The sequence below is a fragment of the Eutrigla gurnardus genome, assembly GCF_963514095.1.
Source record: "Eutrigla gurnardus genome assembly, chromosome: 16".
Taxonomy (NCBI): Eukaryota; Metazoa; Chordata; class Actinopteri; order Perciformes; family Triglidae; genus Eutrigla; species Eutrigla gurnardus.
This window is the reverse complement of record NC_139927.1, coordinates 10,824,284-10,895,354: the sequence shown is the minus strand read 5'-3', so window position 1 is coordinate 10,895,354 and position 71,071 is coordinate 10,824,284. Positions and strand designations below refer to the sequence as shown.

General features: G+C 43.1%; 4 protein-coding genes across 5 annotated transcripts; 2 read left to right on the top strand and 2 right to left on the bottom strand.

Moving 5' to 3' along the window:
• Nucleotides 1-15,904: 15,904 nt before the first annotated feature.
• On the top strand, nt 15,905-23,172 carry LOC311026431 (reticulon-4-interacting protein 1 homolog, mitochondrial-like). The gene is made up of 9 exons (XM_084029998.1): nt 15,905-16,513; nt 16,601-16,755; nt 17,467-17,535; nt 17,905-18,029; nt 18,539-18,587; nt 18,691-18,827; nt 19,374-19,557; nt 21,129-21,224; nt 22,293-23,172. The coding sequence occupies exons 1-9, from the start codon at nt 16,216-16,218 to the stop codon at nt 22,494-22,496; spliced, it is 1,317 nt and encodes a 438-aa protein (XP_083886124.1). The 5' UTR covers nt 15,905-16,215; the 3' UTR covers nt 22,497-23,172.
• Nucleotides 23,173-23,312: 140 nt separating this feature from the next.
• On the bottom strand, nt 23,313-47,140 carry LOC311026418 (uncharacterized protein). Of its 2 annotated transcripts, XM_084029973.1 has the most exons (23): nt 44,358-44,503; nt 44,086-44,157; nt 42,386-43,803; nt 38,658-41,946; nt 38,394-38,549; nt 37,634-37,672; nt 36,822-36,940; nt 35,837-35,993; nt 35,494-35,633; nt 34,147-34,273; nt 33,495-33,530; nt 32,627-32,787; nt 32,370-32,493; nt 31,992-32,137; nt 29,641-29,767; nt 28,909-28,938; nt 28,668-28,780; nt 28,371-28,503; nt 27,167-27,306; nt 25,622-25,745; nt 25,132-25,290; nt 24,421-24,583; nt 23,313-23,912 (listed from the first exon to the last, which is right to left on the bottom strand). In XM_084029973.1, exons 2-23 carry the CDS (start codon nt 44,131-44,133, stop codon nt 23,824-23,826), a joined length of 7,038 nt encoding a protein of 2,345 aa, XP_083886099.1. In that variant the 5' UTR covers nt 44,134-44,157; nt 44,358-44,503; the 3' UTR covers nt 23,313-23,823. The 2 variants fall into 2 exon arrangements, with proteins under 2 accessions (XP_083886099.1, XP_083886100.1); XM_084029974.1 differs by lacking the exons at nt 44,086-44,157; nt 44,358-44,503 and adding an exon at nt 46,993-47,140.
• Nucleotides 47,141-52,158: 5,018 nt separating this feature from the next.
• On the bottom strand, nt 52,159-54,594 carry LOC311026813 (melanocortin-2 receptor accessory protein 2A-like). Its single transcript, XM_084030511.1, has 3 exons — nt 54,116-54,594; nt 53,586-53,685; nt 52,159-52,703 (listed from the first exon to the last, which is right to left on the bottom strand). The coding sequence occupies exons 1-3, from the start codon at nt 54,231-54,233 to the stop codon at nt 52,223-52,225; spliced, it is 699 nt and encodes a 232-aa protein (XP_083886637.1). The 5' UTR covers nt 54,234-54,594; the 3' UTR covers nt 52,159-52,222.
• A 7,397-nt stretch (nt 54,595-61,991) lies between these two features.
• ripply2 (ripply transcriptional repressor 2) lies at nt 61,992-63,144 on the top strand (the record flags this gene model as incomplete). The annotated part of the gene is made up of 3 exons (XM_084030337.1): nt 61,992-62,707; nt 62,821-62,891; nt 62,982-63,144. The coding sequence occupies exons 1-3, from the start codon at nt 62,585-62,587 to the stop codon at nt 63,142-63,144; spliced, it is 357 nt and encodes a 118-aa protein (XP_083886463.1). The 5' UTR covers nt 61,992-62,584.
• Nucleotides 63,145-71,071: the final 7,927 nt, after the last annotated feature.

Genomic DNA, 71,071 nt, shown 5'->3' with positions numbered 1-71,071 from the left:
CCCCCAGCATCAAATCGCATGCAAATACAATCACGATGAGTCATCTGCGTTCCTGGCTCGACCAGATAAATGGATCTCTAGAATATGAAACAATTTCAACTGCAGCTTGGAATTACATCTGGTTAGCAACTTACATACATCATAAATCAAATTGGGTGTGATCGTATGAACTGGAGTTGAATTTCATGTGGATATATATACTTTTTTCATGAATAATCCTGCACATATATAAAATATCAAAACATAAAAGGTAACTTGCTATAACAAGTTACTATCCATCTTTAATTGTTTCAACATAATTGCATCACTAAGTGCCAGAACTGCTGTAAGTGAAACAACACCAACAAGACTAGCGAAGGTTAATGTCAACATTACACGAACACACACACACGATTTGTCTTTTGTGCCTTAAATTGATGAATAACTGTTGCAATTCAGTAACGTCCACTAGATGTCACTGTTGCCACACTTATAGCCATGTGACACGAGAGTTCGCTCAACAGGTTGTATTAACTTTTCAGTTCGCCCCCCACCCCCCCCCCACCCCCACCTCCCCAACTTTCAATCGATTTATGTCACATTTTTGTCAATTCGCATATAAATGAAGTTTCCATCAGGTTTAATGAGGTATTGACATCTCAATAATCATAGCCTGAAGCAAGAAGCCTATGAATCATTGTCACCATGGCAACATAACGGCTGGAGCAGTGTGCAGGTGTGCATAAATGCTGGCCAGCTCGACCTCCTTTGTCGATATGTCGGTGAAAGTAGATTCCTCCCAACGAGGACCCGAGGCATTTAAACATATGGCAGCCAAGTGAAATAACTGGGACTCGATGGAGCACGCGCGCTCAGCTGACTTTACCAAACCATTTTTATTTATTTATTACTGCTGAACGCAGTTGAACCTAAATTAATTTATAAAGTAATAAAGTAATTGTTTCCGCAATACAAGCTCCTACGGTCAAACCACTTTCCATGATTCTATTATAAAGCTCTTCTTACCACCATATCCGGGACTGTCAGGGACCCTATAGGCGTACTACGTCACAGAGCTGTAGCTGAGTATAAAAAGCTCCGTCTGATGCAGCGTCCACATTAGAGAGAAGCAGCGTCTGTGGGCAGCCTCCTCCACCTCCTCCTCCTCCTCCTCTTCCTCCTACTGGCCAAATTACTGCAAAAAAAAGAAAAGAAAAGAAAGAAGAAAATGTCCAAAATGACGATCGTTCAGCTTGGAGTGATTGTGTTCGCCATATGTTTATCAACAGAGGTATGTTGACATATATATTTATTTATTTATTCTAATTCTAATTTTAGCTTTTATTTATTGGGTGTTGGTTGGAATATGTTGAGTATGGATCTTTATTTATTACTGATGAAACTGTGTGAGGGTGACTTTTCTAGACGGGGTTCACTACACTACAGTGAATTAATGATTCAGGTGCAGTGTGTGTTGTCTGGCTGTGGGGAGTGAAGCTAAAGTTACTGTGTGTGTGTGTGTGTGTGTGTGTGTGTGTGTGTGTGCTAAACGTAACATGATACAGAAACTTCTTTATGTGTTCCTATGTTGTTAGAGTACATTGGCCCCATTGCTGGGTTGTAAGAGATAACGGGTAATCATGCATAACTAAAAAGATTGATTGACGTTTTTATTGGCTGACGGTGTTTTGGCATATGTTTGGCACTCAGTGTGCGTCATTACGTTTTAGTGCAGCTCATCCCTTCCCCGTGAAATGTGTTTGCAGATGCAAAGCATCTGGTGTTTGTCTTCAGAGTATTTCATCATGTGACGTCCAAGTTGAACTAGGAGAAGCTTTGTCGGCTCGACACATTTGTTAAACCCTCCTCTTCCCTCTATCCTCCTCTTCTTCGTCCCAACAGGTGGTCTGCCAGAACACCACAGACCCGGCACCGGGGGGGAACTCCACCTCCAACCCCACCACCATGGCCACAGACGCCCACAGCAGTTCGACCAACACCACCAACCCTGCCGGAGCAGGCGTGTCGCTGCACGCGGGCGCCGTCTCCTTCCTGATCCCTGTCACCGTGGCTGCCTCTCTCCTGCAACGCTACTGTTGAAGCCCTGGACCCCACACCCCATCACCCCACCCAGTCCAACCTCATTCATCCTCCCCCTTCACCATGGAGACCACAAGACTAACACGGACGGACTCCACAACCCTTCTTTGTCCTCCTTAAGTTAATGATTTATATATATATATATACAAGTAGAATTCAAGACATTTCTTTCAATAAAGGGGGTTTGATCTTCAGCCGGAGATCATCACCAAGACCCTCTCAGCCCCCTTGCATGGAATCAAAAGGAATGGCGGTTCGCCGCGGCTTCCTTACTTGGCTTGCGTTTCCATAGTCACACCATCACATTGTGGAGATGCTCAGGGCTGCGGTTGTCATGTCACATGTCTTGATTGAAATGCGGACCACTTGAGTGTACAGAGGTTCTTTTTTCGTGGCTTTAAATCCACCTGGCAATCAATATCACAATGGGTTTCTTTTTGTCTGTAAAGTAAACACATACAGTAGGAGATTTTTAAACAAAAGTGAGCCAGATGGCATTTTTAGTTGGGTTCTTTCATAATTTGGCTCTTCGGTGTTTTTATTAGAAATGTCAAAGAGGTGTATGTAGCAAATGAGTTGCCACAAGACTCGTGTCAGTTTTGCCTTGTGACGTGTAAAGAGTTGTGGTCTTTTACAATGAGGGTTTGATTGACACCCCCCCACCCCTCCCCCCACACCCCCCTTTATCCAAGGGTTCGACCCAGGGAATGACTGTATGCATAACCATATGGGAAGGGTTGATGTTGGATTTATATCCCCCCCTTATAGTTTATATTTTGTATAAATGGAAATTGTTGTACTGTTTATTAGTTTGGGTATAAGATAATGGAAGAAATGACGATGTACAATAAATTATGAAAAAATTATGACAACTCTAATTGTTTCTTTGATTCCGTTTGATTGACTTTTTGCTAAAACGTTTCCTGTGAAAGCACCACTTCAACCCATATTCTGCTAATGCTACTCAACGTTTCATAGTCTCGTTCTTCCATCCTGCACATTTGGATGGATCTTAGTCCATAAAAAGACTCTCGATAAGCTTCATTTAAAGGGCGTGGTGATGTCGTATTCATCATTACTGAGCTGCCAGGCAGTCTAGACGGGCAACTGCTGAGCGGCAGGCCAGAGATGGACTCGGCATTCCCTGATGCCCCCACTGATCTCCTCTGGATCGATGCCAAGGCAGCAATGACTGGATATGAAAGAGTACCAGCCTCTATGGCCTTCTCCCGATGCACAAAGTCTAAACAACACGTAGATTATGATTCTTCATTTAGACTCCACCAGGAGGAGAGAAGCCATCGTAAAAGCCGTTCACAGAAACCTGTTATTTCACTCACAAGGTTTTGAATAGCAGTATTAATATATTTTCAATTACTGGGAAGAATAAAGATGAGTGTAAAGTGCCCTGAAGGGAATGCAATGTCATATTTGATTAGGCCTTTGAACCTGTTTGGCTTTTACTCAACACTGGCTAATCCCGTCTATGTCCCAGTGCTTAATTAACCAACAGCTGCAGAGCATGGAAACATATATATATATAAAAACAAACACTAATATCAATTAGATGAAATTCATATGGAATTCTTTGAAATAAACATACCGGGATTAGAGTTCTTGGAGAAAAATGAAATTTGCATAATTGGGTTTACGGGCATACGGGCTCATGTTGGCAGTATGAAAGTACAGTTGAGTGCCTATAGCTTATTTAAAGTTTTACATGTAGAATAATAGAAAGGAATGAGAGCAGAACTGTCTATTCAGTAGAATCTGTAGCATTTTGGACCAAATCTCACCCCCAGAGTGTATTTATCTGCTTTCTTCGGTTATTTTAAACATTACTCTGTTGTGTTTTTTAAACCGCTTATTCAGCAAGCAGTTAAAAAGTATTGGAACTGATCATCAGAATGACTAAATCTAGCAAAACCATTACTGTATGGAGGCTTCGTGATGGCAGAGTGAGTAGCGTGCGGCTCGGAAATGCCTCAGCACCAGTAAAGCCAGCCTCATGACTCATTAGCCGGGGCTATTGTCTCTCAATCCTCCCTGCACTATTAACCTCTCCCCACACAAGCCCCCCCACCATCCCCCCTCCCCTTTTAACATCCCTTTTTCCGGATATATCCATTTACTGTCCTCCACCAGTCTGGTCTGCAGGGGCTGTATAGATGTGGGCTCTCCAAAATGACTAAGGGCTTTCTTTTCCTAACAGCCACTGTGACAATGGGAGCATTTCACACTTCTCTGTATGAATATAGGAAAGCACAAAGAGGAGAAACACAAATAGCGCACCCTAACTGAAAACGCCGTTTAATCTCCAATTCAAAAGTACTTAATTAACATTATGTTTTGCATTGGCGGTGCCTCAGGTTTGGATGCCACGAGGCATGAACTCAGATGGTACAGTTGCACTGCGGCCATGGGGTAGGCCCTCCATAGAGGAAATGTATTAAAGTTATTTATGAATGAGTCAGGCTGTGGACTTAGACCTGTCACGAACACACATCATTTTTTTTTTTTTTTTTAAAAGGTGCCATTTGCTTGAAATGCCCTCCTTTTTTTTTGGTAAAATAGTCAGTAGCAATCAACACAATATGCTTATTCCACATAAAGTATACAAACTCTCAATAAATTATATAATATCTTATTATTTCTTATTTTGTATGGCATTTTGTCAATATGCAGTCATGATTGCTGGGTAATATGGAGATGTTGTCCAACAAGTCTCTACTTGATCATGTAACCAGACAATATGATGGTGTGTGTGTGTGTGTGTGTGTGTGTGTGTGTGTGTGTGTGTGTGTGTGTGTGTATGTGCTACATAACTAGTAACCAGCATGCACTGGGGCCTGTCAAACCTACCTATGCCATGTATTGCAGGTATTTAGGGCACGACATCTAAAAGCAGTCTTTCCTACATCACTGCCAACCTGATGAATTTGGAGCAGCCAGTCGTGGGAGAAGTCCGGGAAGCTTTGATTCAAAAAAAGAGACTAGAATCTACATTTGCTTCATTATGAACCCTTTATATACAGGCTTATTTCTGTAATGCCGTAATACTCTCCAAACAAACAACACGACAAAAAGGCTTATTTGTTCAGCACTCGATGTACAGAACGCACTCGAATGTCTTCGATTGCATCTAAATGGTTCCACAAATGAGTAAAGAGAGATACTCTTGCTCTCAGTTTTCTATTTTTTATTAGCTTTATCTTACTTCACAGATGCAATACAGATACAACAGCTCCGTGACTCAGTCTCATCAGAAACTAAACACAAAAGCTGTTTGTGCAGGGTTGTCCTGTACCGTATGTGTTGCACCCATGAGATAATTTTTTTTAAAAGATATTATTATATTTAATTTTCAACACACCAGCAAATGAACTCAACATAGACGACCCACGTTAAAAACAGAACCAAAGTCGGACGACAGCCACGACAAGCTTAATACAACAGAGATAAAACAACCATCTTCCATCATTAAAATGCTTTTTTCTGACCATGTTGACAAAGATTTTAATATGTATTATAATAATATGAGCCATTGATTGCCTGGCGGTCTTTATGCCTTGTGTTGATTTATCAACCCAGCATTGTTTGCATGTTTCTCTCAATTAAAATAAAGAGACTTTGAACTAATAGGGGTGTGGCTAAAGACAAGATTGTTCATCACTGAATCATTTAAAAATGTCTCTCACTCCAAGAGACCAAAATGAGAAGTAAAGCATCTCTTCTCTTTTCTAATGCTTTGTTTTGACCACAGGTCGCTGCAACATTCACATCATTTCCCATCGGTTAATGACTTGCTGTGTTTTTCTTGTTGACGAAGTTCTGTCGGGCTTGCTCTGCGTCTGTTAATCTAATGTATCTAGTCCCTTCACATAATTCTGAATAAGCCAGAGTTGCTGCTTCCAGTAACATCAGAAGCATTACTTCCTGAGTGCCAGTATTCTGCTTTGTTTTTTTCCTGTGAAGACCCATTAGAGACGTCTGTGTCGATTAATTCACTATTATCTTACACCTGCTAAAGTCATCTAAACAATAAGTGGAATGTTGTTTTTTTCACATTTTGTGGTCAATAATAGAAGTTAAACTAACTTTTAGTAAGGACCTTCAGTTTAATCTTATCATATTTCCCATGTAAGTTTGACTTTATTTTGATTGTCAGGTTACCTCAACATCCATAATGTCTCCCTCACACTAAATGACATACAGTGACCTCTCTTCTGGCGTGAGGTGTGACACTCAGCAGACCTTTAATCATTGATCGGCTTTATGAATTATTCAGATGGCCGCCAGTGTTGCAGGGACAATGACACACACACACACACACGCACACACACACCTAAACAGTGATCGCCCCACTACACCAAGAAACGTATGAAAGGACTTGAAGAGATGTGTGAGTGTGTGTGTTAGTGTGTGTGTGTGTGTGTTAGTGTGTGTGTGTGTTAGTGTGTGTGTGTGGGTTCACCATTGTTCCGTGAACATGAGTACAGGTGCATATTTTTGTGTGTTTTGTGGCAGCAACGTAACTTGGATACAGCGTTCCTGTCGTGAAGGGCCCCCGGACTTGTGTCAAGTTTCAAGACTGTAGTAAGACGATTCACTACAGGGTTGCTTAGTTACAATAAAGGAGCTTTCTTAGAACCCAAATAATCTTTATACTTCACAAATATATAATTTATGGGCCCTAAAATTCACATACTTATTCAAAATGTAATGTTTTCTTTTCAGCTGTATGGGGGAGTTTACAGCTTCCACTCCATCCAGGAATTGTTTTTGGGCTCATGAATAATCCCGTTCACACCTGCAGTCAATGTGAAGCTCACCTGTCCAAACCCGATGCACGTTGCCTAGTACCCCAAAAGTCTACTGGCTGATTCATAGATGACTTAGTTAAAAAAAACACGTTTCACCTCTCAAACGGTCAGGTTGACTTACTGACACTCACAGCAGCTGCTCAAACGCTGTACAGTCTGTCCAAACAGGTGGCAGCTGCAGGAAGCTGCATCACAACAGTCTATTATCGGGGACATATTAATTGGAAATGATGAGCTGCGGTTAATGTCTGTACAGGAGACATCAGTGCATAAGGGAATTATATAAATGTACCTCCTTCCCATTGTCATCCTTTAAATGGCTTTTATGAATAGTTCATTTATAATTAACTTCATTATAGATGTTTTTTGATAAGTCAAAAACAACTCCTTTAGTTGCCAGGTTGTGAAAGCATCCTCTGGATCCATTGTGTAAAGGTTAATGATTTTTTGGTTTTGTGATTGTACAAGCTGAAAGAAGACGTTGAAGTGCTTCTCAAAACCTCAACAGGTGTGTTTTCAAAAACCCCTGAAACCATTCAAATCACCTCTGCTGAAGAACCAAATCCGTCAGCTACAGACAGGCTCGTCACTCGCACGAGAAGGATCTTCTGAGTGTTGATGTTTACTCGAGCACCGAGACTATTTACACAAGTTTGCATTCTTGCAAACCTCCTCTCTCAGCTTTGCAAGGATTTCCATTTCAAGAGTTCTCACTTCAGTATCTCAAAGTTCATCTTTCACTGTCAAGTCAACTGATGATTTATATTCAACGGTAATTAGCGTTGTCTTCATTGACAACTATGTGCTTTTAGGTAAACTTTAGGAGTAAATACTTGGGATTTAAGATAATGGAAAACAAAAATAACTGATGTGCAACCATCACTCCCGACGTTTTGTGAGCCTGTCATGTAAATGCTCTGTTGTTTTCAGGACTGCAACATTAATATCTATTTCACGATCATGAGATTATCCTGATAGTGTCTCAGTTCATCACTTAGCTGTTGTTGTTCTCTGTGAGGACATTTTCCTCATCTGTCTGCAAATAGATGACCAAAGACAGGACATGATTTCGATTTCTCGTTATCAACCAATTAGTTTCTTATGTAACTCCTGTTCATTTACAAGGTTGGCCTGACTAGGCTTCTTAATTGAATGATAATCTCGCTGTATGGTCTTTGTTTTGTCTGAACAGTATCATTTTCCTTCCTTTCGAGAAATTCTTAAAGCACATTCAGTAGATAGACGTATAGAAAAAGAGTGGTGATTAATCAATTACACAAAAAAAGAGCAACAAACCGAAGCGACTCAATATATCACAATAATGAAGACATTCTTCAGAAGAAAAAAAATCCAATGAAATCGCCGCATCATTCATCCATATGGACCAATATTAGTTGATGGACGAGGCAAGCGTTTAATAGCTCAATAGAGAGTAATAGGCCTCGTTGCTGCAAAAACACACAGCTTGTGCTGAGGCATAAATTAGATTTTAATTGCATTTCCTGCAGCACCGAGAGGACGTTGGTCGGCCTCATCCCCGAGCAGGGAAAACATACTGCTTGTCAAAGATCTTTGCTGTTCCTCACTCGTAAAGAGTAAGCGTATTTTCACCAAGCTCTTCAATTCTGTTTGAATCTGTGCTCACTAATAATACTTAACACATATTCACAATGTCATTGGCTTCTTTTAACAAGGTAAACGATTGAATTATTTTTTTGTGTTGATTGATGGAAGCCTGGAGGTCCTTTATTTGATTGATGCTCTGATGTTCAGTTTTTGAAGTTGTACACATCAAAAACTGAACATCAGAAAACATTTCCTTCAATGTGTTTTCTCCGAAATGTGAAATGAAATTAAGCGTAAATGAATCTTTAAAAAGGGGCTCCAGGAACATCTCAGTAATATTATATCCTTAATGACTAGAATAGAGGAAGGGAAAAGGGAAAAAGCCAGACAAAAGGCTGTAAATCAGCTGAAAGGTCCTTCCTGCCAGATGGTCAGCTGTGCGTTTGTTTCTGCCCTAGCTAGCCCTGTTAGGAAGCTTGTTGCTTTTTGGACACAATGGGACTCTCGTTTGCTGCATCATCAGACGGCTAAAGTGAATTAATTAGCATGGATGGAGGCAGACTCTCTATAAAGCTGTTTGGTTTCTCTCATTTTCACTAATAACATGTAGCTCGTCAATTAGGTCGCCTAAATGGAGCCTTTGATCCTGGCTGCCGTTCCAGTGATTCATGTCCAGAGGCTGTGGTCGCCGTGGAAACCAAACATTAGAAGGATGTTTGACACCGATCCTGGGAAAACCGTCCCGCTGGGTAAATGTGTCCTCGCTAAGTCAGAGCCAGGTGAAGTGTGTTTGTCGATGGCGGGCTTGGTGGTCTCGTGTGATCAGACAGGTTTAACTGAGCAATCTGATATCACAAATGATTATTCCCCCCCAGTTGTCACCCTAAAGCCTCATCGTGAGACTATGTGACCTGTTTAACGCGACATGAGCGAGCGCCCACAGAGCTAACCTGATTTCACAAGCAAATCAGGTTGTATCCCAGATTCGCAGCGCCGCCATCCCTGATGTCGGACGGCCACCAAACTCAGAGCGTCCTCCGAGAGCGGCTCTGATCTAACTAACTAGGACAAGCCACCCTCATCCTCACTGTCTAACCTTTCGGAAGGACACTTGATGCCACACGATGTCACCTGTTTGCTGGGAATAGCTCCCACCCACTCCGTGTCGAAAGAAGCCCCCGGCCAGAAAACCCACAACGTACAGGCACTAATCCTGCACACAATGTCCGTTGAATACAATGATGGGTGAGAGGGAGAGTCTGCGCGTCTCAGTGCCATCTGGTCGACGGGGGCAACAGAGAATCAATGCTTATTCATCAAAGCTGCACTCGCCTGTCAGAAACATCCGACAAGCTGCACACACTTAAACCTGGTTTTCCTGCCAGGCATCTCTGAGGGGATCTCGTTCAATGTGACTTTAAAATCACATGTTTTATTGTTCAATATGCGTCACAATTAGTGAGAAAACTGTCTGAATGGCTTCAGCAGAATCTCAGAAAAGAAATTTGGCCGCCACAACTTTCATACGAGTGATGATTTATTTGTGGCAAAGTACAAGATCATCTGATTCATCATGTAATTTCTGATATATTCTATGTGTTAAACTGCGATTACTCTTCTCTATAACTTCATTTGTTATTGTCACCTTCACTCTGTGAAATCTGAAGTGAACTGCAGTGACATCCGCCTGTAGAGGAAAGAAAAATAATCTGTTCCATAACTACGAAGTCCAAAGCAGAGACTGACTGGAAACGTTGGCAAAAGAGCTGCTGACTCTGCTCCTCACTGCTTTAACTTCCCGCAAACATGTTTTTTTATGTATACATCTATGAACCCGTTCATAAAAGGCTTTACAAGTTCAGCTTCTGATTCAACATTTAATGTAATAGCATTGCTTTAAAAACATTGGTTTCATGGGTTTAAAGGAATAGCTCAACATTTTGGGAAAATTGTGTTTTGGATACAACATGTCTGGAGCCAGCAGGTCACCTTCAGAGGGGGAAATCCTTAATGGCCCTTCTGGTTGCTCTAGTTAGCTTAGCATAAGTCTGTAAACAGGAGGAAGCAGCTAGCTAAGATTTTGCTATCGGAAGTTTTCTGGCCTCCGTTTGTAGTCCGAGAAATATCAACCAATCATGTTAAAATCCTCTTGTAAACTGTGTACTTGTTAGATCCTTCTGTCGTCTCTCAACTCCGGTTTCTACTCAGCTTATATGTCATATTTACATAAGAGTCTACGGCATGCTTCTCAGCCATAGGTAAGCTCTTATACCAAGACAGTAACAAACATTTGTTTCAGTTTGACGTGGATATCAAACAGGGTTTCAATGACCAAAGCTGTACTGTAAACAGCAAACAGGATAAGCGTATTTGAATAGCAAAAGGGACGTCAGACAAACGTCGTCGGGGTGGTTTTGTGGACTTAAAGAAGGGAAAGGAGAGAGGTTGGCCGTGTTCAAAATGAAACACCTGGTGAAGAAGAAATGTAATGATGGGAAACCTACAAGATGACAACCCATAATTTCACAGTGTGCCTTATTATATCATCGAACTGAACTGCTATATTTGAATTTGTGCCACTTAAATGGACGGAGGAACCTTTTCCATTGCTTTCTCATTAGCAGCCTGTCAGCTCGACTCCCAGCCCTCTTGTCTTGCTTCACTCCAGCAGGTACTGACATTTGTGTAAAGAATGTGGTTCATTAATCAGACGGCTGCTCAATTAGGTGGAAGATACTGTGGACTTTGGAGAAAGTTTAGTTGAATTCGTACGATTGAATGTTCAAATCTGGAAAAAGAGTAGTGTATGCTAGAGATTATTGGATGTGTGAACAAGCCAATCTATAGATTTAAGAGAGACAGTGGACGCGTTTATGCTTCTTCTCATCTGTTACTGTTACTTTATAGACATTTTTGTTGTAAAAAAAGAAAACAGTAATTTAGACTACAGCCTTAAAATGCCAAATAAATGTCTTCCTTTAAAAATAGCCATTTTACATCCCATCCACCCTGGAATTATTTTGAAAATGAATTAAGTATTGGTTTGGGAAATACGACCTATTAGATTTCTTGCAAAGGGCTAGATAAGAGGTTTGTTCACATTTCTTACAACAAAAAAACATGTAAAAACCACAAACCTTCGGAGTGAGTCGGGCTAACTATTCTCCCTGTTACCGGCCTTGAGGCTGAACAAAATAATATAATTTACATTTCCGTAAACAAAAATTTTAAGGCATTTTTTTTACATTTTCTTTAGAAGAATAAAAGCAACTTAAAGTCACAGAAGTGTATTTGCAGCCTTCAGAAAACCAAGGTCAACATTATGTGAAAAGGTGTTGAAATGATAAGAGAGCATGCCCCTACGTAAATATTTACTTTTCTGTAAATATTTAATCTGGGTCACGTTTCTTGTAGTTCCTGTCCCACTAACCAGAAAACGCTCACGTTGACAGTATGAGACTTGTCAAGGCAACTTTGACACAACAGTCACCTGAGCTAAACACTTCACATCACCTGCAAAACCGGCTCAGTGCAGCGTAACGCTGAACAATCGTCATGGCGACAACACACGCTGTCACTCAGAATAGAGGAAAAACACTAACATCAGACACCAGTAACTTCCAGTGACGCCACACAAATCAGTATTTAAAGAAAAGAGTGAAGTTATTTCACATGAACATTTTTTTATTGTATAAGCAGTTACAGCTCCAGGTCTCCCTCCACCAACCTGTCTCCCTGCCACTCTTCTCCCTCCACCAACCTGTCTAAAAAAAAGTCTTTCTTCTCGATCCCCATATCTGTGTTCACTAACTCATCTAAAACAAGACACCTGCTGAGGCTTTCAGCTGAAGTTGCAATCATCAGTGTTTCAAGTCACCAGGCTGAAATGATCATACATCACATTAAACATGTGCAAGAATCCTACTGTACTATTGTATAAAAAATAAATATAAAATAAATGGCATGAAACAACACAAAAAACAACACATTTTAAAATAAAGGAAATAAAGTGACCAGCGGCTAATAATGTACTTGTTTGTTTGTTTTTCAATCCTCCGGCAAATTTTTCAAGTTTTAAAGTGAAAGCAATAACTCTGACGTCAGCATATACGGTACAGCTCTTTCTAATCCCCAGGATGAACAGAGACTGAACGGTGCATTATATATCCACTGCTGTCCTTGCAGTGTGGAGGAAGCCTGTAAGATGCTATCTGGGAGATGAACAGCAGAGCACATTTGGTTTCCTGTGTCACTGCTGTGGTCTGGCCACTGTGCGTATGCATTGTGTGTGTGTGTGTGTGTGTGTGTGTGTGTGTGTGTGTGTGTGTGTGTGTGTGTGTGTGTGTGTGTGTGTGTGTGTGTGTGTGTAGACACTCTACAAACACAACAGGACAGGCATGTTGCATCATTTTTCTCATTAGGAAGTCTTTGACCTAATAAATCCTCAGAGGGTTCATGAAATGAATCAAAGGTGTAAACATCTACATGTTTTCATTATTTCCCAATATATTATTTATTTTATGTATTTCCCCCACATATCAATATATATTCCACACTGATTGTATTTAATATTGTACTCTTTGGGGTTCCAAGTTGGTGAACAATCAAGATTCTACTTATGTTGACACGCTTCTGTTAGTGCTGTTACTGTAAGATGTGAGTGATACATAAAAAAAACAGTAATATACGTCACCATTATTTGTCATTAAAAGAAAAAGTAGGGATATTGTGAATATGCCAATAGCATATATATCTATATAGTAATCTGTACAACACTGTACAACACTGGAAACCGTCTGCACAACACTGGAAACCGTCAGAGCTGCTGTGTATTTAGTTACGTCAGTTGTTAGCCCTCTTAGCTGTATTAGCCCTCTTAGCATTTTAGCTCTGTTAGCCAAACACTCCTCAGGGGATAATAATAGTTCTATCTCACAGCCAGGTAATTCCACCGAAAACCATTTAGATCAAGTTGGAACCAATAGTTATGACATAAAGAAGCATTCGGGTTTCCTTTTAGATTTCTCCTCACCACCATTACTATCCACTGTGGTTTTATCTGACCTATTGCAGAAACTAAAGTGGGGCAGTTACCAAGGAGATAAACCAATCGTTCATTCTGAAAATGTGATGTCGGAGCCCAGCTTGTGAGGGGTGCGCAGCCCTCTCTTTCTCTCTGTCACGGCTCAGAAGATGCTGCCCGCAATAAACAAGGCCTGTGTGATCATTATCCAAGCAGTGAATGGCCATTCATGCCCCACCTCACCGCTGGCTCACTGGTGAGCTGCGGTGTGCCAAGCATCTATCTGGAGATTTGTCTGCTAATTGGTTTGTTTGATGCTGGGAGGAAGGACCTTAAAGCAGAAGGGATGAAGGACCAAACAAATGATGAACACACGAGAAAGATGCGAATGCAAAAGAACTATCACCTTGTTGTGGTACATTTTATAGATTCTTTGCGTAGGAGATCGGTGACTTGTGAGGTCAGACATTCTTTATTCAAGTACAAATACAGATACGTGTGTTCAAAAAGACTCAGATAAAAGTAGAAGTATTCAACTTCTTTACTCAAGTAAAAGTGGAAAAAGTACAGACTCTGAGATTTACTCAAAGTAAATCTCTCCCTATGAAGGACATTTCTACTGGCTGCGTCTTATTAATAAGAAAATAAATCATCCATAATAATAATAAAAATGTTGGTGAAATGCGACGAGTAGAAAGTACAGATATTTGTTTTAAAATGTCATAGAAAAAGGTCTTCAGAAAAATAAATACTCAAGTAGAATTTGCAGGTAACTGTACATTACTTACAGTAACACAGTACTTCGCCCCTCTGGTGTTAGTCTCCTTAGTCAGATATTGACGGCTCTCTCTACAAGACGGCTGAATTAAATTAGATCAAAGCTGTGTATTATTTTAGAGCAGCCATGTGATTTGGGCCACAGGTCCCAAGATGGAAGGGAGGCCTAGAAAAGCTACACGGGGGAAGAATGACCCTCCTAAAAAACACAAAACATAGATGTTGCTCTCAGTTTGACCACTATTGTCTGGGGTAGCTGGTCAGCAAGATATTGTCAATGGTGGTTATTTCAGTCAGGGTGCTGCCTGAAGGATGACAACCTTTACTCTCAGCAACATAGAATTCAAGTTTTCTGGAGCAACAGCCATGGGTATAATTCATTAGACAGAGCCGCTGTAATGAGCCAGCATGGACAAAGCACCCAATTTCCAGTGTGCCCTCTTTCCCCTGGGAGTTGTGATCATAATGACACCACTGTTTGTTGCCTAGTTCCATGCTGAATCATAATCACCCTGCCACAGGCCCCACTTTTTTTCCTCACCTCTCTCACTTCTTCTCTCTGGGGGAAAAAACAACGATTTTGATTGCAGAATATCATTTGCATGAAACAAGTGTGATTTTGTTGAATTTAATTATTTTTCCAGCCCTATAATTAGGATAACATGAGGCGAGCTTCTTCTTCATCTTGCATTTAATTGTCTCAGGACTTCCAATGCCACGTAGCTTTTTTTGCAGCAGCGATTTATAACGGCAAACAGCCGGACAGCAATTTTGCTTTAAGCTCACTTTTCCATGCGTGATTGGAGTGAAGTTACTTTCAGTTTGAGAATTAAAACGTCAACCGAAATGATCTGTATGTCTATGGACCATGCAGGGCTTCCTGTTTGTGACCACATTCCCTCAAATTCATCTTTAAGGCATGATACGCTAATGCCATGTTAACTGCAAAGCATCATGTAAACATTAACAAACCCCAAATGGGGTTTTGGTTTTCTTGGCTGATGTGTGCTCCGTCCATTAGTCTTTACTACACTGGCATGTTCTCCACCCATTTGTCTCATGTCGATGGAGCACTCAGCAGCATCTTTACTGTTGAGTGGTCCGCCCAAGCATCGGGTTATAATTTTTTCATGCATTTCATTGCATCTTTATGATAATAGACTATTATTGCGAGATAATGGATTTCTGGGTTTGAGCCTTAGTGGTGCCAGTCCAATTCAATTATTCCTCCTCTATTAGGGCTTAGGTTTGTTGATGTTTTTGGTTTGTTACTGCACAATTTAATTGTGATAACGTTTATTTTTGTTATATTATATTATACTTTATATATAATATATCACATTACAATGTAATTTTACCACAAAACAATAAAATGTACGCTTCTATTTATAATAAAATGTAATAAAAGATTTCAGCTTTACAAGCAGAAAGTATAATAGTTCTCATAGATTGAATTTGAGATTTGAGGTCTATTAAAACAAATTATGTATTCGTATTTATCCATGTGGTCACTATGATGAAAGAAAAAAAAAACAGTCCATCATCAAGCATCAAGTAACAGTATCGCTGTTTCGCCATTGGCCAGAATATTTACCTAAGACTTCTGATTGGCTATCGTTGTGAGTTCAGAGGTTAGCTTGTTATGTAGCCGGCAGCTAGCCGAAGAGGGGTGTGTGTTTGCAGCAGATTTCTGTAACGGTGGTTTTTATTTCAGGCTAAGGTGACACTCGATAACACACTTGGCGTGCTCGAATGCGTTGTCGCTCATTAATTTGACCTATTATCATTTCTACGTACGTGTTGAGCGCTGAAGACGTCGGCATGCTAACATTAGCCGCGCAGCTACCTAGCTAGCCAGCTAGCTAACTTACGGCAAGTGTACTTCCAAATGACTTAAATGTTTCTCAAGATGACCTTGTAAGCACAGGCAGTTGAAGGGCGATTTAAATGGGTTCCGTACGAGCCATGGCGTCAACCGGGCTCCTGTGTCTGTTCAACGCGAAAGCTGCACACTCGAGGAAAACATTAGCCAGAGCAGGCTGGAGTCTGTGCACCAGGAGACATGTCTTTAGTTCACCTTCAAGGCTGCAGAGCTCTATGTCAGCCTGGGTCATTGACCAGTACGGCACTAATGAGGTTCTGAAGTACACGGAAGAAGTCACCGTCCCCACTGTCAGTTCTCCCACTGAGGTGATGATTAAAGTCCACGCCGCCAGCGTCAACCCTCTTGATTTATCTATGAGGGGTAAGTGTTGGACTGATATTCCTCAACAGGCATTTTGAACACAATGATTACATGTTTCACTGAGCCTGCTCGCTCTCTCGCTGTCAGGTGGTTATGGAGCTAAATTGCTTAAACTAAGAAGGGATCCGATGTCTGTGATGGACAACGACGGTAATGAGTTTCCTGTGATTCTGGGTCGTGATGTGTCTGGTGTTGTGGTGGAGTGTGGATCTGACGTCACCCATGTTATTCCAGGAGATGAGGTAGGAGCTGCACTGCTCACCTGTCTTTTAGGAGATGGAACGCTTTATAATAACTGTTCTCGTGATGTGATTTTGCCATGTTTGAGAACTAGTGTTAAGTAATAATTTGCATGTGCTTTCTATTTAAAACATAGTGTGATCATAGGAACTCATGCATGCACATCAGCATACATCAACACATGCTTTACAACAAACACTATTTTATCAAAACCCATGGACATAGAACCTGTGGGAGGTCAGTAGTTTCATCATATGGGCCAAAAAGGTTGGGTTAAAATCTCAGAAATCTTAAGAGTGAAAGGAATAGCTACAATAGTACATTGAATACATTACATTATCGTATTGCCCACAATAATGCCTACAACTCAAATCAAGTCCACCTCAGGCATTTAATTATAAGAAAGATTAAACTCTTTCTGCCTACTCATCACTTGAATAATTGAGACCACTGTGCTGCCTCCCACATTACTGCCTTCTTGCAGATACGAAAGTGATTACGCAACTTCAACTTAAATGTGATTTAAATAAAAGAAAAATACACCAGTAAGAAAATCTGCATGCAGTTATCTACTAATTTTGTTCCATCAATTTAAAAATAAAACCAATGATAAGAACAGGAACTGCTGACTAAGGGTTTGATATCTGATTAATCAGATTTAGAGAATGAGAGTCGGCGTGTTCAGCATGTTAAATGTCACATTTGTACTTCAGGTTTGGGCTGCTGTTCCCCCATGGAAACAAGGGAGTCTGGCAGAATTTGTGACTCTTACAGAGTATGAGGTGAGCCGCAGAGCTGCTGGAGTTACGTGTTGTTGATTTCCGTTTTTTTCAAACAAAAGAAAAAAGTCGATTAGCAGCTCTTGTATAAATTGTAAAATATGTTAAACAAAAGTATGGAAGAAGTGAAAGTCCTGTTATGTAATCCTGCAGTGTAAGAAGTAATTAGGCTTAAATTGGTTTAGTTGCAGGAGCTGCTCTGGCACCAATTACAGAGACACAAATTGCATTCTTCTTCTTCTTCTTCTATATTAATCATGAGCTCATAGCGAGCTGCCCTCGCAGTAGATCTGATGACGAGACTGAGCTTTTGAAATAATAGTTGAAAGATGTTGATTTATTTCTAACTCTTGCCATTGGCTGTTTTTGCAGGTATCCCATAAGCCCAAATTATTGAGTCACACAGAGGCAGCATCCATCCCCTATGTAGCCAACACTGCTCTGTCTGCACTTGTCAATGCAGGTGGGCTTTGCAGAGACAGCTCTTCAAATAAAAGGCAAGCACCGCCCTGATCCTAGCTAATCTTGTATAGAACCCTTCTTCCTAGTCACCATGTACACACAAAAGTTAGACTATTAGATGTGTGAATCACGATAACGGGGTGAAAAAGTGAGATGTTCACGAATACTATTATAAAAGGTCAACAAACCTCGACTTAATTCTTTAAGGTCTTGTAGTTTCTAAATGTGCTTTTTGTCTGTTAAATCATGCAGACCTATACTTTCAATAAGACACATTTTCATCACATTAAGTCTTCTGTTTCATTCTAATTGGTATCAAAGGGGTTTAAAATCCTGCCTTTAACCCTTAAGACTGTAAGAATATAACTTGATGTGTAATCTAATGGAACCTCCGCCCCCCCTCGGATGTAATAGCTTGCAATCCTGTAAATCCCCTTTTACCTCCAGAGGCTTCCACTGCTTGAAGTGGCTTTGCTGAAATAAGTCACGGAGTAATTGAATGACCCTCTGGTTGCTGGATTTATTCCTTTTTTTTTCCTCCCAGAGTTTTGATCACTGGAGGATCAGGAGGTGTTGGAACATTCTCTATTCAGGTAAGGCAAAGTGTATTCCACTTGCGTGTTTCACTCCTTTAAACCCTGCATCAGTGTAAGGTCACTTGCTGTATTTCTCTTTTCTTCTTCTGTGTGCTGCTAGTTATTGAAGGCCTGGGGTGCCCACGTAACGGTTACCTGCTCTCAGAATGCCGAGGGCCTTGTTCGAGGTCTGGGGGCCGATGAAGTGGTGGACTACACAGCAGGAGATGCACCGGAACAGCTAGAAACGATGGAGAAGTATGTGTTGTTACTGTGAAAAGTGTTTGTTCCCTGAAGTAACATGACATTGGTCAGAGCAGAATGTTCTTTACCAGCCCCAGGCCCAGACTCTAATAAAGTATCATTAGAGTCGGTGCCAGTTCCAATAAAGGTGCTAATGAAAATAATTAAACCAGGGCCCCGAGAATTGTCCGTGCTTCACCCGTTTTAAACGCCCCCAAATGTGGTAAATATCTTGTCAACATGACACAACTGTTCACTGACTGGCTTTGTAGTTTCCATGGAAGCCCAGGCTCAAGGCCTTAGTTGATGCTGGTTCACTCCTCTCCCCGCCCCTGAAACAAAATAGGTAAATCCTGGTTATAGCTCAAAGAGTAAACAGTTTTCAGGGGCACTCTTTAAATCAAGGCTCTGGAAATATATGTAGGATGCTGACCTGAGATAATGAAACATGCAATGCTGTTATAACCACTAACCTACTAAGAAGTGTATGTTTCCAGTATTTTTAAACCATTCTCCACTCGGGCTCCCTCTAATTTTGACAGTCTGTGTTTGCACCCTGAGGTTTGACGTGATTTTGGACGGCGTGGGTGGGGAGACGGAGCAGTGGGCAATGGGCCTGCTGAAGCCCTGGTCTGGGGCAAAGTACGTCACACTGGTGACACCTTTACTCCTCAACACCGATTCCATGGGCCTGCTGGAAGGGATGTTTCACGCTGGATTCTCCCTGCACAGCAAGGCCATACAGGTAAGCTGAGCTAAAAAAAACAAACGATAAACTCCGACATGCACACCCACTCGCCTTGCAAACAGCCCCTTTCCTGTTTATTTTTCATTAAATGTTTTGACTGTGGTATTTCTCATGAAGCCATTAGCATGGGTGTGGACCTCAGGTGTTTTTTAAAACTGAACTGGAATACTTAATTATCAGTGGCACGGAAAGACACCATTGTGTAATGGGTCGTGCACTTGTTCCAGCCTGGAGAAGTTTTTGTTTTATGTCTGTTCAGTTAATCAGATAAATCGAAGTTGAAATGCGGAGGGAACATTCATGTTATAACTTGACTTCTTGAGCTTCATAGCATATTCTCTCTTTGCAACGTTTTGGGCTTGAGTACCCTTCACGGAGTAATACATCCGACTGTATCCAGGTGAAGAAGGAAGTTTGAGCATCGAGAGTCCCTGCACGGGTGGAAGCCTCATGTCATTGCATGCAGGTCCTGTCTCACCAGCTGCTTGATGAGTGGAGAGCACGTGTAATGGGGAAGTGCGTGATCGGGCGAGGACAGGGTGGAGCTGCTTAAGGGACTGAGTCGAGTTGCCCTGGGCATTGGTGACAGCACGGCTGGCGGTGTTGGGAGTCGGGAATGTGTGGATGGGACTGTGTGTGTGTGTGTGTGTGTGGGCGTTCTAGATGCGATGCGTGTGCACGCGTGTGTTTGCTGCTGAACCAGCAGTATTTGGTGTTTGTGCAGATTGTAGCCGGCTTTCTCCCCACAGCAAATACCAGTGTTGTTGTGTGTTTCTTGCCAAGCCTCTGGGCCCCTTTGTCCACGGTGGCAGCCAGCTGGTCAGTTTGGCGCAGCTCAGCCACAGCAGTCACACCCTCACTGCCCGGCTCTGGACAGCGCGTTCCTTTCATCGGGGGGGAGATCACAGTGCAACTGAGCCATCTAGTGTTCAACCTCTTGTCAGCACTGGCTGATCAGGAAGACTCATGTTTTTTTTTGTTTTTTTTTCAAGCAAGCAGGGATAAAGAGGTGTGGTAGAGTCATGCCACATTAAACGCATTAGAACCAATTATCAAGTGTTGAATTTCAAGATTAGTAGATGGTGCTTTCTTTTCTTCTCTCATTGTGCTTGATGCTTTCTCCTGCACAGAAACAGTTACTATAAGAGATAATTGTAGAGGAATCATTATAAGAATAATCTCCGGGTAAATGATCTGTAAATCTTGTGATGATCAGTATTTTTTCCATGTCATCTATGATGTTACTTCTCACTCTATGTGACACAAATTGCTGGAGTATCTCCAACATATAACATGTGTTCTGGCTTGTTATGTCTTGGTTGGTTTTTGTATCTCAATATATTACGATTCTGATTTCTACTTTCTATTAATGTTCCACTTTCGGTCTTGATCTAATGGTATTTTTTCCTTGTGATAATAATGAAAACACAGAGATCGAAGTCTGTCTCCTGGGGCACCTTTTGTATGCAGACTTCTTAATATTTTAATATCCAGATGTGTTCTTTTATACCACGTGAGATGCGTACCTGCCTGACTGAATCTTTGCCTCCTCTACATTTGCCTCTCAGAACATAATATCAAGTGGAGTCTTCTATCGGTGGGGGTTTTATGCACCAGATGGGCCCGCCCTGGACGAGGTCAGCAAGCTGGTGGACGCAGGGAAGGTACTGTACCGTCTCATTACTGGTATCATACATGCTGGCATACTTGTCATTCAGAACCACTTATGCTGACAGAATGGCGAGATGGAAATCCTCTCATTTGCACACCAATCACAGCCTGAATAATCTGAGGGGTGGAATTCATGCAGGGAAGGAGGCCACACAGCAAATTAAATATGAACATACCAGAGATTCCATACATGCCTATTGTCAAGGCTCCCCGGTGCTTTGTTAAGCAGTGAACATCCCAGTGCTACTCTGCACGGTTGGCTTCTGGGGTCGAATCAGGCGCCAGGAGACGGTGAATGGATTTTTAAACAGTGCTGAGCAGCCATTCGCAAAAGCATGTGGGACCTCTGTCCTTTTGTCCCGGGGCTTACGAGCAAGCGGTAAACTCAGACCCGCGGTGGGAAGCTACGGACACACACACACACACACACACATCCCTCCACCACATAAAACGCACACATGCACACACACTCTCTCTGCAAGTCCTATTCTCAGTCAGAAGTGTGGATGGTTTCCAGTGTGACGCCACTGCGCTCCCCATTCATTGTTAACGACAAGAGATGCTGACCAGAATAACAAGCCTGGCTGCTCGTGTTGCGGGACTAGCACAGGATTGTCCAGCCTCATCACATTCTGAAACCCTCCCACACCTTTTCACATTTACAGCTATGAAAGCAGAGATGATGTAGCAGCAGGAGCTTGCATCTATTTGCTCGTCTAAATTGATTAAAAGTGATTACGATACTTTCTTAGTGATGTGCATTGGAAAAAGAACACAGGCTATAATTACATGACAAATATACATTTTGTCTGGTTTGGAGCACTTACTGCATGGCGTTTATCCCATCAGTTCAGCAGCATGAATTGTCAAAGATTCAAGATCAAACTGTGTCCACTCATCAATTTCCACAACCCATTAAAACAGGAGCCAAAGTCAAATGCTCTGTATCCTATGGCTGATATGCTGAAGGTCTGAATATGATCTCTTTATTGTTTCCTGACTTTACTTCCTGATTGATTTTAAGCTCATATTCATGATAATTTTCTGCTGGTTCATTGCAGATCCTGCCAGTTGTGGAGGCCCAATTTCCATTTACTCAAGTTCCCCAGGCTTTTCAGAAGTTGGAGCAGGGCCACGCCAGAGGGAAGACAGTAGTCAGGGTGGCTGAAGAGGACGACAGACAGGCTGAAGAGCTGGTGCATAACAGTCGCAGGGACACTGCAGAGTCCGAGCAAGACGTGCAAGGAATGGCCGAGCAAAACTAGGCAATAAGCAGCGTGCCAAACGAACTGCGCTTCTGTGATTCGTCTCACCTTTTACCGGGCAGCTCTCGACAGCAGCAGACTATTATGCAAAGAGAGCTCTGAGCTTGTAATGGGAGCGAGCCAAAGGCTGTTTCTCTTGGTTACGCTAACACCTTCCTGTATTGTCTTGAAGTTTTCATAAGGGGTTTGGGTTATGCAGTGTTTCTGTCATGGTGAGGTTACCATAATTACTAGCCTCAGACAAATAAATACCATTCAGGTCAGCATCCAGCTGATACATCGGGGTTTTGGTAGCTTTCTTATTGCCTTGAAAGACTGGCTCCATATGCATCTCTTTCTGATTGCTGAAATATATCCAACAAGGAGTCCTGTAATGAACTAAAAGGGCACTGAGAGAGCGCTGACCGTGGCCAATCCTCTCCACATTTAATTGGTTCCTTTTTTACCCAGGTTCACCATGCCATAAAGTTTGATGATAATCAGGCTGCTGGTTTTTCTGTTATCCTGCCGACCAATGGAAACCCAAACGGAACCGAATACATAACCTCCTAGAAGGAGGTTTAAAAACAAGAATCTCAGCTGTAAATGTTCATCAATAGATGCAGCACGATAAGACAAGCTGTAGTTTATTATGCATTTGGCCACGTCAACCATGAGCACGACACAACCATGTTGCATCTCACATAATGGAAATGCAGCTCACGTCAGTGCAAATTGTTGGCCGTTCAACATTTGGGCAAAAACAAATGATGGAACTTTAAACTGGAAACGTATTGCGTTTAGTCTGTACATTGTTGTATACCAAGAGCAGCTCAATGTATTAAAGAAATTTATTGACAAAAATACATTTATTATACCAAAAAACAGTTGTTTGCTGTGTTGTTTCGATTAAACAAAGAAAAAAAAACATAGACATCAAGAGAAACTGTATTTTTTTGTGTATATAACAAGTTGCATACAAATATAGTAAAGTGTTAACACTGTTTAAGTTATTTATCATCAGGTGAACAGTTTCATTCAATGAAAAGAGCAAAAGTAAGCCTTAGGATGTATAAGTTCCTGATATTACTGATAAATGTACCATATAAAGTGTTAAAAGGTCAGACTCTGCTCTGGGAAGTGATGCATTCTCATGGATTTATCCATAGCTCTCCATGTTGACCTCTTCATTGGACTTACAGTCCTCCTGCAGCACAGCTTGAGCATCTCCGATCACGTACCTCGCCCTTTGAGCACTTGCATTGCGGTTGCACAACAGAGCCTCTGGTAGAGGCGTTCCCCTGATGATACGTATGTTAAGGATCCAGTCCAGCAGCTGCTACGTTTTTCATATAATCTCCACATCCCACCTTTGTTGGAGTTTATGTGGATCAAGGGTTTTGAGAATCACTTGGTTTTTGTCGTAGTGAGCGCCCCCTGAAACAGACACGTTATCTCATTAATTTTGTTTTTATTATAACACCAGTTAGTCGAGCGTTGTGTATAATGAAAGTCACTTGGATAGTGAGGCGTTTGTCTAATGTTTACGATATATTTTTATTGAACATATTAGAAATAACATCCAGAATACAAGCAGAGACGCTAACATAAGTTAGTCCACAAGGTGTCAGTAATTGACGGCGATGCCCACAGACTTGCATATGCAGGTTTCATTTAAAGGGAAACTTCAATAAAGAATCACGGTGGCTATTCTCACAGAACTGTTGGTAAGAGTGGCTCTTAACTAATGTACAGAAGTTGCATCCTATATTAACAGTAGTGTAATGAGGAATGCATCTGCCATTAAAAAAAAGCACATTTGAATATAATGTCAGCTGTCCAAGGTCTTCTAAATAGGTAACTCATGAATACTGTGTGTCTTGTGTTATTGGAGAGAAATCATGTTTTTTTTTTAGATATACGTTGTCACATATGGATGACTCACCTTTGACTTCCAGGACCAGATCAGAGGTGGGGGTGTAGCGGATAAAGCCCTCCGGGGTGACGCTCCAGAGGGGCATTTGTTCTCCCGGCTCCGGGCTGAGACCCACGCGGCTTCCTGCCATCGTCACGCTACCGCTGGGACTCAGGCAGCACTCCTCCAGCAGCTGGAAACGCAGGGAGACGAGGTTGGTGAGAGTTTTTTAAATGTTTTCAAACTAGCGCTGGGTGATGGGAATTTCATACCAAGCATATATATCATGATGTAGCATGTCTTCTGGTAATACAGTAAATATTCTATATGAAATAACCACATGCTTTTGTACACCTGCGTGAATTAAAGACTTGTAAAAATGACAAGCATTTTCCTATTTACTATTAGGAAATAATATAAATACTTTTTTCTCATTTAATAAAGAAATAATCAGATTTTCAGAAAATCTGATGCGAACCGGCTCTAATTCAATCTGTGACACTTCACACCGGGTCAGTGGACCAGTGTTTAGTATGACACGGGAGGTTTGTGCTTCAGTACTATCAAGTATACTTCTGTTTGCGCCTCTGCAATAGCAGATTGATTGAGGTCATGTTGTAATTTCCACATCCTTCATACTAAAATCCAGGTTCAGCCTCTTCATTTTAATTATTCTGATTAGACTTGATGACATGAGGGGAACTGCAGTGCTACTGGCAGCATGATGATGGTACCCGGTACCTTGCAGTGGAGATGTCCGTTCTCGTAGGACCAGATCTGTTCGAATCCATCGGTCTCCTCCGTTTCTTGGATCCGCAGCAGTTTGACATCATCCAAATCGCCCGTCACTGACATCACGAGCCTCGTTTGCCTGTTCCTTAAACGGAAGTACACTCGCTTCTACGCAGAAAACACACACGACGGAGCGCATAGGATCAGTACTGCTGCTCAGAGAAGAGATGCATGTTAACATACAGAGTATGTCAAAAGATTGAGCTTTATGAAAAGAGAACCTTTTAAAAGACAACTACATATTAATTTCCACACAAACCAATCTGGCAATATCCGACTTCAAGCTGAGTTAATTTCAAAGGCAGAAATTAAGTCCTCCACCATACAATTATGACAATTAAGCCAAAAATAACTTTTTAAAATTAGCTACAATAAGTAGGCTGTTGAGGCTTGTACGCTACTGTGAATTCATTCTGTTTCTGACGCATGCAGGTTTTACCTGTAGAAGGGGGCGAAGGGATCCAATTTTCTGCCAGTTGCTGAACTTGCGCCAGTCAGGCACCTCACCGGGTTTCAGCAAAATCTGAGGACCCCGATAGTTGATTCCCTCATATAATACCCACCTGGTGATAAGGAAAAGCATAAAACATAAAAACACCAACATGTTACTGCTCTTTCTTCCTCATTCAGCCAAAGATAAATAGCATTCATCAGTGTTGGTTTGGTTTTTGACTCCATGTATTATTTCTTCATTTTAACAGTCTACATAGACGAGAAGAACAATCCCTTTGTTTCGTTCGTTACACTTCTTCTTTCTGTGGACGCTGGTTCCTGTAATAGAATACCGCAGTAGATTTTTATCTTCTGGGTAACTAAAGGTCAAATAATGCATTCAAATCTTTCAGTCATTCTGATGTTTTAAGCCACATCCTCCCACTTTGTAACGCTTGTAGGCGTAAATGATTCTTTTGACTTGTAGCTGTAATCTTTGAGTCCCATCTCCCCTTCAGCACCCCGCCAAAGCCAATCTTTGAAAATGTGCCGAGCTTCACAGCCGTCCAATTTGTCTGTGACACTTGTTGGTGTTGATGTTGTCACTGGTCTTGTTGCTTGGCCGGTTGCCCGTCTGCCTCTGCAGTAGGAATGTGCCACTCCAGAGGCAGCTCTGGCTCACTGTGAGCCCTTTTATTTCCTCAGCACTGTTTCACACACACAGCCCGAATCTCACACATCAGCAGCAGGTTTCCATCATCGCCTCCGTCCGTCCATCCTGCCACACATGAGATGTGTTGACGCTGCGCTCGATGAAACGACGTGTCTTCTAAAGCCCTCTGAAGCCAATACGTGGTATGTGATATTGGGCCGTATGAGTAAAACTGAATTGACCTGACGGGCTAAAACTGCTATGTAAATCTCCAGGAAGCCAACTTCACTACCTGGATTACAGACCTGGATTACAGTCAATACTGTCTGTGCCAATGTCAAGGCTGCCAATTCAAATGAACACAGAGACGTTTATTTAGACAACCTGTCGCTGCTTTTATTATATCTAAATCCTCCATCTTTAAATTTAAGTACCTTCCCTTGTCTGATGGGCTCTCACCCTGTTACCATAGTGGAACACTACATTGGGTGCGGTTTGTCACAAGCAAAGGAGCGAGCTTAAAAATATTTGACTGCTAGCTTTATTTATAATCCGAAGCCCTTAAAAAGAGATTTAAAAACAACAGGGATTTCAAATTGGAGAAATAAAAACGGGTGCCACTGAAGGTGTGAGTGAAAAGCTGTTATTCAGGTTCACATGTTCCTGGCAGAGAAAATGGCTCTGACAGCACAGTGGTTTCACACACACACACACACACACACACACACACACACACACACACACACACACACACACACACACACACACACACACACACACACACACACTCTGCACAAACAGGCTCTCATGCATGAGGCTGTCAAACTGGCACCAAGAGGAGAACTCGGTGACGGCCGAGGAGCTGCTTTACATTCTCACAGGGCGGCTTACTGCACTCACATGCCTCCTTCCACCAGCACTGACTGGACTCTGCTGCAGCCTCCAGCCAGCTGAAGGTTGACGGATCCATCAGTCAGCACCACCCTCTTCCCCCACAGACCACTGCGCTCGAACAGGGTGATGGACGGCAGTGAGAACTCCTACAGGCGACGGGGAGAGAGAGGGAGAAAGTACATGAGTGAGCTGCAGGTCATGCCTGTTGAAAGAAAAGTGATTCTTGAGGTCAACCTGCAAGGACTGGAACTGATGTTGCAGCTCAGCAGTAATAACTCAGTTAACATGTTGTTTGCCTTGTGGGTTGCTACCACTATGTTTTGTTTCATTAAAATGAGCACGTAACAAGTAAATGTGTTGATACATTTGACTGAATTGGTGGTTAACACTTTTAATACAATACTGATTCACGGATAGGTGCTTTCAACCTGTTTAAAGTGGCTTTTATTTTATTTTTTTAGTGGTATTTATTTGTTTGCTTGCTCATTTTACTGTTCTGGTCTTATTTCAACATGTTTTTAATCATGTGGAGCACTTTGTGACTTTGTTAAAGGTGCTGTATCAAAAATGAACATATTAAAGTCCCTGACAAAAGTCCCTCCCAAATTATGTTTAATAAACTAAAATAAATCTGCCTCACTGAAGAAAGATTGATCATTGAATGAACACAGAAAGGTCAGATTTTGGCAAGACAAAAGTTTTGTCGCCTACAGAGAGTAATGTGAAAATTTAACAAATAATTTACTTCAAATACAAAATACAAATACAGATTTTGCAGCAGGATGGTGCTCCATCGCATACTTCCATCTCTACATCAAAGTTCCTCAAGGCGAAGAAGATCAATCTTTCTTCAGTGAAGCAAATTCATTTTAGTATATACATTTTAATTTGGGAAGGTTTTAGCTTTCATATGAGCCATTTCTAAAACCAATGGATTCATTAAAAGTCAGGTTATTAGCTGTTGTTTCTACAAAATGGATAAGTGACAAGACTTTTGTCAGGGACTGTATTGTGTTTCCCATCTTTAAAACTGTCTGGCACTCCAACAATGTGATGTAACAATGGGGCGGCTGTCAAAGTGTCCTTGGGGATGAAACTGAAGCCCAAAATCAGCCCGAAGCCTGTATATGAATGTGGTTGTTTGGATCCTGGTGGGCAGGTGGCACAATGAATGCTGGGTGTTTTATAATAATTAAGAAAAGAAACTTACAAAACCAACAGTCTGCAGTGAGCGGATGGAGGAGCTCGCATTGATGCAGCCAATTGCTCTCAGGTCTGGGTAGCTCCCCACTTCTAACACATACATCCTGCCAGTGAAGTCCTGGCCCTCGAACGCCAGCCAGCTGGAAGTCAAAAACGCACATTAACACATATTCAAAAAGAATAATATGAGCACTTTGTCATCAGATCACCTGCAAAGTCTTTCAAGTGTCTACGCTTCGATTTATATGATCACTCACAATAACCGCGGTGTGATATTCTGTCCATAGCGTGCAGCGTTACTCACCTACCAGCCAGAACCTTGAAGGAGGCCACAGAGACGCCGTCCTGCAGGGAGGCCACGCTGTCCTCCACGGGGAGGACAGAGCCTTGAAAACCTGGATCAGAGAAAAGCTGCACCTGAGGCACACACAGCAAGCCGATAAGCCCGGGCCGTCCACGGCGAGCCGCTCACACGTTTCATCAGATAAGACGGGATCCATCTCAGCGAGATAAGATGTCTTATTTCCTCCTAAGCAATCACTTACCTTAAACTTGGCTGCGTTCTCGAAATTGTCCTGAAATGAAACAAAGGCTAAATGAGACTCATTGACATGCACGGAAGCACGCAAATGCGAACTCCACAGCAGTGGCTAATGAGCCGATGAGAAAAATGACTATTATTTCTTTGCTTTATAATCATAAAACAAGTTTAAATCCAAACTGCTGGTCTTTTCAGAAAGGATTTTGTTTGACTGAGTTGAGCAGACGTTACATGAAATCCATGTGTTTGTCATCGCCTGGTTGGAAATCTCAGTTCCTCCATGATGACTCACCTTTGTGAGTTTAGTATGTTTTCACTTTTTAGTCTTGTGACAAGTATTTTCCTCTCTGCATAGTTTGATTTGGGTCTCGCCTGGCCCATGACTCATGCTTGCAAAGATAATCTACTGTATAAAGGATGGCCCGTCCCAAAGATTCCTGCTCTGCGTCTTGAAGATTTAAGTGTTGGCTGCACGAAATGAAAAAACACGCAGTTCTTTCCAGGGGAAGTGAGAATACAGCTTGCATGTAAACACTGCAAAATTGCACATTTATGAATCACAGAATGCTAAGATGACTATCGTCCTCGGTTACCTGAAACCGATTGTGCTGCTCGAGCAAACACGCCAGGGCCTGAGCAGCGATTGGACACAAGCTACCGCAGTTCAGTTGCTGGACAATAACAATCGGAGCACGAAGGAAAGATTTCGTCATTTTTTGTGAGTCACTGCTCTCACCAGCACAACAGGCATCACGGAGGCCACTCTGGGTTGTAGCGCCCCCCAGTCCTCCGGGCTTCCATACACGCCTTTCTCCAGGATGTAGGACTCGCCGCAAAAGCCCGGCTCCTCAAACACGACCCAGCTGAGAGAGAAAACAGAGGGTCAAGGAACATATTTTTGCACTGAGAAGTGCATGTGTTTTCTGACACACACACACACACACACACACACACACATACACACACACACACACACACACACACACACACACACACACTCACACACACACACACACACACATGCATGTCAACAATTCTTTCTCAAGGTCCAGGTTGATAACAGCCTCCCACATAATCGTATCTCAGCAGCTATGTACTGTATGTACTCTCTTGGCAAATTGGGCATATCTTGGGTAGCTGCGTGTGTGTGTGTGTGTGTGTGTGTTGTTGTGGATGCCTTTGGTAATTCCCCCCCTCTAAGACAAACAGCCGCTGTGTCTGTGTCCGTGGGCTCGCATGTGTGCGCCGCCGCACCACAAACAAGTCTCTCTCTGAGCGATTCTAAAAACAACACACTGAGCCAATCAGAGGCTCTGATGGACGGCCGAGCGGCATGGGCGAGGCCCTGCAATCTAATAACAGACTAGCAGCACAGCAAGAATAACCCTCCATAGTGCGAGAGTCCTCGAGAAAGGACGAAATGTTGCACTTCACATTAATCACCATGTCAGCCACTCTTTTGATTATTCTGGTTTTAGGTGATGATTCTTGACGATGCACAGGGGAACACAGCCACTATTTTGAACTACAATGACTATGATGACACAGACCACTGTTTAGATATAAAATCCTTGTTGACGTGTTTGGTGTGACAACCCCTCCGGTCCAGTAGGGGGTCTGTGTTCCTTTTCCTTGTCTTGGAGGTCATTTAAAGCTGATGAGCCACACCTGAGCCTGAGGGCCTGTCCACACAAAACCGTTTTCAGTGCGTAAACGCAGAAGTCTTGTGCGTTTCGCCCTGCCGTCCATACGGATCCGGCGTTTCCGCGGCGTGAAAACGCACTTTTTTGAAACCAGTTCTCAGGGTGGAAAAGAAAAAAACGGCACCCCTCCGTTTCGTGATCGTTTTCGTGTGGACGGCGAAAACGAATACGCTGACGTCATCGCCCCGCTCCTCGACCCTCGAGCCTGACTGCTTCCCCCGCGACGTCTCGTAACAACAACAACAACGGCGGCCTCCGTGCTCGTAGCAGATATTCTGCTCGTCTGTACGACGGCGTATCAGGGCCACTGTATGAACAAAACGGAGCTGAGAGAGGAGGCAATATTCCGGGAAAAAAGTTGCGGATATGCTACTTTATTACGATGCTAACAAACAACCGCTAGCTAACTTCCCATGAATGTAGGCATTTATTTGTCTAATTAATCCAACCTAACGTGTGACAACGCCTCGTCAAGGTCCTTAGGATGACGGCTGTTGGTGCTTATTGTTGGTTTTATTTATACGGGCCAAATTGTCATCTTATGGGTGTTTATTGATCGGGTGGTCGGGCGGAGATTAGCCGTAACTCTCATGTGTTGCCATAGCAATGGCAAACATCCGGTCAAGCTCCATCTCTTCTTCTGCGTTTTTGTAGCAGAAACAGCGCCGCATAAGGGCCTGGAATATGTACTACAGCGCGCTGAGTCGTTTTCAGTGGATTCGTCTGGACGCGGATTTTCTTGAAACGACGCCAAAGCAGAACGGAGAAAAAAAGTTTGTTTTGCTTCGTCTGGACGGGCCCTGAGTGCAGCTCCAGGTATAAAAGCTCATCACAGCAGCATGGAGCTCTCTCACTTCTTGCCTCCTCTGTTAAACGGCTGCTGCTTTATTTGATGAAGAATCATCCACACGTTACTGATCGCTGGTCTTCTGCGTTTGTTTGGTTCTTTTGGTTTAGTATGAGGGATGAATGTCTGTTGACTTTAAACTCGCCTGGTCTCCTTTGAGCCGAGCCGTAACATCCGGCTTGTAGGAAGTCCACGTTCACACAATGCACTGATTTCCATGTATTCTCAGTGTGAGGGAGCATGCTCCAAAAACAATTTGCATATACAGGCAGGAAGGTGTGGCAGGCTAAACATTAGTGAACTGGCTAATCTGTCTTGACGTGTCAACAGGGGCGTGGCAGCATCGCTGCTAACGCAGGGAACGGCAATTAACCACACCAGACTTCACTGGTACTGTAGCCTGAGGTGGCTATCAGGTCGAGGCATAGAAACGCTTCTGTGCACAAACATACTTTAACGCTTGGAGCAGATACACGGCTCAGGAATTCCAATAATCAGAGAGAGATTTGATCCAGTTTTTAGAAGTATTCCACTTACACGCCACTGATGACGTCTATGGACTGGGTCTTGGCGCCGTAGCCCGTGCCGTCCATGTCGATAACGGGCACAGTGACGTCTATGTTGATTCCCCGCTCGCCCAGTTGTGTGTCACTGAACATCTTGAGGTGTGGAGACATGAAATCCTGTAGGGATGATAAAAAAAAAAAAGCATCTGATGAGCATAATCGACATTATCGTAAAAACAAATTGCCTTGCATTTGATTTATTATTTTATTATTTATTTATTTTTGGAGGGAAAAATGAATGTTTTCCATGTTTGAAGACTATCTCTGACCCATGAGTTGATCAAAACACAATTCAAACATTACATATAGCTATTTTTTTTGTCTGTCACATAGCCAGCGTGATACTCACAGCTAGTACCGGTCTCAGTGAGCAGAGCTGCTCGGAGCCTCCCCACTCGCTGCAATCCAGGTACTCTCCCTCCTCCAGGATGTACTGCTGGCCCTCGAACCCCGGCTCACAGTAGCCCACCCAGCTGGAAGGAAACAAGTACGGCCACATTCTTAGTCAGGGGCCGGGCTGTCTTCGTAAACGTTGACCGCATTAGATAACCTTTTAAATCGCCACCTGGCAGCAAAATGAGCCCTGAATAAAACAACAAGACTCACAGTCCTCCGATGATCTTCAGAGAGCCCACAGACTTCAGCTCCACCGAGTCTAATTTGGCTCCGTCTGTGGTGGCGTCCTCTTCACTTTCACAAAAGCTGAAAACTTCGCTGTCAATCTCCAAACAGGAACCCTGAAGTCCGGGCTTCTCAAACACCACAGCCTGCAACAGAGAGAGGCCATGGCTCGTGTCAAACTGACTCATCATAGGGTCGTATAGAGAAACTTACTAAATTCATCCCTGTCCTCCGTATTTTTGTTCCGATGCACTTAATTGAGTGATTGTATTCATAGAATGACTTCATTAAGAAGATAAAATGAAAAAAGAGTGATTCCAAATACGCATTGGGAATTTGAAGCAATGTTGTTCTTCTCTGTGAGTATCTGTGGTTCAGTGTCGAGTGCAAATGAGATGGAAAAAGCATCCTTGAATACTTAATTAGTTTATTTGTGAGCACACTATTGCACAAATAGCACTTTGGTTTTTCACCTTGCAACATTAAGGCTATTTATCATTTATTCTAAGGTCTGACATTGTCTGTTGCCATAACACACTGTGGTTACACTGGAAACTTGACAGAAACCTTTACCAAGAATGCAATGAGCAACAACGACAGGCCTTTTTATGTTTCCTTTAACGGAATAGTCACAGTTCATCTTACTTTATAATGAACTTGTTATCTAGTTTTTGATTTGGCAGATTCACCCCTTACATGTCATGGTTTTGTTTTACTGCTTGCCTTTTCCTTTCCCCGTACGTACATTTTGCATCATTAAACTATCAAACACCACCTGCTGCCTCCCGTTGTGACGACGTAGCGCTCGCAACATGCAAGAGAAGTAAAATGTAGAATAGTATGCAAGCCCTACCTTGACTTCATTGGGATTCTCCACTTTCAAACCGCCCTGGAACAAAGACACCATCATCAACAACATTTTTTCTCCTCGGATTAAATGCTCATTGTAAAAAAAAAAGAAGAAGAAGCAATTATGCAAATGGTTCTATTTTTCCTGGAACAGTAAATTGTGCTAAACAGCGACAGGGAGTGTAGAAAATAAATAGAACCCACTAAACACGCTGACCTGAACTTCTGTCCCTGTGGAGGCAACCAATTATTGCCAATTGTCACATCGCCTGCCTTTGTACAAAGTCAGGGAGCAGCTAATCGAATGAACGGCATTACAAAGTCAACATAATGAACGACTGAATGAGGAAACGTGTGATCATGAAATGCTAATTATATCATATTTGTTGTACATGTTTCTTAGCGAGCACAAGGAAAAGGAAAGAATGGAAATAAATAAGAGTCTAAAGCCGTGGTAGGCTAACATTAACTGCTAATTATAGCACGCTGTCATGCTCATAAACGATAAACATCAGTAATATTTAGGTTGTGCATTGTGTGTAGGGCTCATAAACTCACCTAAGATGAGTTGATGAGCCCTACACACAATGCATGACTGTCTAGACCAAATATAGCAATTAGTGCAATAGTGACATTTTAATGCAAGGACTACGAACCATTTTAAGTGGTCTGAGAGATCCAACAAAGGGTGACGGGAAGCCCCAGGCCTCGGGGACGGGGTACTCTCCCGTCTCCATCACAGCTATCATGCCCTGGAAGCCCGGGTCGCTGAACACCAGCCACCTGGAGGAACAGAGGGACACCCGTACTGCATGTGAGTTAAGCATTAAGCTGGAAGGCACATCCACATTATCTCTAATCATGCATCCTGGGGTTTTTTTTAAAAGCAAGTCGTGACCTTGCATTACTTGCCTTTATGTAATGCGTAATTGTAAAAAAAAAAAAAAAGAACAATCCCATGGAAGCATTGTTATTCCACATCAGCAGCTACAGGTACGCCTGGTAATTCTGTTCAGTACATTAAGTATTATGAGTTTGGATCAGTGTTTTAATTAGGTATTGTATATTTATGTCTTACGTGAGTCATCCAGCGACAGCAGGGAACAACAGCTATTTCTTTTAGAAAAAAGAGCAACTTGAGAGATTCATTTTCCTTCACAATTCAGATTTAGCGTGGGCGGCCTTTGTTGGCTATGCCTCTCGCTCTGGCGTTTAGATTTATTATGAAGCAACATCGCCATTACTCATACCGATGGCCACGAGTTGTTGGGCTTTTGGCAGAAAGGCATTCAGTCACTTTTGAGGAAGTGATACCAAGGGCTGATGCCAACCTCATGGTGCAGAAAAAAACCTAATGTATTTATGACGCATAATCCTTTGTAGCTGCTCAAGCACCGATTCGGCATTTGACAGCAATTGGTTTTGTAAAAAACGCTGAGACACTCCCCAAATGTCACGCGACGGCGTCCCGAGGTAAAACAACAAACATAGCCGTGAGAAGACGTCCAACTGTCATTAACTTTCTCCAGGGCAGGGCACAAGATGTCCTGAATGCCGACACCTCTCACGTGGAAGAAGAAAAAAAAGAAAAAAATTCTCCCCTTTGCCAAATTTCTCTCAACACCCATCTGTTTCTCTCCAATTAGTCTCCACCTCTCTACGTTCTGAGCGTCGCCACACCTACTCTCTCTGTTTCCCAAACATGCAACAGCAGGACGCACATTCCTGAAGAGCCATCACACCGAAGACAGAGACAAACAGAGGAACGCACTAATGATTATTATCTCTGGGCTGTTTGTCAAGCTCCTACTGTCGTTGGCATTAAAAAAAAATTAAGCTTTTGTTGTTACAAAGCAATGACGGCTGGTCTTTGTTCTCTCCATCACTCTGATCAAGATAAGTAGACGAGTCTTGCTAATGATTAGATTTCCTGTTCATTACAGTCTTTGCCAGAGATCAATGACAAAAAAGTCTGAGTGTTTTCCTAAATCAGCCACACTTACACCCCGGAGTGCACTTGGATGGAAGCGGTGCTCTGCGGGACGCCGAATGAGCCCGTCTCTATTGTGTCGTCGTGATACGGTGTCATTCTGCCGCGGCCCTCCGGTTCAGTAAACAGATCAATACGGGGGAGGCTGTAATCCTACAGAGACAGGGAAAACAAACAAGGCAATTATAAGAGGCGGCCGTCGGTTCCTCGAATCGTTACTCCGCAATGTATTTCACGTTTACTCCCTTGGTAGAATGTCAATGAAGCGATATCACACATTAGCTAGGTTTCTGGGGGTCATATGAGGCGATATGCTGATATTAAAATGCTGAAGGGACAGTGAGGTGAAGACAGACCCAGACGGCAAGTCGTATCGAGCCAATCAGCATCGGCGTGTCGTCCTGCGGCTCCGTCTCCAGCCCCGGCTCTGCCCACACGTTTGTCAATTCATTGCATCCCTCCTCCAAGGCGATGGAGCGCCCCTGGAAGTCAGGCTTCTCGTAGAGCACCCAGCTGTAACGGACACAAGGAAATTCAAACGCACGGCGGAAATCGGATAATCTTGTGTGGGAAAAGAGGAAAGAGCAGGATAAATGCGCGTCTTAAAAAAATAAAAAGGAGTACTTTGACATTTTTTTGTCAATTTGCTTTCTTGCCGAAATGTTAAATGAAAAGATCAACATCATTCTCATCATTTTCATATCTGTCCCATGAATATGAAGCTCCTGCCAGAGTCACCACCACTAGCTGAGCATAAAGACTGGAAACAGAATTATGTGACCTTTTGTAACCTCTGGACAGAGCCAGGATGCTCGGCCAGTCGGGCATTAAATAATTACCACAATTCTGCTGCAGATTATTCAAATAACTAAACCTTTTGCTATTTTCGGGAGAGGGCTCTAGCTTGGCGTTACGACTACTTAATGCATTATCATGCATGAACATGTGATCCACACATTGCATACTCATCCGCCGATCTAATCAGTAATGCTTTATCCAAGGCAGGGAAGAAGCAGATGGATGGAAACAATACAGGCTTCGACATTTAAAAGGGAAGTAAATGTATTAAATGTATAAAACATCGCCAGGCCTCAAGGATACATGTCATTATGTTTTGGCGAAAAACACTGAATGTAAACAGAAACTTTTTTTTTTTTACAAGTAAACACCACAAGCCAAGGACAAAGAGTGAAAATGTAATTACAGTTGGAGCTTGACATTAATTACACATCCAGGAGCATTAACAGGGCTCACAGGCATCCCGAAACCACCCAATGCTTAATAGAACAACACTTCAGTGCACATTTCCTCCGAACGTTCCGGTCGATAGCGTCTACTTACCATCCTCTGGCAACCTTCACAGATATGACAGGCGAGAGCTGCAGAGACGTAGCATCCGCTACATCCCTGTAAAGCTCGTGCGCTTGGCCGCTGAACTGAGCTTTCTCGAACACCACCATCTGTGTAGAGACACGGAGGACGGTGTCAACCGAATCAACACATTAGGTAAAATGGTACATGGCATCGCTCAACGCATTAAATCCAGATTTTACAGAGCGCTGAGCAAGACCTGTGCAACTCACTGTTTCTCTTCTGCGCTGCAGTAAAAGCATATTTATGTTTATCCGCACCGAAGAGCAGAACATTACTTGAACCATACTGACAGGGTAATGCATCGCTTTAATAGAAAATGTTGCATTTTAGTTCATAAGCCAACAGAGTATTGAGGTTTGAATAAAACTAACAGCTCCGGAGACTCATTCTAAAAGCCCTCATCACATCTACTCTGAAATCTGTTGACACAGTGTACTCTTTTCATTCTAAAGCTGGAGGTAGACTGAATAGAAGAAATGTCCAGGCAGGAAACCGAACATGTTGAGCACCAAGGGAATAACTCTCTCGTTTTCAACAACGGCTAATAAAGTTCTCAAATATTTCCTCTGCATTGGCAGCGCTGAACTCCGTGATTGTAATCGCATCCAGCTGAGCATTTGGGCTACACTGCTTCTTTTTTTTTTTTAAATACTTTGTTTACCCCCAAGAACACCATATGAAAAGCAGATGTTTTCACAGAACAGAGCGTTGTCTGTCCGGATTCCTCTCTTCCAACAAGTTTCTATTTGTACGTGGGCAAAGCTGTGCCTATACTCTACCTTTCCAGGGCGCTTGTGAAATCCTTTGGCAGTTCTCATCTGGAATGCAGAAAACACAGAATGTTCATAGCAACAGAGACTGTAGAGCATTTTAAAGACCTCTACACATGAGAAAAAGGAATCTGCATTAGGTTTGTGCTGCTCCGTTCAATGTCCTGACCTTCCCGTTTACTTCCAGGGACACAGTGGGGCCACGGAGACTGCACTATTTTGAATTGTACTCAGCTGCCATGCTGGTAACCACAGCCAGCGGGCAAATTAAGTGTTTCTTAATACAGCATGATTGCAAAAAAAAAAGGGAAAAGAAGCAATTTGTGAGTTTGTCAGCTGAAATGACAAAACTCAAATTGAAATGTCATCTTTTGTGTTCAATTGGTAAACTAGTTAAATTATTCTAATGTGTGTTTGCAACGGATCATAGAAAAATGTGAAATTCAGGCAAACAAAGAGCAATTGGAAATGGCCTTTCGAGGAAATACATGTATTTCCCTATAATTAGTACCAAATTACATAGTTCTCTCCAGGAAACTTCCCAGGAGGTTATTTGGAAATGATGCCAATTGCGGAACTAGCAAGACAAAAGAAAGCTTCTGTACAAATGATTATACCAGAGTGAAAATAATTATTTCTTTCATAAAAACTGTGATGCAGCTCTTAGAGAATTAAAGGATGGACACGCTTTCTAGTTCACCTCCCTGCAGCAAGTGCTAAACATTAAACTATCAGGCATCCTTTAATAGAATGTATGCCGCACACTTACTTTCTTACTAAGTACTTCCCGTGGCTGAGCCGGAGGCTGCCAAAGCTCAGGGAGCGTAGGGGGCGTGATGGGAGGAATCTCAGGAAAACATGGAGGCCCAGCTTCAGGAAGCCCCGGACCCAGTTTCACAGCCGGGACTACGTCGCCTCCGATGACCTAATGCATGAGAAACCACCAGGTATGCACGAAAGTTCATTCTCATCAAGATCAATCTCTATGCTGTGACAGATAACATCTTTTGTTTTCAGTTGGTGAAAAACCGACCTCAGTTCTGACTCGCTGCTGTTCTTGTATGCTCTGCGCTGGTTTCGCTGGGTCCCGAGGGAGGTACTTCTCTAAATAGTCTGGCAGCTTGATGTCGTTAAAGGAGGGAAACGGAGGGACTGAGTCACCGACCACAGTCTCTGCAGCCTGGGCTTCCTCTATATGGCTCGGGGGGAGGGCGTCATTGAACGGCGCCGTGGCCGTTGGGCTTGGCGGGGGTCTCTGCGGTGCAAACGGAGGGCTCAGCTGGGGGGCTTCGCTAGGGGGTGCGTCCACAGCGTCGGTACCCTCCGCCTGCGCTTGAGCTCCGTTCCTCTTCCCTCTGAGGATGGAGGAGGTGAGGCTGCTGAGGACGCAGCTTCCCTCCAAGCGAGACTTCACCTTGACCTGGTCCTCTTTCTCTTCCTCCTCCTCGTCGTTGGCGGGGCCGTTTTCCCTGAGGCGAGAGCGAGGGCCCATGAGGCTGAGCAGCATGCTCCGGTCGGCCAGACTCGCCCTGGCAGGCTTCACGCCTGATTTGGTCTCCTTGGAGGGCAAGAGGCCCAATGTCGCGTCGACGCTGAACTGTTTCTTCTTCCGCAAACCGAACTTGAACTCGTCGGGGTCGAACGCCTTCTCGAAGCGGTCCTCCCTGATGGCGGGCATGGCGAACGGCGGCTGAGGCGCCCGAAGCGGGTTGTGTTTACGCGGTGGGTGGCCAAACGGGGCGCAGAGCTTCTTGATTTTCTCGACGAAGTCGTCATCGTCCATCTCGCCGGAGGTGTCCAGGAGGTTGCTCTCGCTTCCGGAGAAGCTCAATTTGGGCGGCGCCACTTTGAGCTTCTGTTTGGGAAAGTCCACATCCAGCCAGCTGGAGGGGGCGTCCTGCCCCATGGCAGAATCGTCTTTGCTGAGGCCCCGCGGCAGATGGAGCTTCTTCATGGTGATACGCTGGACGGTTGCTAGTATCTGCTTATCGGCCTGCGGTGAAGTAGGCGATTTGGGAGTCTTGGGACTCGCTTTGCTAGTGACCGGCTCCTTTTTGTCCGTGTGGGGTTGTGGAAGTGGAGCGATATCGCTATTAGCGACACGCGAGGGTTCATTCACTGGCGAAAGGGATGTTTTCTCGCCATCAGACGGGCTCTGTGCTATTTTCTCGGCGCCCTCAATTGAAGTGATCTCGCTCTTGTTTTTTGATTCCTCGCACTCTCGCCGCCTCGGAGCTAGTTTCAGCACATCTCCTGAGACTTTGACTTCTGAAGGCACCGAGCTGACGGTTGCAGCCTCTTTAACGGATGATTCCTTCTCTGACATTTCATCAGCCTGTGTAGTTATCAGCGCTGGAGAGGCTCCCGCGGCTTTCACGCTCGCTTTCCCCGCCACCGCTCCTGTTGCTTTGGTAATAGACTTTGAGTTGTGGAGCTGAGCATCTTTAGCTGGATGTGCACATGAGTCATCCGGTGAATTCTCTGTTTTTTCCACAGATACAGAACGAGGCTGTGCTTCTGCGGCAGTCCTTCCTGACTCTGGCTCTGCTCCAGGTTTTTCTCTAGACTTCGTTTGCAACTCTGAAGGCACATTTGCGGCCTTCTCTTCCTTTGACGGAGCTCTCTCCCTCTTGATCTCGTTGGTTTGGACGGTCTCTTCTGCGTGTGCAGCCTGTGTTTGTGAGACGGGTTGTTTCTGAGCGGGCAGGCGCGATGGCGTGCCGGTTCTTTCCGAGGCAAGTTGGGATTGGTTTGCTTCTGGTTTTGTAACAACCTTAACTGGCTGCGTTTCATCTTTGTTTCTTTCATCATCCCTCACAGACCTCCCTTCTGGCCCTGAGATACCTAGACTGCTTTCTGGAACCCTGACCTTCCCCGCGTCTCCATCTGAATGCTCCTTTGCTTTCCCTTGGTTTTTCTTCACCGTCTGATTCGTTTTTTCGCCCAACAGCTTTTCTAATTTCTCTACATCTTTACCCTGAGACTGATTTATTAGTCCCATGTCCTTCTTTGGGCGTTGCGGTGTTTGCCCTGTGTCTTTCTTATTTATTTTAGTTGATTCAGATTGCGCTGACAAATCCTTATCTGGTTTTTCCACACGTGGTTCTTGCTCCATTGAACGACTCTTCTCGACGGGCTGCTCGAGTGCAGGTGAGGAGGCTGAAGTTTCTCTGCTGTCCTTGGAGGCCTCTTCGGGGCCGTGTGCCCCGGCCTTCTCCTCCTTTTGCGGTAAAATAACGGGATCCTTGTCAATAAGAGTCTTTGTTCCACTGCTACGAGCAGCAGTGTCGGGTTCATCTTTGTTGATGGACGGTTTGGGCAAGGCCACCTGTCTTTTGACCGGTTTGTTGATAGTCTCCTTTTTAAATGAAGAATCCAATGCTTTTTTCTGATCGTCCTTCTGAAGCGCTTTCTGTTTGGTATCTGGGAATTTCTCTATGAGCTTTTTGGAGGCTGCCTCCTCTGTATCATCCACCTGCTGCTGTTTAAAAGCAGTGAGCTCTGGCTTATTTACAGAGTAATCTGGTTTCGTTTCACTACTTGGACTAATGGGACTGGTTGGTTCCCTACTTTTCCTCCTTTTAGAGCGGGTGCCTGTTCTGCTGGAGCCTCTCGACTGCGAGCCAATGCTATTGGTCATTTCTGCAGAACCCCCCGGCCCTTCAGCTGGCACATCTGTTTCAACACTTTGAAGTTTCATACTCTGATCTGCTGTTTTCGAGGACGGCGTGTGGTTTGTTTTGGAGTCTGTTGGTTGTTTTTCAGGAATGGAGATCTTCACCCCTACAGCCGTGCTATCTCGTTTATCTGGTTTTATTGTTATCTCTGACTTAGCTTTCTGTATTTGCTCTTCAGTATCCAGTTTACCCTGATTGTCTAGTTTTGGTGGCTTTGATGCAGCGACAGATGAGGTGGCTTTTTCTTTTTTTTGAGACATTCCTGTCGTGTCTGACTTTTGAGGTATCGCTGCGTTGGATGCCTCCGCGAAGTTCCTCGCTCGTTCCTTGATCGTCAACGGCCTCTCCCCGTCGGGCGCCGCCAAGCCGGACATGGCCGAGCCGGACGTGGCCGAGCCGGACGTGGCCGAGTCGGACGTGAATGCGCCAAAACGCTCGGCTGATTTCGACCTCTTTTCAGGCAACTCAAAATCTGGTTTCAGCCTATCGGTGACTTTCCTGGCTGGAGAGACATCAGCACTCCTCGGGGTTTGGATGGTCAGCTTGTTGCTCCCCGCCGCCGGCCGCTCAAAGAGGCTGATTCTATCTGCAATGCGGCCAATGACTAGCTTGGGCTCCTCGTCAATTTTCTTCAGCTCGTTTGGTCTGTGTATGACAAGAGGTTTGAATTGAAGCATATATTGTATACTTTGCAAAACATTTAAAGTTGATTTTTGACTCCTAACTGCTATTTTTTTTTTCTTCTAATATTGTCTGTGTCAGTGGCGATCTTGAAGCACAGGGCCGTACCTTGTGTTATGACTCACACTATTGCGTCACTGTGGATACACCTGTGTCATAGACGTTAACGCACATTCCTTTGTTGCAGTGGTATGTTAAACAAAAGATTGGCAGGCATGTAAAGCATGTCAGCTAAAGTTGGAGGTAGACCAGACATGTACTCCGAGGAAATGGGGCATTTCAAGTGAATATATTATTGGAAGACTTCTGTATTAAATAAAATGTATGGAAATGTGACGAGTCATTGTTTCATTCATTCACAAACCGGACTATATGAAACTCATGAGGTTAGGTGAAGACTTACCTGCCATCCATCTCTGTTTTGGTCTTATCCATTGCTTCATCTTTGATATTCTTTAATCCCGCCTTAAATTCCTGGGTGGCTCCCGCTGGACTCTCCTTTGGATTGAAAGGCACGTACTTTGTAAAAAGCTTCACTTCGCTCCGTGAAACCTTCATACTCCTGCGTTTAGATTCCGACGTCTCCGTCTTCCTTTCTACTTTATAAAGACCGTCATCGTCCTCCATGTCTGCGCCCCCATAACCCACACGTGCCATGGTGGCTGCAAAGACCGCAAAGTTTGAGTCCTGGAAGTCGTCCAACTGCTCAGCTGCGTCAGGGCAGGAAGTCTTACTGTCCTCTCCTTCAGGTGAAGCCGGTAAGGTGGGGCTGTGCTGGGAGGAGTTTATGGATGATTCGCCCATGTGACTCTTTGCACTTCTGCCCTGAGGACTGGTCACGGTGTTATCTGATGTAGGGATTCCTTCTGGGACAGGTTGGGTGTTGGGAGGCATGTTTTCCTGTGGGCTGTTCCCTTCATCTCCCTGAGAGTTTTTCCTGAACTTCCTTCTGGCTGCATTTTTACGCCCCATGCTGTCAACCTCTGTTTGGCCCGCCGGTTCAGACTCTGACTCTGTGCCTCTGGGTGATTTCAGCGACACTCCCACTAGGGCACTGTAATAGCTCTGTGCCCCGACAACAGGCTTCACATTTGTCCTTTTGTTCCCAACCCTTGTTGAACTTGAACTCGAGTCAAAACTCGGTGACGGCTCTGCTTTAGGGAGGACCTTCAGGTTCTTTTTTGTGACTTCAACTACTTCCCGCCTGGCGCAGGTGTCCTGGCCGTGGTGAGTCACGCTGGTTTCCTCCAGGTACACATGCAGCCTCCTGCCTGCCTGGGCTTGTGCTTTTGTCTGAGCCTGAGGTTGGGCGTGGGCCCGGTCAGAGTCCCGTACCACTCCCTGCTCCGAGCAGACAGACAGATGTGTCAGATGACTGGCATTCTTCTTAGGATTCCCACTTGCTGAAGTGCGGTTGCCACTCTCCTCCCTCTGCAAGCCCTGCCCAACTCTCTTCTTCCTGCGCTCCACAGACTCCTCCTCTTTTGGACCTCCTTCTGCTGTGTCAGTGCTGCACACAACGGGGCCGTCTCTGTGGGCAGACTGCGTGGCGTCCCCCTCTTCGTAGGGTAAAATGTCTCCGGGGAGACGGAGAGGATTGGGATTGGAGCTCTGGTCCCTCTCCTCCTCCCACGCCTGATCCCTTGCCCGGAGTCTCACAGATTCCTCGCTCCCCCGTTCTCCCTCGAACTGTAGATCCTGATGGCTAGTCGGGGAGGCATTTTCAGTGGGACTCTTTGGACCCTTTCCCCTCCACGGAGAGAGCCAGCTCCCGATACGACCCAAGACCCCAGTGCTCTGCTGCTCCTCAGGGCTCTCGGACTAAATCAAAGCAGAGAATAACTCACGTTAATGCCTCCGTGTGCAGTGGCGTTAATAAGCATGCACGTTTCCAATGAATACACGCAATTGTTAAATGAGATGACAGCCGTAACACGTGGTAGTGCAAATAACCAGCCAATGAACAATGGAAAGGGTGTGCAGGCTTAGGTAAATATAAATAGTTTGGTTGTTCATAGACATTTTTTTTTTTTTTTTTAGTATGGCCATGCATCTCACAGCATAGCAAATACATGCAGGCGTGCTTATAACCTGTACGCTTACCGTAGAAAATACCATATCATTCAGATTCTTTATGTAGGTTGTGAACATGATTTTGGTTTAGAACAAAAACTCCTACAGAGCATAGAACAAAAACAAAATCATTCCACCAGGATAAACAATAGCACTTATAGCAGTGTAATAAAAGAAAAGAAAACCCCAAACAAACAGAAAACCATCACAGGAAAAAAAAAAAGATGTTCTGCCTTAGCAAAGTGACATCCTCAACTCGTTGAGCAAATCCATTTGGACAATAGTTTAAAAGTTCAACTCACCCTTAGTTAAACTTTTCCAGCCCCCTCTTGAACATAAACCGTTTCAGGATCTGCGCTAGGACGCGTGTCTAACTCAATGTGTTGTGTTTAGTCCTCCTTGCATCCAACAACTGGGCAGACTGTGGCACCGCTGGAGAAGTTCTGCCCCTGCTGCGGTGCGCACGCAACCTGCTGGCGAAACGCTGCGTTCACGTGCTCCTCGTAAACGTCTGAAACAAGTGTCACCATGACTTTAGCTAACTTTAGCTGAAATGTGTTAGTCTGCCTAAAGTGGTTTTGATATAGTTTAGCTGGCTTCAATCCGAGATGATTGTAAGGATTTTACCCTCTGAGTTGAAAGACAAAAAGAACAACTTAAAACTACACCGAATCCTACTGCAACATTCCTAACAAGTCCCAGCCAGTCACATGAAAGCCACAGCCATACTTTCAGCAGTGGTGGAATGTCACTTTCTCAAGTGCTTCTACTTCATTAGAGTATTTGCATTTATGCAGCTTTCTACTTCTAGTCCACTACTTACTCTCAAGACAAATATTCAGCTTTTTTTCTTTTACTTCATTTATCATGTTTTTCTGAGAAGTTCAATTTAGCCCATAAACACAGCAGTAAAATGCAACATATACATTAATGCAGTTATATGCAAAAACATAATATGTACTGGCCTATTTTGGCAGTGTGGTATTAGTACTTTTACTTATTACATCTAACAGGATTTATTTAAATACGGGGAAACTTAAAGGAGTCATCACCCGGAAATCGCAATTTCTCTTGTTAAAACATGCATATCTGTGTTTGACCTCAGTTGAAACTTGCCTGAAAGGCTGGAGTTTGAAAGTGGCGCCGTTTTTTCGCTTCTGCTCTTTTTCCGAACAGGAATAGCACACAAGGGTGTGCATTCCTAAAGCACGAGATTTTGATTCTGCGCCTTCGGTGACGTCACCGTGGCGGCTACTTGCATAAGCCCACCCCTCTTTCACCACCCAACCCCGCCCCGTCCGCTACCTGAAATCGCCGAAGCGCCGCCATTATGTTTTGGAGTCTGCATGCAGGCAAGCCCCCCCGGCTCTGTCCTTCCTGCGGCGAATCAACGCGCGCCTCATTACATATTATACAATGCACATCCGGACCAGTCAAAACCTCGCGCGTAATCTCGCGTGATAAAATCGCGGTACGAAAAAGGGTCAGAACAAGCTCAATGTTTGATTAAATTTTTTTTTTTTTTTTTCTAATAAGTTTTACGAATTGATCCAAAGCGATCCAAGGGGGGCTGGATACGTATAAAACCAGGTGATGACTCCTTTAAGAAACTACATCTTGTAGGGCCTAGAAATAGATATTTTGTCATTGCATCAAATATTTCTCCATTATTTTAAAAAGGTCAACTATAACTTTGACTTGTCCGTTCTCCCATGTTAAATATATATACGGGAAGGAGCTAGCCTATCCACTCAATATCATGCCATGGTTGATATTTCCCCCTTTTGGAATAATAAATCCTTAAAAGTGGACTGCTATGGAGGGGTTTCAAATCGGCAGACATCACACAGCCATCTCCCAACTTCTGTAACACATCTTTGCAGTTAATAGGGTCAAAGATCAAGGTGTAATGTTAGGATGAAGTTAATACTTACATACTTATCCATACTTACAAAATAGGTGATTTGAAAGTTTAAATTATATCTTGTATCAAAGACCGGCAAAGTACAGAAAGTTGGAAGTTGTGTTTTCATAAACAAAAGTAGCATGAGAACTCTTCAACTTGGCCTTAAATAGACCCATTGTGTTCAATATTAGCTACATAAACATACGTTAACCTTAGAGTTTGGAATTACATCCAAATACTCCGGGGTTAGTAGTTTAAAGTGACACCTTTCCCCTCCACAGCTTTGCTGAAGCACCTCGTCCAAGTCGATGACACGTTTAAGCTCAAAATTCCTACATTTCTCGTAGCAACTGAAGGCAGCAGGAGGCCGCGTCCAAACAAACTTTTCCAGGGGAAATGACGCAGTGGTCTGAAAGCCTTTCCAAACCTGCGCGCTCTTGTTTCATTTGGCGGGCAGCTCACCTCAGTGTTTCCAGGCTGCTTCGTCCAGGAATGTAACCCTTTAACGGCTTTGTGGCCAGATGTATCGGTAGTTCAACTTTTTTTATATATACATTTTTCACATATAGGAATCGTAATGAACACTTTTGTTTTTTTTCAATTCGTGCCATAACCCAGACTGCATTTAGGTGTGGAGTGGCACTGTTTAAAAAACTATATATATATATATATATATATATATATATATATATATATATATATATATATATATATATATATATATATATATATATATATATATATAAACGTTCAACGCTCCGAGTTTGGATTATTATGATAGATATGTTTTCATTACACCCATTTCTTCTTGATGTTTGGGGATAAACCCTGAAGACAACTGCTAATCTAATTTGATTTTGTTTGACAGCACACACAATCCTGGTCCAGGTCCAACAGGGTCCATCAAACCAAAAACAAACAGTGCCCCCCCCCCCCCCCCCCCCCCCAATCTGTCTATCGACCTCCCCTAAAATAGCCACCAGTTAATGTCTGTGCCCGCGCGCCACCAGAGACAGAGAGCGAGCTCTTACCATCGTTAGTGTTTCTGCTGCCTTTGTTGATCGTCTCGGGAATAAACCGACACAGCGCAGCCCGCTGCAGGCTCCAGGTTGAAGCCCTCCGGTGCGCCGCCGCCTCCTGTGAGGTAACCTGTCCCTCCTCTCTCTCACACACACACACACACACACACACACACACACACACACACACACACACACACACACACACACAGCGGGGGGAGGCTCCTTCGCTAGATAAACGCTATTGCGAATGTGTCTTTCCTATGGTAATGAGGGCTTGGGTTCTGGTGGAATCTGCCCCGGCCAGGTAACACACCCCGAGGCTCGCAGCGGCACCGTGACACAGCAGGCAGGCAGCTAGAGGGCGGTTTATTGCGCAACTGTGTCGAGGCCACAAACAAAGAGAGATGCATGTGGTTGGAGAGCCTCACAGGGGTTGCTGGATATTCCCATGCAGACACATGCTAGTCTGTGGGACCACTTTTATTATCTTGATCTGTATGTGCAAATATCATCATTGGCCATGCATCCTCTCTCAACAGATGTTATGCTATTCTATTCTGATTTTTTAGCTCCCTGCATGATCTTTATCTGGCCCAAGATCCCACTTCTCCTAAAATCCTATTCACTCACATACATGAATACAATGCAGACTCAACACAGCTCTTCATGCGTCACAATCACTTGCAAATACTCTCTTTCTCTGTGCGTGCCTCCCTCTCTCTGCCTTTCCCATGACTTATTAATGTGCTATGGAAGCTGAAACCTGTCTCATTGCACCCTATGAAACATTTAACACGTCACCTTTTTCTTTTCTCATAGCAAACTCCCTCCGACGGGGAGAAAAACACGCAGTGCTATCTGTTCAGACATATGATTTCTACTTCAAGAGAAAAAGACAATTTCTGTTTTTAAATGATTTGTTTTCGTTTTTATGCATTACCACTAGAAAAGTCTCTCAACTTTGAGTGTTCAGAGGCAACAGGGAGCCACTTATCCCAATTATCACTCAAAGGAGTGGAAGACGTTTTTCTGGTTTGGAGTGAAGAAAAAATACATGACGTGTTTAAAAAAAAAAAAAACTGTTGACCCCGAATAACCTTATTGACTATGCATTGTAATAGGAGGTTATATTGTTTTCTTTTCGAGGCATCGATTCATCCAAGGATGACCTTTTGTATCATCTGCCAAACAAACACAACACATCCTTGTGTCACACAGCACGGCTCCACTGTGTGTAAACAGCTGCGTCGTTGAGGGAGAGAGAAAGAGTTGCTCATTCTCTGGATCTGACCATATTTTTCTGCTTGTTGAGAGGCTTGAATCGGCAGGCTGCCACAGGTCAGACGTCTGAAGTTAGAGTAATAATACATTTTAGGCTTTTTTTGTGCCACAGAAGGGCTCCAATGTGCAAAGTGGAATTGATCAGTCCTTTCACTGTGACAGATACATCATAGATTGGCCAACTGTGTGAAATAAGGACATGCTCAACACATTTTTTAATTGCTTGATGCTCTTTAGTGCAACAATTAAAGGCACACAGGTGTTTGAAAAGAGAGAAGTGACTGGATAAACAGGAAGGCAATCCAAAATCTTTGAACACGTAACATCAAGGAAGGAAATCATTTTTAAAAAGTTATTATAGTGGCTAATTAAACATGTTACGCATGGAGGGGTAACTCAGGGTGGGGAAATGAAGTAAAGTGAGAGCTGTTTTAAGGGATCTATGAGAGAGCAGAGCTGAGGAACGGGAGGATTATCAATAAAAGAGGGTTTTATTTACCCAAATGAAGCAAACAATTTACAAAATATGCAACTTTCTGAACCCATCAAATGAGTCAACTAAACGGATCTAAACTCAGACTATAAAAACATAAACTGACAACTACTGGGACATATTTAAAATGGCTGATCAGATCATTTGTGAAACAAAGGGTTCAATATAAAGGCAAACACCACCAACTAAACTACAAATAAAACAAAACAGGACGATTCTAATCGGTACAATATTTTAATACAGTAATCAACCAAAATAAACACATCAACAAACTAATATAGTCAGAAGAAATAGATTCTCTCAACAATCAAGTGCCTTCCCCCATGATGTGTAGGTACTTGGTATGTTTTAGCCACTTCCTGTATTTATCAGCTCGGCCTCAGGGGGCGCATCTTTTGCCTGCCATGATGTCCCTCCAGCAGCAGCTCCAGCTGCTTCAGTACTGGTAATACAAAAGAAGTCACTGTCCCTCTGTGTGTGTTGTTATCCGGCGGTTGGTGATGTCACAGAAACGTCGTGCCCGCCCTCTTGTTCCCCTCCAGGTTAGCTCTGTTAGCATGTTTGTCGTTGTTTGCACTGTTAGCTGGCTGAGTCGGCGGCTACCACTGTTAGCTGCTAGCTGCCAGCTCAGCCACTGCTATGTGAAGAGCCATGTGGAGGCTACAGATATGCTCTGAATGTATTACTTAAAGGAGTCATCACCTGGTTTTATACGTATCCAGCCCCCCTTGGATCGCTTTGGATCAATTCGTAAAACTTATTAGAAAAAAAAAAAAAATTTTTAATCAAACATTGAGCTTGTTCTGACCCTTTTTCGTACCGCGATTTTATCACGCGAGATTACGCGCGAGGTTTTGACTGGTCCGGATGTGCATTGTATAATATGTAATGAGGCGCGCGTTGATTCGCCGCAGGAAGGACAGAGCCGGGGGGGCTTGCCTGCATGCAGACTCCAAAACATAATGGCGGCGCTTCGGCGATTTCAGGTAGCGGACGGGGCGGGGTTGGGTGGTGAAAGAGGGGTGGGCTTATGCAAGTAGCCGCCACGGTGACGTCACCGAAGGCGCAGAATCAAAATCTCGTGCTTTAGGAATGCACACCCTTGTGTGCTATTCCTGTTCGGAAAAAGAGCAGAAGCGAAAAAACGGCGCCACTTTCAAACTCCAGCCTTTCAGGCAAGTTTCAACTGAGGTCAAACACAGATATGCATGTTTTAACAAGAGAAATTGCGATTTCCGGGTGATGACTCCTTTAAAGCAAAGTAAAGCCTGACTGTACAGAAATGTAACTAAATGGTTAATTTATAGAAGCTAATGTTCTGAAGTGATTGAGTATATATGATTGAGTACTGCTGCGATGGACTGGCGACCTGTCCAGGGTGTACCCTGCCTTCGCCCAATGACAGCTGGGATCGGCTCCAGCCCCCCCGCGACCCTGAATACAGGATAAGCGGTAGACAATGGATGGATGGATGATTGAGTACTGCTCATGAGCCTAAGGTCATAAGGTCAAACTCAATGAGGTGATAATGAGCTTAAGTGTCTCTAGAGAAAAGGGAGGGTTACTGATATTTAACATCACAGGCACCCATTATGTATTGTATTGTCTTCCTTATTGTTTGGTGAGGAAACCCCTTCCCTATATGCCACTAAACACTCAGCTGCAGAAAAAATAGAGAGTTGAAGAGACCCTGGTGCAGTGAGTCACCAGTAGTCAGATCTTCCAGTTCAGAAAACCAGTTTGAGAAACCCTCCTAAACAAGATACGCCTTAAAAAACCCTCTGTCTTGACTTTGGATGAGTTAAATTAAATTTGCCTGAATCACACCCTTCACATTTGAGCAGTTTAATGCTCACCCAGGATCAGAGCTCAGTGACACTTATCAAACCACTGGCATTCTTCTTCTGTGCTTATCTTTAAGGCCGTGGCTCATTCGTCTAGACATTTTTATCAAATTACCCTCGCTCATATCACAACTATGTATGTAGCCAAATATGTAGCGCGTCTTGTTTTGTTGCTGTAATTACATTTAGATTGACAGTGTGTTTTGAACACCCACTAAATCCCACAGCATTTATTTTGGTGTCAACAAAATGTCAACGTTTTCCCTCCTCCACCTCAATTGTTCCCCCAACCGCTGCTCAGTTGTCAAACCGCCAACAGGGGACCGCCTTCCGCCTCAGGGCATTTAGTTGAAAGAGCAAATGGCAGACTTGACATAACTCCTTTGCCCCCTCCATTGGTTGTTGTTGCTCACTGCACCCCTGGAGGCGCTTGGAAATTGGGCACAGCTCGTTTTATACCATGAATTGCCGTGACATTTGATTGGTGCTCATGCAAAAACATGATTTCACTAAAAATTAGAGGATAACATTTCCCTGCCAACGCTTCTTTGAAAGGGATCATCATAACGAACGTTATGTCACAGGGAAGAAGACTGGCATGTCCTGGCAACGATGAATTGGAGTCAGGTGGACTCCAATTGAGGTGGAGTCAGCGTTGCGTTAGTGCTGGCATTCCTAGCATGTCCCGAAGTAAATATACATAGGACTTGCATTTCTTCTTTGCTGAAGAGTAACATCGCAAGCAATGTTCCTTTGTATTATTTTGTTTTTTACTGCAAAGGGGGTTTCTATGTGACTTAAGATCCAGACAGGAGTGCAGCACTGCTCAGTACAAGTGCTCACATGTACTATTACTCATTTATGGTTTGAAAACCAAACTTCACTGTAATTTGATCAGACGCTACAGTGTCAACATGGGTTAATCATTTTGGCTAAGCCTTTAACACTGTACCCTATTAGCACGTCAGTATAGGCAACGTGGTAGCAAACAGCTTATTTTGACATTAAGCATTGATAAGGAGTTGTGAGTTTGAGTGCAGAAGTCACTCTCCTTTCAGCTCCACCAATTCCTGAAGGAAATATAAGGTTCTTAAGATGCTAAATGCCTACTACCAACGGAGCCAAACCAGTCGATTTGCGGGCCATAAAACCAAGACGTTAAACCGCCCCATTGAAGATTATAAAAATATTGATTAGAGCAGCTTCAGGCTCATTACAATTGACAAAGCTTGATGTCATTGTTAATCCGACTGTGATCTAATTCCATAACGTGTATCGATTAAGAAATGCTACACCACACCAGTGTTGAGCTGGATGACCAAGGTTTTATTTGGACAATTATCATCAAAAAACATTTTCAAATTCAAGAGATCTGTCTTCAAAAGTATATTGTCATCCAAGGTATCACGTTACCTCCAGTGTAATATAGGATTAGTTTGATTTTGTGCTACAAAGGTTAATGAACTCGTAACAGAGTGCATTTCATTTTAGAACAGAAGTCCTGTTGAGCAGAAACACCCTTTTTTAGGAAACAAGGTAGCTGTGTGGCAGGTTTGTGTGATGTGTGGCATATATACAAATATTACAATGACATCATGTCCAGGGATGTCTTTGTGGAGACTTAGTGGCTGTCGCAGTGAGCGTCCTGAGGGTGGGGCTGGCGCTCCAGGATGACGGACGGCTCATACAGCAGATCTTCCTCTCCGAGCTCGGAACCGTGCTCCAAGTTCACAAAGTTGGGGATGTTGAAGTGGGAAAAGAAGGCGCACTCTCTGTCTGTCTTGTCCTCGTCTATTAGTCTCTTGAGAGGTCGATGCTCTCCGGCTTCCCCGTCGTCCTCCTCCTCCATCTCGTCCATCCCAGAGGAGCTGACGCCTCTGGTCCCTTGCTGAGCTCGCCCCCTCCTGTGCTTTCCGACTCTCTCGTCCTCTGGTTTTTGCTGCCTGTGATCTCGGTTCTCCTCGTTGATGTAGAAGTGAAAATGCGAGTGGGAGTCCGTTAGCAGGGGATGAGTAAAGGCTTTGTCGTTCTCGTCCTGCGGACTGCCGATGTCTACCAGGCAGTTGCCTGCTCCGTGGCGCATTTCAGCAGAGTCTGGGTTACTGTGAAGAAAGATAGACATAGGACAAAGATAGACATGGAATCCAATTGAAAACATAAGGGTCGTTCACTCTCATTTGAGTCCTGCATGTACCTGTAGCTGAAACAGCTTGTCATCTCAGCACCCAACCCTTAACCTACTGTCAGAAAGAGAATCCCCTTAACTCATTACAGTCCCGTCCAGTGGCGGCTGCTGAATTTTTCTTCTGGGGAGGCACACTTTATTGGGTAACCAAAAATGTAGTGATCGTAATGCAGGAACACAAGAAAATTAGGGAAATGTGCTATTACTTATTATCACAAGTAGGGTACGCCTTAGTGTGTAGAAATTTTATTTTTGTAAACTTTGCCCTTCTGTCCCTGACACATGCACATGTTTTAATTACTCTATGGTTAAAGTCTTTCTCTTAGCGTTTTAAGGACTCGTCTTTCTTTCTTCTCTGTAAAAACGCCTCCAGTCTCTTAGAAGATGCCTTGGAAGTGTTCCCTTTGAAGAGCTGGTGGAAAGCCAGCACCACCACTGAACTCTTTAGCTAAGCGACCATTTTCATTTCTATTTTCTTTTCTTGATTTTCTCCATCAATGTCAGTCGCTTAGTGGTTTTTATCGCAAGCAGGTCAATTAACGACCCGTTTGCTCTTCGATGCCACCAGGTGGTGTAAACGACCAAAGGGTGACCCAATCATAATTTTGCAGAGAGCAACGAAATGGCTGGAGCCTGTCCTGGAAGGGCTACTGATTCTTCTTCATGTGGGACAGAGGGGGACGCCCCTCAATTGACCAGCACTGGTCCGTCTCTCTCTTTTTGCCTTCGCACACCTCAAGAATTCAGCCTTGGACAGGAGAGCTGCCTCCAATGTGAAAGTAAAAGCTAATATACTCACTCCTGATGCGGCGCTCCGGTCTTAGTGAGCAGCGTGAGGACAAAGAACATGAAGATGACAAACACAGCGAGTCCAACCCAGAAGCCGATGACGATGGAGTCTGAAATGTCAGAGAAGATCGAATCATTTAATAGAACAGAATTTCTCTCTCGGAGCCAAATCTCCAATTGCTCACAATTCAGCACTTTTGGAATGTGATCTGGACATATTTTCAAATTGTCTTTCCAGGTGTGTGAAACATTACTGCCAGATAATCTTTAGGGAGGCACCGATACCTGATATCGGTGCGAATCGCGATACTAACTCAAATTGCGTATCGAATATTTTATATATATAAAATATTATATTTACTCTTTTTTTTTTTTTTGGTTAATTTTTGCTTGACAAAGTTGACAAGTGATGTTTAAGTGAAGCCAGATGTTGCCGTGCACATCAAAGAATGACCCCAGTATAACTTCACGCATCACCGCTAACGATCAGCTCTAGTAACCCTGTCTGCTGACGTCACATGTACATGTTTTTGCGCTTACATCTGTGAGCTCTGAGTCCCTCAAAAGACACGGGCTCCTCGTCGTCGTAATACTCGTACTGCCACACGTAGTCACTGCGACGCGCGCTGCTTTGGCTCCGGTTGTGGAAGTCGGACATGTCAAACCAAAAATGTCACGCACCTTTAAAAAAAAAACAACAACAACAAAAAACCCAAATGTAAAGCAAACCAGTGAAAGACGCCGGGGAGGCGAAGCGCAGCGTTACTACTGTAGAAAGCCAGCCAGTTTACAATCCCCGGTCTCCTCCGGGGATGCTGGGAACGAAGAGCCCCCGTGTGTGAATGATCTCTCCACAAACAACCCCTCACATCTTACGTCCGTGTGCCGGGATTAAACGACGCGCCAACAGTGTGATGCAGAGCGGGGAAGTCCATCGTTGTGCCGCCGCGCAAAAAAAAAACTCCGTCCTTCCGTCCGTCCGTCCTCGTGGCTCCGACGCAGCAGCCTTTTGGTTCACATCGCCGTCATCCAGCATCCTGTATACTGTCGACTCTCTCACTCGCTCGCTCACTCACTCACTCACTGACATCACGCTGCAATGGATGGATTCTTCAATGAGTTTCCTCCAACACACGAGGGTGTGTGTTTTTTTTAATGATCATGCTTCAGGAAGGTCTATTTGTATTGAAACGTGTCTAAATAAGACAAACTGTGTTGCTTGCGTGTGCAGAATAGGAATATGCTGAATGTGCATGCTCATATTTTACACAGGAGGCTGAAAATGTCAGAAAAAAAGTGAAGATTATTTTTTTTTTAAACAAATATTTGGTCTCATTAAAAATAAGAAATAATGCTGAAGAGAGAGAATCCCCACTAGCGTAAACCCTCCCACGTTTACCTCTCAGGAATAATGCTGCATGATTGTATTTCACACACATTGATTTATGGAGACTGGAGCTAACGAACCGTCTACATTTGCAGAGTTTGTCTGGACAGTTCATTAGTGGTGAGTGTGCAGACTCACAGACTTCTGGGAACCATTGAGATGGTGCTAATGTCAAGCAGCATGATGAACAATTCATTACCATAAATTATAGTACTCCACGATGAACAGTTATTTGGGAACACCTTGTTATTCGAACGACCCCCCCCCCCCCCCCCAAGCGTTGTTCTATGTAACAGGTATCACACAAGAATACAATGTACTTTCCTGTTTGGAGACAACAAAAGGCAAATGGATGATGTTGAAGCAATTAATTAAGCAATTAAAGCTGTAGTCTACGATTTGAAAGATTTGTCAAAATTCATCCAATAGTAACCATGGTTACAGGCAGGGCCGGCTCTACCTAATTTTGTGCCCTAGGCGAGATTGCTCTCCGGTGCCCCCCCCCACACACACACACACACACGAATTACACCAGCCAAATGAACAATCACACATGTTTAATTTGAACAACAACAGCAAACAGCAAAAAATGAGGGCGACTGGGAATAGAAAATCATTTTTATTTTCATTGTTTTAAACATTTTTTTATTTTTTTATTTTCGCTCTAGGCGACCGCCTATATCGCCTATGCCAAGAGCCGGCCCTGGTTACAGGTATGGAGCAGGGCTATCAAGTGTTTAACTGAGTTCGGAGTGAGATTTTGGCTGAGGCTGGGGGTGGCGGTATATAAACGTATTATATACATATGAATAAATAACGTTTGCCTGACGATTCTACATGCTGTGAATCGGACATCGTGGCCGTACAGTACCACTGAAAAATATATATATCCCGGAGTGTTTTTTTCAATGTCTACTTTTAGTCTCCAGATGACATCATCACCTCATTTTACACTGTAATCATATTAAACCCCCACATATTATATGATTCACTCGATTAAAAGCTGGAAGGGATGGAAAGTCTGTAGCTTGCACTACATCAATAATTTCAATGAAAGCTTATTTCTCGGAGCCGTCCAGCTGTTGCTTTGGTCTGTTGTTCTCTTTGCTGCTGCTTTGTTCTTCTTTGAACAATTGTGGTGGTCATTGTGAAGTAATGTGCTGTTTTCACTGTGAATGCTGTAAGGACTAAAGAAATATGACACATTATCTGGCAGCAGTATACTTGGTGGTCGTTTAAAATGATTGTTTCAAATCAAAAATGGAAAAGAACAAGAGAACCAACTTCAAACAACGCTCCGATGTTGGTTAGTAGAATAGGTACCAGGGTAACAGTTGGTGTGTTTTTTGTTCATAAAATAAATAAATATATAAACCTTGGAATATGTTAGCAGCAGCAGAGTTGATTACAGGCAGTTTAATATCGTGTATTGATCCATGTGCTCAGCAAGAGTGAAGTTTTCGATTGAGTGCATTGTTTACAATACAGTTTGTAATATAGTTTAATGGAGGACCTGAGGAGTGACCTGAGGAGCGCTGCGGAGAACCAAGCCTGACTGACACTCATGTGGGCCCTCAACTGACAAAGGCAAGCAGAGCCTGTTGTTTCAAAGTCTGTGGCGATCCAGGACAGAGAGGATCCATAAAACAGCCAAATTCAGGTAAAGATAAAAAAGCATTTGCTTTGTTTGGCAAAATGGAAAAAGATGGACGTTTAAACTGGGGCAAGGCCAAGAGGCCCTATGATGACGCAGAAAAAAGACACACCACAAGTAGCCTGGCACACAGTGAAGCCCCTTGAGGTGGCAGAACCAACAAGACAAAGACCAGAAAAAGTGACAAAAGAACAAAAGGCCACTGCCCCTCCCCTTCCTCACCTAGTATCATTATCGAAGGATAGGAGAGATGGGCAAAGTTAACAATCAGAGGAGCCTCCTTCAACCACTACTGGACCAAGTTCCTGAAAGCCATGAGTAAAAACTGGCCCTCCAAACCTTGTATGACAGAAGAAAAGAGATGAAGAAATGCACGTCTACCTTAAAAGAGGAGAAGTGGAATGGCAAGCGGCCACTGGAGGGCGACATGACAAAGATCCAGCAACAGAAGTTGGAGGTAGAGTTCTGAGGATTGACAGGCTACAGCAGAAGCTACATTGCAGACTATGTAGATGTAACTCAGCCCCCGATAGACAAACAGAAATCTACCGGCAACCTTAGAACGTCTGTCGAGTTAAAGTGAGTGTTCTCTCCTTTGCAACGTGTATTTGGACTTGTGTATTTTGCTTTTCAGTTAAATACTTTATTTTGTTGATGGAGATCCTTCTCTTATAAGTGAGGATGTAGAACCAGACAGTAGTCATTGTGTGTGCAGAGTTGTAGCCCTTAGTACTGGTATTTAATTCTCCATGGTGATGTGCTGTTGATTGAACGCAGAAACTGTATAAGACGTAACGTGAAAGTAATTAGAAATGAATCATCCAGGTTATTGATACTGGTGCCTTGATGCTCAACTGCATTTTGATGTTGCAGTGCTTGTGCTCCGTGCAATGACAATAAAGCTGAACAAATCTGATTTAGTATTCGGCTGTATGCTGTATGGATTTTGTCTTCTCTCGTACCACGGAAGCTTCACAGAGCGTGACAACCGTTTTTTGTCCGGAAGAGTGCTGTCGTTTTCTCGTAAGTGAAAACCGGTGATGGAAATCTAATGAGCAGATCCACTGGAGACTGAAGAGGCAGCAGAAGACTTTCTGTCTCAAGCTGAAGGTTTATTCGATTTCAAATTCAGAACTGAGATACAGCAATTCAAGTCACAATGCAATGCCGCCCCACAGGTCTGGCCGAGAAAAGCAGTGGGATTCATAATGATGTTCTAAGTTTCATTTTTTCTTTAGAAACGTAGCCATTTTTATCCAAATCAACTTTCCAAGTATTTGTGTTTAAATTCACAACATTAAAGTTGAAAGACGGGACCTAACGTGGGGAGGAATTTGATTTAATCGTAAAAAGATGAATTAGCTCATGACCTACTCTAGCCCAGTGCAATGCCAAGGAATCTGGAAAACAAAACATAATGCATTTCATCATCAGCATATAATGTTGTTTATTATGTTATAATGTAATATGTGCACGATGTGATCTAAAGGGGTTTTAAAGGACATTTTATAATATATATAATCACAATAACAGCTCCGCCGAGTGGTGCTGCACATTCAGGTGATGATTCTCTTTATAGGCTCATCAATATGAGCGATTCCCCATTTTGGTCATATAAATATGGATTACAGCTTTAAATGATGGTCAATTAACAATTGCTGCATTCAAATGTTCAAAAGCTATTCTTTTGTCTAGATGTTTTTGTCATCTTTGTTTTAGTTGGTGACTTTATGCTCCGATCTTATGCTGCGTTTTCATTTTTTACAGCTCAGAGCAACGTTATAAAGCTGTAAATACTACTACAAATTTAATTTCAGATCAGGCTTTCCAGTCAATCCTCTCTCTCTCTCCGTCTTTTCTTTTTCAGCTGAATGAATCCTGCAAGTGGCGTTTTTAAACCCAAAACCCTGCTGCACACCAAACAGTTGCTGAAGTTGATCCCGGTGTAGAGCGGAGAGGAAAAGTCATCGGCGCTGTCATCCTGACCCCTCCCTCTGTGACTGAAACGATGGGCATAAGAGGGAAACAGGCAAGTTAAACTGCACAATTTACTATTATGTACTATCACAGCGCCATATTTCTTCAACTCAAATCTATATATAACACATAATAACAGCTGTCTGAAATACAGCATCCTTTGATCTGTGACCACACAGCCTGTTATTTTCAGTTTTTGATTAATAGTTTCATGTTTTGTGGTTTGCTATTTAATTCACCGTATATTATGGCTGCTCCTATAAGTGTACTTCCATCTGAGGGTTTCCAAGGGAACTATCATGACTCTAATTAAACCAGAAACTAGATCACTCTGACCTTGTGCTGAGTCCATTCTGGGAACTCCGATCTCATAGAAACCCATTTAAACAGGTACATTCCAAGAAAACTGGAGAAACATACCTGAACGTTATTGAAATGCAGCTCCTTGGATATATAAACACATTTATCACATTTATGAAAAAAGTTGTTATCGTATTTTGTGATGGAGATTAAAAAAAAAATACATATATATATATATATATATATATATATATATATATATATATATATAATCAAGATATGAGTGGAATGTTTATCTTGAACAAAAATAAGGTTTTTCATCACTATTGATGTTTATTTCTTTTCACTGAAACTTTCTTTAAACTTCCCAAGGTTCTTGAGCGGTTGTGATAAGAAGCCACACAGGTAAAGCTTTTATTATGTCGTGTCCTCCACCTCCGATAATCAGCTGGGGGAAATGTTGAACCTTCACTCACACACACTCCTGCACACATTAAAAATGTTCTTCACAGAAGATGAGCCAAAGCTTGAGAGTCTCAGGTTGAAAAACACATTTTTCGTTTTTATTTTCTCTTACTCCATTTATTGCGACCATCATGCACAAACGTACTGAGGCAAATTAATTGTCTACAAGCCAGGTTCAAGGCATGTTCATAGTCAGCAAGCAGTGTGTGGGATAGGTATCAATATTATATTCCATTTCTATGACTTTGTATTGTATCTCCTGCGAATTGTTGTGATTTCTTTAGCTCGAAACAATCCCTTCACCTCTACGAGCGCAGTCCTCTTCACGGAGTCCGCCATGGCGCTTGATACCTAAAGGTGACCGATTATCTCCGATACGCTCATAAAAAGGGAGGTGTGAGCTGACTGCTATTCATTTGTTTGCAATCACAACACGACACACTGGTTCTTTGATCAAAAACTAAACTTTGCTGTGCTGATATACGTAGTCTCTGGGTTCCTTCACCTGACATTTGTATTTTTTCTGTCTTCAGTCCAAGTGAAAAACAGCAGATTAAGTATGCATTCAAAGTTCTGTAAGAACTGGAAAACATTCTTTTTTTTCAGATTTGTATGATGGTTGAGACTGCTTCTCTGTAGTTTCAGTAAAACCTCTCAAGCTTTGTTAAATAAGGGCAAAATGGGCCAACCTGCTGGCTGCCTGTTAGAGTGCGAATGCGAGGAGGAGATGAGCTTCAATAAAGGATGGATTGAGGGGAGGTCTCTTGGTTTTGCCTACCAGGAAAACAACAGGACTGTTTTGGAACATGTTTGTTTCCATCAGTAGCCTAGCGTGAACCCAACAACTGGTGAAGTCCGAAGATAAAAAAAAAAGAAAAAGAAAAGATAAGCAAACCCCAAAACGAACTGCTTCTGTTAATGCAATGCATAAGACGATGACCTCCAGTCGCCGTCACAGAGAACAACACGGAGTGGCTCAAATCAGCCTCTCAGCTTAAAATTACATTGGAAATCATGAGCCCAGCGCCAAAATAATGGGTGAAACTCCTCGCACACACTGGAAGCAGGACCATGGGAACCATGGCAACCATGAAGGTATCATCATGATATTTCACATGGAGGCTGATTGGAAAAACTTGATTTCTAATTGGCAGTGACATAATTGATTCATTCTGACCTTTGGAGACACTTTTAAATGTGCAATGTACAAAAACATAGACATAAGGCTTCACTGAATGGACTACTATATAATATGGTGTTATTAGTGCTGGACTGTTGCCATGGAGAGGGCTTTTGGAAGTAAGCATCAAGTCTTTTGAACAGAGAAGCGTTACATGACTTGAGACACTATGAACTATGAATATCTAGCCACAGAGGAAGGAAAAAAAGTGGAAGTGAGGGAGTTCGAATCATTACAGACATTTCAGCGTATTCTTTGTACAATCCAAATATTAACAATGTGTCAGAAGCTCATCTGTCTCTCTTTATCTCATCCTTTCTTAATGATTTTTTTCAGCTCTCTATGATGAGTGTCCATAACATTTTATCCATTCTTGCATGCGTTTGAGCTCTTAATTCCAATGTTGCTTAATTCAGAGCTGACAGAGACCTCATACTCTGCTTCTTTTGTACTTTGTGAATTCACTCTATGAACATCCTGTGTACGCTTCAGCCACACTGCCGCATGTATGTCTATTCAGAGCACGACTTGTATCTTGTATCTGATGCCCAGTATTGAAGAAAGCACATGAAAACCTTCTGCTGACCTAGTTTTACTGATTTACATCACAAAGAAAAGCACACAGAATGAACAACTAATGGAGGAGAGGTCACGTTTGCCCATGTGGGTTTGAACAGCGAGCGCATGTATATGTTTTTTTACATTAAATGGCAGAAGAATGATTCACATAAGTATCCGACGGCCGAGCACAGTGTGTCCAATTAGCTGAAAAAGAAAAAGGGAGAGAGGGAGAAAGAAGTCTATATGTGGACCTCGGGCAGCACCGAGCTCTGACTGCTCGTTCCCTGGGGAGTTTATTGTGACCCGCATGTGGACAAAGACATTCATACGCGGGTCATGCATGGTTCACCTTTGAACACCGGCACTTTCATTTCACGCCTTCCAGAGTACGTTTCAACAAAGTGGTGTACAATGTGGAGCCCATTAGGTCTGAATGAAGCCAGATGAAAGCGCACACACACACACATGCTAGTGTGAACATTTCACTGCACAAGGACTACTTTTTGTTACTTTTTAAGTCAATTTCAGCCTCTGTGCTTTTTGCTTTCATGTTCACAGCGTAGCCTTGCCTTGACTCAACTATCCGAATAGTTCTTCCAACACTGGATATTTCTTCAAACAAGAATGGCATGAAATGTGACTCCATTATGGTTTCATCCCAGCATGTAGCCCCACACTGCCCCCTGTTGCTGCACTGGTAGAAAACACTTAAAATAGAAATACATGCCATGGAAGTAGTTCGGTTCAAAGCAATACAGACGGAGTAGAGCTCCTGTTGTTTTTGCACAATATCTTATTCTTTAGGTTTTATCATGTGATGCTTTCAGCATCTGCTGAGCTGCAGTTTACCCCCCCTCCTCCTTGCTGTTGTATATTCAAACGGCTGGCGCGTGTCAACCCTCGCACGCTGCGCACGAGCCTTCTCCCATCATCCCACTCAGCAGGCGATGGCAGTAGGGCACGTGTTTCTTCGCACCTCACGCGCACAAATGGCTCCACAGCCGGAGACAAACTGAAAGGTGAAGGGGTTGAGGAGATCAGAACAGAGGTTTAATCCATACAATCATTTAATCTGACTCAGCTATTGTTGACATTTTGAGTTTAACAACAAACATTTCTGACATCACATCGCTAGAGACGCCTTTTGTCTAAAAGATGACACGTTATGCTCACACACTTAACACGGACGGGACTATATAACACAAAATAAGGACATATATAATAGAATATATAATGGAATTAAGTTTCATAACAGGATCATGACGTGCTTTTACTCTCCACTCGACGTTACGAAAGAAAGTGGCCATATGGCTGGAGTTTGCCGGAGTGTGACTTCGCACCTGGACACCGCGGCGCATGGAGACACTTGGGGACGCGTCAAAGCGCAATTTGGCACCGGCTGCTCGGGGCCCTGATAAATAGGAGGTCTCTGCCCTCCGGACACACATCCTCCCAGGACTTAACGCTGACCACTACCAACACACCATGGACACTTTCGCTACCAACGGTGGACTAATGCCTGTTTTTTCTGGAGACGATGCCACTCGGCAGTCCGGTCGTCTGTGGAGACCGTGGACTGGAGCGCACGGCACAACCGGGGCACACAAGGTGGGTTTAGAGTCTGACTTTTGAATTGATTTTAAGATTAAAAATAAATGTAAACGTGCGTTTTTTTAATGGATTGAAAAGCTTAAGGTTCACGCTTTATTTTCACTTTCTAGGCTCACTCTATTCATGGAGACCTTTCTGCGGCGCAACACCCCAAATCTCCTCAGGTCATCCACCCAGTGAAGTAAGTGGAGTTCTCTCTATTCAATGATCGTTAGTTCCTACTCGTATATTTCTTTATGAGTCTAACTCATCGATGCTCTCGCCTTTAAAGGTTGTACTGGCCGAAATCCAGGTGTTTCGACTACCTGTACCAGGATGCAGAAATGCTGCTGCGCAACTATCCGGTCCAAGCGACCATCTGCCCTTACCAAGACTCCAGCAGCGATGAAGACAGCGACGATGAAGAGGAGGAGATGGAGAAGCAGCTCAACTAAACGTCTCTCTCTCTCTCTCTCTCTCTCTCTCTCTCTCTCTCTCTCTCTCTCTCTCTCTCTCTCTCTCTCTCTCCCCAGCCGTTGCTGCATAATGTGATAATATATTTCCCTTTAACTTATTATTGTAAATATGTGTAAAAAGACATTTGTTCACCTCATTACCAATCAAGAATGTACATGCTTAAGTTATTCCTTTAACATTTCTACCTCTTTTGTACTTTGTTGAGAGTTCTAATAAAATGCATCAAATTAAATGTCGTTGTCTGGGCCTTTTTAAAAAAAATCAGGATGTTTTACTTCGTGACAGACTCGTAATGTAGAATTCAAATCCGTTATAACAGAAAGCAATAGTTCATTGAGTTTTTAAGGGTAATGAAATACTATTTAACTTCCTATTTGAAAGTAAAATAAAAAAAATATATATATATAAAATATAAAAATAACTTTATTCCTTATGACTATGACTCCGCCCGCTTGCGGCTGGAGCGACTCTTTTTCCCACGGAAAAGTGCAAAGGTGACATTTCCTGCGCACTGTCGCCTGAAGTGCGGAAACTGCGCGACACGTGGGAGGTGTCAACCGTGTGAGGAGAGCGTAAAGATCTGGGTGAGATCGTCAAGGGGGGAAACAGTTGCAGACCCCCAATGAATAAATCTCAGTCAAAGTCCAAGAAATCATTCTTTTACATGAAATATTCTCTTTATTTACCGAAGCCTGTTTTCTTTCCTCCACTCACAAGCCATGAAGAAATGCATAGATTAATGAATGCTTGATGAAAATTGTGTCATGCAGAATGTGACACCCAGGGCTGGATGAACAGATTAGTGGGCCCTGATGGCAGAAATGGGGTGTTTGGTTTCTATTGACCCCCTGTTTCTCCTGCTCGCTGTGCATTCTATATGTTACACATACTTTATGTATATCATACACCATCACCTCCAAATACACAACAAACTCACTACAGACTAGTAGTTTCACGAATGATAAAAAAGGAACAAGATTTCATCTGTAAATGCACCGTGTCAGGACGACATCACCTAGTTCTTCGAACTGATTTAGAACTGAGGTGATGCAGGATATCAACAAACATTTCAGTTGATGCTGTGTCTATATTTGGAACCCAAAAAGGGTAGGACGCATTTGCAGTTAATGAAATACCAAAGCAAATGACACACAGCGGCCCCTGGATGTCTGCTGAAGATGCCTGCTGAAAGCTGTCTGCTTCAGAAAATAATAACTTAATGCACTGTGTTGTCACTGTGTGCTGCTGCTACACTTTAATTTCCCAGCTTGGGATCAATAAAGTCTATCTATCTATCTATCTATCTATCTATCTATCTATCTATCTATCTATCTATCTATCTATCTATCTATCTATCTATCTATCTATCTATCTATCTATCTATCTATCTATCTATCTATCTATCTATTGGAGTTATTGGCAATGTGCGGATGAGAAGTAGTTTTATTGTTTTACAATTACAAATTGGATTTTAAACCACAAAAAAACTACCCATGACCCGTTTACAGTTTTTCTCTGTCGCTTTGGTGCTTTTCTCACGTCACTATTAACATTTGCACAGCAGTTAGTGCATTTCTCAAGACAATTAGTGCAAACTGCAAAACCTAGTGGATAACCTGCAAAAGCATGTCACTTGCTCAAAATGGATCGTCCATTCCCTCAAAAGCAAGAGTTTATGTCAATGAAACTGCCAGATTCATCAAAATGAGACGTCTTGACACCATCGGTTATGAACAAGTGGCTTTGTCATGTTTTCATTATTATTCTCTGTGTTTTCCAATACAAAAAAAAGGGTCAGAACTCGGTGACGCTACCTCAAAATGCTCAAGACAGCACTATACACTACTGGTACAGCCATTTGAAAACTACAGTAAAGTTACACATCGCTGTAGTTAGGGGAGTAAGTGAGTACAAGACACTGAATACGTACGTTTCACATTTTTACTGTATCTGTTCTTTGCAATTCTACAGCATTGTGCAAAAGAAAAATACACTACAGTCACTTATTTAGAACAAACATAAGAAACACTATTTTGGTAGAGCTTCAATTCACAGTAGTTCTTCCAACATTTGGTTGCACCCTCCAACCAGCCTCAGCCATTGTGAGGCCGTGATTGACAACATGGTCCACAACTGTAGCCCTGATTTCAGTAGGAATCTGCCTATTTGGCCTCTTCTCCTTCTTCCCCTGTTTTGTAGAAATGGTCCACCCTGCTCGGTTCATATGCTTGCCAAGTGAGGGTTCGTGGGATTCATCCCTGAGTGACTGAACAAGTGGCTCGTCATTGGTTACAACTAATACTTCTCACACCTCCTCGTGAGTGAAAGCTGAAGTTCACCTGAAAGCAATTCTTCAATTTAGGAAACATTTCCAGAAAGCAAATGATAAAGAAAGGTATCAAATTAGCTTGACAGAATTTGATAATTAGTTCAACAATTTTGTATGTAATGACTCAAGCAATGAAATGAAAGGTATTAGTTTTATTGGGAACAACTATTCAGCATCCATAAGTATAGTTCATTTTGACTGACATGACATAAGCAAATGATAATGTTATAAAACAGAAGAGAATTGTATGAAAGCAACTGATACATGTCCAAAAGCATTTGCAATTTGTTCAGAGGGAGGAGAAATTGCTACTATGATGTGCACAAATGACTAAATGTTGTGGAGGTTGAACTAATAATTCTGAGATTTTTCATTCTGATCTGAGAAAAGCACCAAAACGACTGAGAAAAACTGTATTGACGGAGTGAACTCTTCAACTTACCCCGGTGCCTTTCCATGGGAACCGTTGGGACCTCTAGGTGTCTTGCAGGGTGCAACATTTACACACCTTATTACCGTGAGACATGGTGGCCTCTGACTGCACCGGGAGTCCTGAACTGCTGACCTCCACTGGACACACTGTGTTCTCACGATCAAGAGGACCTTTATTATACATTATTATACATTTTCGTTGGCCCACCAGGATTGATAAAAAAAAACTCCGGCGTTAAGTTTGTGGAGGTGTAAAGTAATAAAGAGGGTTGTACAGGATGCTTCCTGGAGCGAGTGGGCGTTGAGGAACGGCTGCTGAGCATTGAAATCAAATTGAATATTCATACGCAGACCTGACATTAGGAGTTGGCGATGGCGCTCTGATAACCTCCTCAACCCTGGCCTGCGTGGTGGAGACTTTCCCAGGCCCGGGTGTCAGAGCTGCTGGTTGGAGGAGTGTCACTTACCCGGGGTGTTACATTTGCTCACCTCCGGAGTTAAACACCAAACCAGGCAGGGAGCGATGCCTTCGACCTTAAACAAGCGTAACACATCATAGTGGGTTCATCCACATATAAAGACTTAGTGGTAAGAGTTATACATGCAGCAGGAGATTGCCAAAAACATAACTGATGTATTTTAAATATTAATGTTTTCATTTATTTTTTGGTTATGACCTTAAAAGGATGTCCTATTTCAACATATATTGTGAACTGGTTTCACCCGTTGACCTCAGCGCTCACCTCTGAATACACCAGAGTTCTAGTCAGGTTTTATAACGAGATGGATGTCACATCACGACTCTCCTTTAATGTTATATTCTAAGCATTTGTTGTGAATTTGATCTCGCGATAACGTTGTTTCTCCCTCTAATCTTGTCATGAAATCTCATTTGTTGAGTGTGACTGCTGGCCGGGCCTCATGTGAACTTGTGACTGGGACTCGTGGTGTGATCACAGACACCAGAGAGAGGTGACGAAGTGTGACTCCGCCGAGATCCGAGACCGGACCTGATGCACCGGCTTCTCACAGTCACACCTCTGCTTGTTGATGGGGGGGGGGGGACACTGAGTCTTATTGTGGCTGGTTGTGTTTCCATAAGGTAGTTCAGCTGTCGACCAACAGGGGTCACTGTGCTTCTGCTTGTGTACAAGTTTGTGCATGTAGACAGGAAGTGCTGGTTTTGTGTGCAGTAGTGCGTTTTTTTTTGGTGATATGAGATTGTTACTACTTTTAATTCTTTAAAAAAACCTGCTGAGGAGTGATTTTCTGTGCACTGAGGGATGATGATGGAACAGTAAGTACCGCTTTTCTTCAACTTTTATTATGTTTACTATGGATGTCATAGAAGATCATTCAGGAGTGATTTAAAAAAGACTGTCAAAGACTATCATAGACAGCGTTGCGGTGTGGCTTGAACAAACGCCTGCTGTCCAACAATGTGTTTTCGGTGATGTTTGCAGTCTGTGCACCACCTCAACATTCTCTGTGTTAGCACCGTGATCTTGTTCCCAGTGGAACCAGCTGGGCTTTACTTGCCCTCTTCACACTGAAACATCAGGGCCCAGATCCATTTCACAGGTGTTTAAAAGCTGCACAGAAAAATGAGTGTGTTTATTCTGACCAACAGATGGAGCAAGATCGCCAAAAGTGAGATTTCATCTGGCTTTGGGGTCCAGTGGTGTAACTTAGCAGTACCTCCACCTGGGGGCTGTGTTGTACTTGTACAGTATTAGTCAGTTTCACATGTAGGGTGGAGACAATCCTAAATCCATATAAATATATATATATATATAGGATTTTGTAAGTTGAATAAATACAGTGACCAAATATTAAATATTAATTACATAAATGTATTTATTTAATGTTTCAACATGCATAATGCATTACTTTAAAGTACCACGATGCAACTTGCAATACTGTCAATAATTATTATTCAGTAGACAATCTAGTAAATGTTTTCAATAAGAAATTAATTTAAAACAGAGGAACTGTTTAAAAGTAATTCCGTTATCAGGACTTAATTCTGTCAGCGGGTATTATTCCTATGTTTTGCTTCCGGGTCCAAAATTAATAAAAAATAAAGTAGCATTTATTGTCTTAAACTAATTAAATATAATAATAATACTTATTTGTATGGATTTATTTTATTTTCAATTGACAAAATTCTATTTTATTTAATTCATCCAAAATATTTAACTCAGACAAACACATTTATCTATTTATATAATAATTTCATGTTCATATTACTTTGCATTTTTACCTAACATCTTAATTGATTTTCTCATTTATACCTCGAATATTACGTCGATATCATTTGCAGATTGTTTCAGTGTCACGTGTTCATGTTTGCAAAAGCATGCAGGTTAGAAAACCCTGTCCCAGCACCGTGCGTCGCGTAGCAGCTGTCATTCATGCAGGGTGGGAACGTAACGAAGACAAACAGCGGCAGCAACCAGACTGAGCAGCAGCCTTGTGGTGATGAGACGGAGGATGAGCAGCATAAATCTGTCAGTGGAGCGAACGCCTTCATACGTATTTCACTGTTGTAGCCAGAGAGTTGCTCTGGTTCCTCTCAGCACATAAACAAGAGATATAGCTGTTGTGCTTTTCAACACATCCCAATTCTTGCCCTCCACTTAAATAGTTCTTTCTCCTCTCTCTGAGATGTGTGTGTGTGTGTGTGTATATGTGTGTGTGCCGTGGAGATAATTACAATTTCAGCAACGTTTGCCAGGTGATTACCTCATAATCCCCTATTTCATTTGATAAGTCACGCGTTGATTTAACTCAGAGTTGGACCTAATGGAGTATCTTTTCCACCGCCACAGTGATTTGTATGCCCGGGGCGAAAGGACAACGGCGGATTGGAGGCAGAAAAACAGACGCTCGCCATCCCCGTTCCCTCTCGGTGAGAGATGAGCAACGAGGAGGCAGGTTTACTCACAGCAACCCCAAAATGCGAACAGTAAATCATTGCGGCGGCTGATACAGTTAACGTGTGGCGCTGGTTGGGATAGTTCCCCCTCGCATTAAAGCTTGTTTTATATTCTCTCTTCCTGCAGGAGGGGAGGGGGGGTGGAGTGAGGGGAGGTAAGAAGAGAGACCTGCTTGGTATTCACCTGTCTCTCTGGATCAATAAAGGTAATTTGGGCTGATTCCTCCCTGTAGGCCTCTTAGCAGACAGACGGGGAGAGGGGTCAGCCACTGCTGAGCTGCGGGGAGCAGGAATAACTTAGAAACACACTCTGCAAATTACTGCCCCTGTTTGAGAATCTCTTCCTCAGCTATTCCTCTAACCCCGGCCGAGAGCTACAGTGTGATACACGCAGAAGGGTGAACCGCCCTCTTCAGACCTCCACGTGTTCGGATATACAGTAGAAGTGGCTCATTTATATGTCGGCGGCTGCCTTTTCACTCTCTGTCCGTTCAGACTTTTCCCACAATAAAAGGACCTGACTTTCACCTTTATCCTAACCTTAACCCTAACCTGAAAAGAGAGAGAGAGAAGTTTCGTCATGACTATCGGTTTTCACGTGTGAGACTTTGTGGCTGTCGACGTGCTACCAAACTGTTCAAAGAGGGGGTTGTGATAGCCATGGAGAAGAAGGTTTTTGTAGGTGGGAGCCGGCCGTTCAGCTTCGCATGTCAGGTCCCATAAATTACCATGGAAACAGGGGTGTCAGGTTGAATGAGAAATAAGTCCTGCGGTACACACACACACGCTCTGCAACCCTGATGCCAGATCATGCCGTGAAATCTCAGATTGCCGTTTCTTCCTTTTGATCCTTTTTAGCGTTTGATTAAAACACATTAGTTCCCGTTCTTTGAAAAAAACATCTTAATGACGTTTTGGTTTCTTTTTTTTTTTTCACATTCCTGATCACAACCTCTGCCTTTCTGGGTCTCGGGGGCTTCGGCGGGTCTCATCAGTCGGTTATAGGCATGGAGGATGCCGTCCGTCATGTGGGGTCACCAGTCTGAGAGGAATGCTCCGTGTCGGGGATGTCAGGGGTTGGGAGGGGGTGTCCAGAGGGAGACTGCAGCCCACCTTCGGCCAATCGGCAGGCGGTGTGTTTAAGTACACAGGTGTGCACCGCACCTGCATGTATTTCCTGTCTTACTGATATCCAAGCGCAGGCTCGGTGTGACCTCGCGTTGGAGGGCTCACATGATACCAAGCGTGCTCGTATGCTCACACATGCTCTCTTTCCCCCTCACTGCCTGGTATAAAAAGGAGAACTGTCGCTGCAGACAGGACAGAAAGGTTTTTATTGTATGTTGATTGCAGAAGAACTGAGGTGAATGAGGTTGTCAGGCTCTTTGAGTTCTTGTACAGTTAATGGAGGAGTAGAATGGGGGTCCACGTACCATGCCAGTGTTTTCTTGGGGGGGTTTATGGTCCTCCAGCCTGGTAAACCTCATCCACATACAGTGTGTCCACATACCCCCAAAAAAAGCGAGTGATCCCATTGGAGAACTCATCTTCCCCATCTTTTATGCAAATACAAATAAATTCATTCATTAAATATTAGAAAGCATGCAGTCATTTATTAATGAAATGAGCGGCTGTGTGAAACATATTTCAGATTTGTAAAAGGCCGTGTCTCCGACTGAATCACACCGCCGCCATAAGAATCATGTTAAAACATCAAGTGTCTCGCAGAAATGTGATTAATACTCTACTTTTGCCTTCCACATCCAACTATCAAACTTCAATTATCTTTCAACATCATTAATTGTTTCTGGAGGAAGCACATATTGATAGTCCAACATGTGCGGAACAGTTTGAGGCCGACTAAGCTGACAAGTCATTTCCATTCTAGTACCCTGACCTAATCACCATATCTTATTATCATTCACATGAAAACACTAATTACAAAGGCAGGGTGAACCTGATTTATGCTAATGGAAACGTGAATATGCGACGGATGCATTAATCTAGAGTATAGGACCCTGCGCTGGTGTTAACTGTGATTAGCATGTGATTACCATAGCATGGGTTATATCTACTGGAAGCCCTGCTTCTGATGGGCTCGTGAAAATCTCTCTACTCACTGGCAGGGAATGAGGCTGTGACTCTTCACGGCACGAGGAAATAATGTTAATAATACAAAATGAACAATTTTGATTGTTTTCCTCAA

What these genes read in the sequence shown, in the direction of transcription:
- LOC311026431 (XM_084029998.1), top strand. Translation starts at nt 16,216, where the DNA reads ATGGGTTCCGTACGAGCCATGGCGTCAACCGGGCTCCTGTGTCTGTTC. An exon ending in ATGTTATTCCAGGAGATGAG is followed by an intron (nt 16,756 to 17,466) that starts GTAGGAGCTGCA and finishes TTTGTACTTCAG; the next exon opens with GTTTGGGCTGCTGTTCCCCC. An exon ending in TTGGAACATTCTCTATTCAG is followed by an intron (nt 18,588 to 18,690) that starts GTAAGGCAAAGT and finishes GTGTGCTGCTAG; the next exon opens with TTATTGAAGGCCTGGGGTGC.
- LOC311026813 (XM_084030511.1), bottom strand. Translation starts at nt 54,233, where the DNA reads ATGTCCGACTTCCACAACCGGAGCCAAAGCAGCGCGCGTCGCAGTGAC. An exon ending in GGGACTCAGAGCTCACAGAT is followed by an intron (nt 53,686 to 54,115) that starts GTAAGCGCAAAA and finishes CTGACATTTCAG; the next exon opens with ACTCCATCGTCATCGGCTTC. An exon ending in ACCGGAGCGCCGCATCAGGA is followed by an intron (nt 52,704 to 53,585) that starts GTGAGTATATTA and finishes CTTTCTTCACAG; the next exon opens with TAACCCAGACTCTGCTGAAA.
- LOC311026418 (XM_084029973.1), bottom strand. Translation starts at nt 44,133, where the DNA reads ATGTTCACAACCTACATAAAGAATCTGAATGATATGGTATTTTCTACG. An exon ending in GGGAAGTACTTAGTAAGAAA is followed by an intron (nt 37,673 to 38,393) that starts GTAAGTGTGCGG and finishes TCTGCATTCCAG; the next exon opens with ATGAGAACTGCCAAAGGATT. An exon ending in GTGCTGGTGGAAGGAGGCAT is followed by an intron (nt 25,746 to 27,166) that starts GTGAGTGCAGTA and finishes CCTTATCACCAG; the next exon opens with GTGGGTATTATATGAGGGAA.